General features: G+C 41.7%; 2 protein-coding genes across 2 annotated transcripts in view; both read left to right on the top strand.

The window, feature by feature from the left end:
* Positions 1 to 36,787: 36,787 nt before the first annotated feature.
* On the top strand, positions 36,788 to 48,218 carry LOC308530220 (cytochrome P450 2G1; the record flags this gene model as incomplete). Its single annotated transcript, XM_081106743.1, has 9 exons — positions 36,788 to 36,967; positions 37,554 to 37,716; positions 39,633 to 39,782; positions 40,987 to 41,147; positions 41,391 to 41,567; positions 43,162 to 43,303; positions 46,932 to 47,119; positions 47,236 to 47,377; positions 48,037 to 48,218. 9 exons carry the CDS (start codon positions 36,788 to 36,790, stop codon positions 48,216 to 48,218), a joined length of 1,485 nt encoding a protein of 494 aa, XP_080962869.1.
* A 20,204-nt stretch (positions 48,219 to 68,422) lies between these two features.
* Positions 68,423 to 72,089, top strand: part of LOC308530221 (cytochrome P450 2G1-like) — a gene marked incomplete at both ends in the record, with an annotated part of 20,313 nt that continues 16,646 nt past the window's right edge. Inside the window, 4 exons of the mRNA XM_081106744.1 lie at positions 68,423 to 68,602; positions 69,202 to 69,364; positions 70,545 to 70,694; positions 71,664 to 71,824. Of these exons, the coding sequence (XP_080962870.1) occupies positions 68,423 to 68,602; positions 69,202 to 69,364; positions 70,545 to 70,694; positions 71,664 to 71,824 (654 nt within the window). The remainder of the gene's footprint in view (positions 68,603 to 69,201; positions 69,365 to 70,544; positions 70,695 to 71,663; positions 71,825 to 72,089) is intronic.

Here is a 72,089-nt window from a genome sequence, read left to right as displayed (position 1 = left end):
AGGCGTACCTTAGTGTTGAATGAATTTCTATCTACCTATCATTACCCAAGTTATGAAATATCAGGCAGGACTTCTCCACAAAGAAGCCATTGATTTCTTTCTTGATGCGTTCATTAGGAAGGGACAATTACCCCACAGCTTAGTAAGTAGTTCAAAAGGCCTTCCCAAGAGCCTGCAGGTCATTTTATAGGTAACTTTTTTGAGCACATTGTTATGGACCTTTGGGCGGAGGAAATATTTCCCTCTAGTCCTTTAGGTTCCTTTGGCTCATCTAATAATTAAATTTACACGAGACATAGTCACAAGAGAACGTGAACAAATTTAATTACATACGTATGCATGGGGCCCCCACATATATGAGAGTTTCAGAGACGGAAAGTAAAATGACATGTATATGTCATCCTGAGCTAAAGAATATGGTAAGTGACCTGGGTCTTCAGAGGAGAGGAAGATAATTCATAGGTTGATAAAAAAGAGCAGATTTTTAGTAATTAGGTATTTTCTCTACTATACAGATAGGTCATAAAAAGTGATCTCTGGTAATAACACATTATGGGCAAGCCCCTAATTAAAATTCTTCTAGGAAGTTAAGGGAGAAGGAGGGTAGAAGTCTCTCCTGAGCCTGCAGGGTCTTATTGCCGTTAGGTCAAAATAATCTACATACCGAAGTAGCATATTCTGGGGAGGCTGGTCTGAACTCCTTCAATCCCGCCTTTGAAACTTTCTGAAAAGTTTCACATTCCAGAAGTTGGGCCAATAGATTGCTCCAGCTCATCAAACCAATCTCTTAGTTCTGAGAACAGATGAGTTCAGTTAAATAGCTGTATCTCAGTTCAGAAAGTGGTGAGGTGGCCCACCAAAGTTAGGTTTTATGGTACAAGAAATAAGGTATTTTATAAGAGGCATCTCTGTGGAGAAAAACAAAAATAATAATTAATGATTGGAGAAGACTGTAATCTCAGGTTCTGTGTTCTGAAGGCCATCAGTCAAGCAGAGATCCAGATCTCGGCTCAAGTCCTCTTCAGCTGGGATAAAGGCAGGCAGGGACTCTGATAGATTTCCCTGGTCTGCAGTTTGAATGTCTGTTATCTTTCTGAGTGGCACAAAGATTGCCCATTCAAGGGCTACTGTGGTGATTTCCTTCAGTTAATATGAAGTCATTTAGCTTTAGTTTGCAGGACTTCAGGAAAAAGAGAATTTTAGTTCATAATGATTCCAAGTCAGAAAAGTGAGAGAAAAATTGGAAATATTAATTCAGAAAATCATAGTAGGTATTGGAGGACACTAGAATTCAGGGTCTAGTACATTTTACAGGTAGAAAAGAAAACCTCAAAAGATAACAGATAGCAGTAGAATTTGATATCCCCAAAGGCATGTTACTGAAACATCATTTTTCTCTCTAAAATCACCCCTATTTTTACCAAAAATAGCCAAATTCAGGCTAATTTGTTTGTAAAATAAATCTAGTTTTAATGAGCTTGGCCTGTTCTTGACACAGGTGTAGCAAGAATAATCAACATCTATAGTTTGAATGTGTCTTGCTAGAAACTTTCACAAGGAATCTTCAGATTGACTTGTAAAGGTCTCTTCAGACCAGGAAAGTCAAGCAAGGACTTGCCATCAGGCTCTGCCTGCAGTGCCTATAGATTTGGGTAAATGCCTCTCTTTTCAAGGTCCCCAAAATATCCCGAGGTTCCTGTGCCTGCGCAGGGCAGGACCTTTCTTACTCATCTGGTAAGGCTGCCGGGAACTCTGTAAGAAAGGTACTAGGCTGGCCCTGGCCGGTTTGGCTCAGTGCATGGGGCGTCGGCCTGCGGACTGAAGGGTGTCGGGTTCGATTCCGGTCAAGGGCATGTGCCTTGGTTGCGGGCACATCCCCAGTGGGAGATGTGCAGGAGGCGGCTGATCAATGTTTCTCTCCCATAGATGTTTCTGGCTCTCTGTCCCTCTCCCTTCCTCTCTGTAAAAAAATCAATAAAATATATTAAAAAAAAAAAAAAAAGAAAGGTACTAGGCTGAATTTTCCAAGTAGGCTTTATTGGCTTCCATAAATCAATCTTAGTTCCTTAGAGCTGTATGTTATATCTGAGTCTATGCCTGTCTCTTTCAAATACGACATTTCAGTCAAAGGCTTGAATAATATAGCCAGTAGAGAGAAAAAGATAAATGTTTCAACTCTGCGTACAAAGGTATAATTTACCAAATTGCACTACGTCATAGGTAGCTTAGGAGAAAAACAGTTCTTATAGCTGGAAATTGAATAAATTAAGCAGAACTATTTCAAAGAAAAGTCATAACAGTTTTAATTATCATTTTTCCTTTTAAAAATTTTAATAGAATTTATTGGAGGTGACACTGGTTTCAAGTGTAAAATTCTATAATACATCATCTTATATTGTGTGTATACCAGCCAAAGTCAAGCCTCCTTCTGTCACCATTTATATCCCCTTTTTCCCTTATACTTCCTCCACCCCCTTTCCTCTGGCAATCACCATACTGTTGTCCATGAGGTTTTGTTTTGTTTTTGTTTCTGCTTGATCCCTTCACTTTTTTACCCAGTCACCAGCTCCTCTCCCCTCTGATAGCAGTCATTCTGTTCTCTCTATCTATGATATTGTTTTTCTTTTGTTTGTTTATTTTGTTCATTAGATTCCATTATCTTCATTAGTTAATTTAGTTCCATGTAATTAATTATTATTGATCTTTTATTAGCAGTTTTATGAAGCCATCAGTTTCTTCATTAGAGTTCTGCAAATTCTTATCCTGTTCAATGGTATGATATAAAAGTTTATTAGAATCCTGTATTCTAGAGTAATATCAGAATCCTTTCCAAGAATTGCTCTGAAAATGAAACATATTTGTGAAAGCATCAAAGTAAGACAATAACTGTAAGTGACAAAAATACTTATTTGCTCTTAACAATTATATTCTATATGGTTAAAGATCTCATGAGAGTACAGTGAAATTGACAAGGAAATTTGCTTATTTCTGTAACACACAACTTTCTAAGATAATAACTAGTATTATTAGTAACAGCCTTGTACCAAGATATATCAGAATTTCAAAATTTTTATACAATTTCTAGAACACATTAATACCCACACAAATGTAATCTAAGGAGGTTTAACATCACTTATTTGACAATGCTATCCATGTAACATATATCCTTGTATATGGAGAGAGAACAAATCTTTGAGATATCTCAGGGACTCTACGACAAAGTTCAAAGTTAACTAGAGATCTAAAGGACATCATTTAGAATTTAATTTGGGTAAGTTTGTCAGCTATATCAAAGAGGTTGTAAAACACTTGACTTAATAGGATCATAGGTCATTATGAAACAACTAGAGGCCTGATGCACAAAATTCATGCAAGGGTAGGCCCTCACAGCCCCAGCTGCTACCTTGGCCCTCGCAACCCCGGCTTCGTCCCGAAGGTCATCTGGACGGTTGTTCTGCTGTTTGGTCTAATTAGCATATTAGCTCTTTATTATATAGGATACTTAATTACTCATTTAACCATCCTATATAAAAAAGGGGTAATATGCAAATTGACCCTAACAGCAGAATGACTGGGAATGACTGGTCACTATGACACACATTGATCACCAGGGGGCAGACGCTCAATGCAGGAGCTGCCCCCTGGTGGTCAGTGCGCTCCCACAGGGGGAGCTCTGCTTAGCCACAAGCCAGGCTGACAGCTGCCAGTACAGCGGTGGTGGTGGTAGCCTCTCCCACCTCCTCAGCAGCGCTAAGAATATCCAACTGCAGCTTAGGCCTGCTCCCCGCTGGCAAAGTGGACATCCCCCGAGGGCTCCAGGGCTGCCAGAGGGATGTTTAACTGCCAGCTTAGGCTCAATCCCCCGGGGAGCAGGCCTAAGCCAGCAGGTGGTCTTCCCCCGAGGGGTCCCAGACTGCGAGAGGGCACAAGCCGGGCTGAGGGCCTCCCCCACCCCCCCGCCGAGTGCACAAATTTTTGTGTACCAGGCCTCTAGTACCAACTATAAAAGATTTCAAAGACAAATACAGAAAGTCATTTAGTCGGGAGCAAAATTTAGCTCTTTTAATATTAACAAGACTAGGTTTACTTAAAAACCTGCTGATAAAGAGCACAGGAAATCATATTAATTAAAAAAATATTGCCTTCCTTTTATAATCTCATATCAGGGGCATACTAGTACAGGAAAACTTTTCCTTTTGGCAGGTAAAAGAAATATTAACTTTCAGTTTCATATAAGTACATTATTGATACTACAGCTCATTTTGAAAAACCCCTATAGATTAAGAATTGGTAGTTATAAAATAGTCATGGGGGTGTAAAGTACAGCATAGGGAATATAGTCAATAATATTATAATAACTACTAGAGGCTCGGTGCACAAAAATTTGTGCACTCTGGGGGGAGGGGGGTCCCTCAGCCCGGCCTGTGCCCTCTTGCAGTCTTGGACCCCTCAGGGGATGACCACCTGCTGGCTTAGGCCTGCTCCCTGGGGAATTGGGCCTAAGATGGCAATCAGACATCCCTCTGGCAGCCCGGCAGCCCTCGGGGGATGTCCACTTGCCAGCGGGGAACAGGCCTAAACTGCAGTTGGACATCCTTAGCGCTGCTGAGGAGGCAGGAGAGGCTCCCACCACCACCGCTCTACTGGCAGCCATCAGCCTGGCTTGTGGCTGAGCAGAGCTCCTCCCATGTGAGAGAGCTCTGACCACCAGAGTGCAGCTCCTGCATTGAGCATCTGAACCCTGGTGGTCAGTGTGTTTCATAGTGACCAGTCATTCCCAGTCCTTCTGCTGTTAGGGTCAGTTTGCATATTACCCTGTTACTATATAGGATAGAGGCCTGGTGCATGGGGGGGGGGGCAAGCTGGTTTGCCCTGAAGGGTGTCCCAGATCAGGGTGGGGGTCCCGCTTGGGTGCCTGGCCAGCCTGGATGAGGGGCTGATGGCTGTTTGCAGCTGATCACACCCCCTTCAGGGTGGGGGTCCCCACTGGGGTGCCTGGCCAGTCTGAGTGAGGGGCTGAGGGCTGTTTTCAGGCTGGTGGGCAACTGAAGCTCCCAACCTCTCCTTTTTTCTTTTTTTTAATTCTGGGATTTATTTACCTTCTATAGCTGTCACTGGAGTTGAGAGCCGGTTCCAGCTCTGAGGCTGTTGCCAGCTGAAAGCAGGTACCTGGGTTTGTTTAGATTCTATAATTGAAACTCTGTTGCCATCACTGGCCCCTCTAAGCTCTGAGCCTGTTGCCAGCTGAAAGCAGGTACCTGGGGTTTGTTTAGGTTCTATAATTGCAACATTGTTGCATCCAGAGCACAGAGCTGGGCTGCGGAAGGCGGGGAACCTTGGCTTCCTCCATCACTGGAGCAAGCAAGCCTCCTGTTCGCTTCAGCTGTCTGGCTGCCGGCTGCCATCTTGGCTTGCAGTTAATTTGCATATTCTGCTGATTAGCCAATGGGAAGGGTGTCAGGGTTATGGTCAATTTTCATGTTTCTTTTTTATTAGATAGGATTCCATAATTTCTAGAAATATATACTTTTTCATAGTATAATTTTTCAATGTGGCATGAGACATGTTTTCTTTTAGTTTATCTGTAATAAGAAGCCAAAAGTAGACAGACTTCTGTTTGGTAATTAATGTTCCATTATTTTACCTTATTTGGAAATGATCTGGGTATTCAATGAATTTAACCTGACTCATCATTTAACTTAATTAGCAAAATTCTAAGGGTGTAAGTTACCAAAGAGATTTGGAAAACTGTTAAAAGTAGACATATCATAACATTGCTAAAATAAACCTCATCTTACATACATCTACTTAATTTATTTGCTCTTAACAATTATATTTAGACTACTAATTTTATAAGACATTAATGCAATTAGCCATCACCTTAAGTTATTTTCTTTGATAACATGGATTTATTCAACAAAAAAACAGGTAGAACAAAAGTGTTATATTTAATTCTGATAACACCAAACACATATCTATCTTAAACTTAAAAAATTACATTAGCTTTAGTACCAAATATTTACCCCATAGCACATGAACCTGAAAAGCACTTTAGTTTGTTTATATTTTTCAGAAGTTTAATATATACTTATTTAAGTCAAATAAGTAGAGCTCTTTTACAAATTAGCAATACCATGTGGAGTAGAAAATACCAAACATATATGTAACATATGTACATTTATAAACATTCATAGACACATATATGCAAATAGAGACCTTACATAGTTTTCATTTAAAAATTTTAGCCATGAGATGGGTATGATAATGTAAAATTTACCAGTTATAAAAGGAAAGTTCAGTTTATCTGCTCAGATAGTTAGAGATTTTTCTTGTTAATATTTGTGAAAACAATTAAGATTCATATTTGTCCTTGACAACTAATCATATGGAAGCTGTGGAGCAGCTTGTATTTTTTTTGAGCATCTTTTCTTTTTTTTTTTCCTTTAGGTTTAGGAATTGGGAATGGGAAAGATAGATAGGTTTTGAATTGTTCCTAGAATTGCATTTCTGACTGGAAAGATTTGTAAAATAAGGAAAATTGATCTCAAGCTCTGAAAAAATTGGGTTGTAACTTAAGTGACATCATAGGATTATGTACCCATCAACTACATCATCCTAATTTGCTTCTTTTCCTCTGGGTGCATGCTTTCATTTTAGCTTAGGGGAGAAGACCTAAAAACATTCCTCTCAGGCTCTAAAATTAGGCCAATTTTTAAATCATAGAATTACTAAATTTTCAAATATCTTATCGGGTTTCGGCCAGGACAAACAGAAAATGTTTCTGGCAGTATTAAACAATGTCATGGATTCAAGATTATGTCAATCTTCTGAACTTCCAGAGTCCTTCTCTCCAATAGCCCAAAGAAAGAGCTGACAGCCTGCATGTCCCAGGCAGCCAGAAAGCCAAGCTTTGGGACAAAGGCAATAGCTATCTTCAGGAGAACTTTAACTATGACCCTAGATTGGCCTTTGTCCACACAATAATCTCTTTAGAGTAGGAAAGCAATTTAGACAGAGGATTACTGGAATGAATAGTCAAAGGAGTATAGAAGGGAGCATTAGAAATTACATCCATCTTACATTTTAGGTATCCTCTGTATGTAAATTAAAAAAAAATTTAATCCTCATCTGAGGATATGTTTTTATGATTTCTGGAAAGAAAGAAAGGGAGAGAGAGGGAAATATTAATGTGAGAGAAATATCAATGGGTTGCCTCCTATATGCTCCGCAACAGGGGATCAAGCCTGCAACCTTTTGGTGTACAGGACGACGCTCTAAACCCTGTGGTTGGCAAACTGCGGCTCATGAGCCACATGCGACTCTTTGGCCCCTTGAATGTGGCTCTTCCTAAGCCTCAGGAGTACCCTAATTAAGTTAATAACAATGTACCTACCTATATAGTTTAAGTTTAAAAATTTTGGCTCTCAAAAGAAATTTCAATCATTGTACTGTTGATATTTGGCTCTGTTGACTAATGAGTTTGCCTACCACTGCTCTAAACCAACGGAGCCACCTGGCCAAGGTTGTGTCTAAATTTTTTTTTTTTTTTTTGGTCATAGTTGTTATTACTGTTCTTTTTTTTTTATTATTAGTTAAGGTATTACAAATGTGTCCTCATCCCCCCCATTAACCCCCAACCTCCCCCCCCCCACACAAACTCATGCTCCCATCCCCCCATTGTCCATGTCCATTGGTTTGGCTTATATACATGTATACAAGTCCTTCGGTTGATCTCTTCCCCTTACCCCTGCCCTCCCCTACTTTCCTTCTGGGGATTGTTAGCCTGATCGCTGTTTCTCAGTCTTTGGGTCTGTCCCTTTTCATTAGTCTATGTTGTTCTCTATAATCCACAAATGAGTGAGATCATGTGGTATTTATCTTTCTCTGACTGGCTTATTTCACTTAGCATAATGCTCTCCAGTCCCATCCAAGCTGTTGCAAAAGGCAAGAGTTCCTTTTTTTTTTTACCGCAGCATAGTATTCCATTGTGTATATGTACCACAGTTTTCTAATCCACTCATCTGCTGATGGGCACTTAGGCTGTTTCCAAATCTTAGCTATGGTGAATTGTGCTGCTATGAACATAGGGGTGCATATATCCTTTCTAATTGGCGTTTCTGGTTTCTTGGGATATATTCCTAGTAGTGGGATCACTGGGTCAAATGGGAGTTCCATTTTTAGTCTTCTGAGGTAGCTCCATACTGTTCTCCACAGTGGCTGCACCAGTCTGCATTCCCACCAGCAGTGCAGAAGGGTTCCTTTTTCTCCACATCCTCTCCAACACTTGTTGTTTGTTGATTTGTTGATGATAGCCATTCTGACAGGTGTGAGATGATAATGCATTGTCGTTTTGATTTGCATCTCTCGTATAATTAGTGACTTTGAGCAGGTTTTCATATGTCTTTCTGCCTTCTGTATGTCCTCTTTCGAAAAGTGTCTATCTAGGTCCGTTGCCCATTTTTTTATTGGATTGTTTATCTTCCTTTTGTTAAGTTTCATGAGATCCCTGTAAATGTTGGAAATTAAACCCTTATCGGTGGTATCATTGGCAAATATGTTCTCCCATGTAGTGGGTCTTCTTGTTGTTTTGTTGATGGTTTCCTTTGCTGTGCAAAAGCTTTTTATTTTGATGTAGTCCCATTTGTTTATTTTCTCTTTAGTTTCCATTGCCCTAGGAGCATTATCAGAGAAGAAATTTCTTCGGCATATGTTTGCGATTTCGCTGCCTGTGGATTCCTCTAGTATTTTTATGGTTTCCCGTCTTACGTTTAAGTCTTTTATCCATTTTGAGTTTATTTTTGTGTATGGTGTGAGTTGGTGATCTAGTTTCATCCTTTTGCATGTATCTGTCCAATTTTCCCAACACCATTTATTGAAAAGACTGTCTTGACTCCATTGTATGCTCTTGCCTCCTTTGTCGAATATTAATTGGCCATAGTGGTTTGGGTCGATTTCTGGGGTCTCTATTCTGTTCCATTGATCTATATGTCTGTTCTTGTGCCAGTACCAAGCTGTTTTAAGAACAGTGGCTTTGTAATACAGTTTGATATCTGGTATTGAGATACCACCTACTTTTTTCTTTCTCAGGATTGCTGCAGCTATTCGGGGTCTTTTTTTATTCCAGATGAATTTTTGGAACGTTCGTTCTAGATTTGTGAAATATGCCATTGGTAATTTAATGGGGATTGCATTGAATCTATAAATTGCTTTGGGTAGTATGGACATTTTGATGATGTTGATTCTACCAATCCATGAACACGGTATATTCTTCCATCTGTTTATGTCTTCCTCTATCTCTTTTTTCAGTGTCCTGTAGTTTTCAGCATATAAGTCTTTTACCTCCTTAGTTAAGTTTATACCTAAGTATTTTAATTTTTTTGATGCAATAGTAAATGGGATTGCTTCTGTAGTTTCACTTTCTATAAGTTCACTATTGGTATAAAGAAATGCCATGGATTTCTTAGCATTAATTTTGTATCCTGCTACATTGCCGAATTCATTTATTAAGTCTAATAATTTTTTGATGGAGTCTTTAGGGTTCTGTATGTACAGTATCATGTCATCTGCAAATAAGGACAGTTTTACTTCTTCTTTTCCAATCTGGATGCCTTTTATTTCTTCTTCGTGTCTGATTGCAATGGCTAGTACTTCCAGTACTATGTTGAACAGGAGTGGTGAGAGGGGGCATCCCTGTCTTGTTCCTGTTTTTAGGGGGAATGGTTTTAGTTTTTGCCCATTGATTATGATGTTGGCTGTGGGTTTGTCATATATGGCTTTTATTATGTTGAGGTATGATCCCTCAATTCCTATCTTGCTGAGAGTTTTTATCAAGAAAGGGTGTTGGATTTTGTCAAATGCTTTTTCCGCATCAATTGATATGACTATGTGGTTTTTTTCTCTCAATTTGTTTATGTGATGTATCACGTTTATTGATTTGCGGATATTGTACCATCCTTGCATCCCTGGGATAAATCCTACTTGGTCATGGTGTATGATCTTTTTGATGTACTGCTGGATCCGATTTGCTAGGATTTTGTTGAGGATTTTGGCATCTATGTTCATCAGGGATATTGGTCTATAATTCTCTTTCATTGTATTGTCTTTATCTGGTTTTGGGATTAGGGTGATGTTGGCTTCATAGAATGAGCTGGGAAGTGTTCCTTCCTCTTGGATCTTTCGACATAGTCTGAGGAGGATAGGTTTTAGGTCTTCCTTGAATGTTTGGTAAAACTCCCCTGTGAAGCCATCTGGCCCCGGGCTTTTGTTTGCTGGAAGCTTTTTGATTACTGCTTCGATTTCCTCCATAGTTATTGGCCTATTGAGATTTTTAGATTCTTCCTGGTTAAGTTTTGGAAGGTTGCATTTATCTAGGAATATGTCCATTTCCTCCAGGTTGTCTAGTGTGTTGGAGTAGAGTTGTTCATAGTATTTTCTAACAATCCTTTGTATTTCTATGGGGTCTGTTGTTATTTCTCCTCTTTCATTTCTGATTTTGTTTATTTGGGTCCTCTCTCTTTGTTTCTTGGTGAGCCTGGCTAGAGGTGTATCAATCTTGTTTATCCTTTCAAAGAACCAGCTCTTGGTTTTGTTGATCTTTTGTATTGTTTTTTTGGTCTCTATGTCATTTATCTCCGCTCTGATCTTTGTTATTTCCTTCCTTCTGCTTACAGTGGGCTTTTTTTGTTGCTCTCTTTCTAATTCTTCGAGTTGTAGAGTTAGGTCATTTATTCTCATTGTTTCTTGTTTCTTGCAGTAGGCTTGTAGAGCTATGAACTTCCCTCTCAAGACTGCTTTTGCTGTGTCCCATAGGTTTTGGATTGTTGTGTTTTCATTGTCATTTGTTGCCATGATGTTTTTTATTTCTTCTTGGATCTCACTGGTGACCCAGTCATTGTTTAATAGCATGCTATTTAGTCTCCATGTGTTTGATTTTTTTGGATTGTTTTTGTTGTAGTTGATTTCCAGTTTTATGCCTTTGTGGTTGAGAAGATACTTGATATGATTTCAATTTTCTTGAATTTGAAGAGACTTTGTCTGTGACCCAATATATGGTCTATCTTTGAAGATGACAAATGTGCACCTGAGGAGAATGTATATTCTGTGGCTTTGGGGTGAAATGTTCTGAAGATGTCAATTAATTCCATCTGATCTAGTGAGTCATTTAGGATTGATGTTTCTTTGCTGAGTTTCTGTTTAGTGGATTTGTCCAGTGGCGATAAAGGGGTGTTTAGGTCCCCTACTATGATTGTATTCCTATCAATCTCTCCCTTGATCTTCTCCAGAAGATTTCTTACATATTTGGGTGCTCCTATATTGGGTGCATATATATTTACCCGAGTTATTTCTTCTTGTTGGACTGCTCCCTTTAGTATTATGAAGTGGCCTTCTTGATCTCTTTTTATGTCCTTCACTTTGAGATCTAATTTGTCAGATATAAGTATTGCTACCCCGGCTTTTTTTTCACTTCCATTGGCCTGAAAAACCTTTTTCCATCCCTTCACCATCAGTCTGTGTGCGTCTTTTTTTCTGAGGTGGGTTTCCTGTAGACAGCAGATATATGGGTCATGTTTTCTTATCCACTCATTTACCCTATGCCTTTTGACTGGGGAATTTAATCCATTTACATTTAAAGTTATTATTGATAGAAACTTGTTAGTCGCCATTTTTGTTCTTTACCGCTGCGTTCCTTCTTTGTTTCCTGTTTTTTCTATTTACAGCAGACCCTTTAGCATTTCTTGCATTGCTGGTTTGGTTGTAATAAACTCTCGTAGACCATTTTTGTCTGTGAAGCTCCTGATTTGACCCTCAATTTTGATTGATAGCCTCGCTGGGTATAGTATTCTTGGATTCAGACCCTTCCTTTGCATGACTTTGTATATTTCATTCCATTCCCTTCTTGCCTGATGTGTTTCTGTTGAGAAATCAGTCGCTAGTCTGATGGGGGATCCTTTGTAGGTAACTTTCTGTCTCTCTCTGGCTGCTTTTAAGATTCTTGCTTTGTCGTTGGTGTTTGCCAATTTAATTATTATGTGCCTTGGTGTCGGTCTTTTCGGGTTCATTTTGTTTGGGACTCTGTGAGCTTCTTGGATTTGTGTGAGTTTTTTCCTCCCTATATCAGGGAAATTTTCTGTTACTATTTTTTCAAACAGGTTTTCTATTCCTTGCTCAGTTTCCTCTCCTTCTGGCACCCCTATTATTCGGATGTTGTTTCGTTTAGCATTGTCCCAGAGTTCTCTTAGGCTCTCCTCCTGCTTTTTAATTTTTTTTTCTAGAAGCTGTTCTGTTTGGGTATTTTTTTCTACCTTGTCTTCTAGCTCGCTGATGCGGTCCTCTGCTTCTTCTAGTCTACTGTTGATGCTTTCTATTGAGTTCTTTATGGCAGTGATGTCGTTTTTCAATTCTTCATGGTTTCTCTTCATTTCCTCTTGGTTCCTCTTCATTTCCTCTTGGTTCTTCTTCATTTCCTCTTGGTTCCTACACATATTGTTGAATTGGTCTTCCATTCTTTTCATCCACCTTATGGCCATTACTCTGAATTCTTTCTCTGACAGGTTGCTTGCCTCCATTGCCTCCATTTCGTTTACTTCCTTTTCTGATGATGCCTGTTTTTCTTTCATATTTGGGTTGGTTCTTTGTTTCACCATGATTTCTCTTCTCAAGGTGTTTGGTTATGTAGTTCTCTCTCTGCTGCGCTGATTCAAAGGCACAAAATACAACACAACAAGGCACAACGTACAAGGCAACAAACTAAATGCATTCACGATATTAATAACCCCAAATAAAGGTGACCCCCTGAGCGAAGAGAATTAGGGGATAAAGAAGAAAAAAGAGAAAAAGATTAAAGAGAAAAATAAAAAACAAAAAGGAGTGCTGAAATGAGATTGGGAAAAGGGAGAGAAGAAAAAAACAAAAAGGCAAAAAAAAAAAAAAAGAAAAAAGTAAGAGAATGAAATAGAGGTGGGGAAGAGGCTATTTGTATGGGGAGAGCGAGGGATTGGAAATTAGATATATAAGTAGGGTGAAATTTAGACAGTGGGTAGAAAGAAGGAATAGGTAAAATCCAAAGCAAGAATAGGGTAAGAGAAACAGGACAACAAAAGGGGAAAAGTGAGGAAGAGAGTTTTGGCTTAAGGGTAAATGTGAGATAGAGAGAAATGATGCTAAAGGAACGATGAAAATAGAGTGTAGAACACTAATCCCAAAATAAAATAAAGAAAAATAAAAAAAAATATTAAAAAATAAAATGACACTTGAAAAAATGGTAAAAGGATAGCAATAATACTGGTTTAAAAAATGTAGTAATTAAAAAGGTAAAATCAGGTGATGAAAAAAATAAAAAATAAAATATAAAAAAATAAAATATGTTCTTAATGAAATGGTGAAAAAAGAATTAAAAAATATATATATATATAAAAACATTCGGAAGTGAAGGTGCTTCAAATCTTCCACTCTTCTTTTTGGCACGCCTCAGTCCTGCCAGGCATTCAGGGGAGTGTTGACCTTCCCTGCGATACACTGTCCCTCCGTGCAGTAAACCACAGACCTGACTTTAAGGCAGGTTGTATTTTTTTTACCAGACTGCCTTTATTTGTGATCGCAAAAAAGACAGTTCGTGGCTCTGCCTCTGGGTGGCAGTGTGTCTGGATTTACCTCCAAGGCTCTAAGTCCTCTCTATCAGTAGGGTTTTGTTTGTTGTTTTTTTTTTTCCTCTATGGTATTTGGAACTGATTCGGGAAAGACCACTGCCCAGAGCTGGTTCCTTGCCACTGTCCGCTGTTCCCAGGCTCCCCAAAAAGAGCTTTCCCCTACAGGCCCTGCGAATGACCCCAACTGGGGAATCCCATGCACTGGGTTTAATAATCAAATGCACGGATCTAAGGGGGACTGTAACAAGAGCCTGATAGTTGTGCGAATTCGCAAGCCTCCACCTTCCAGGTCTGCGCACAGTCTCCGCGCGCAGTCTCCGCGCGCCCACTCGCCCCTGGCACCAAGCAGCCAGCAGATTGGCAAAGTCCAAGGCTGCTCCTTTACATCCAGTCCAGCTATGGGCTCATTTTTCGCGTTCCCTTCTGCCAGCAGCCCTGTGGGGCCCCTTCCCCACTCACGGGTCACGCTGGTCCCAAAGGCTGCGGACTCTGTGGGGTGCAGATTCCGCCCCGCGCTCGCGCGAGCTGGGTCCTCCCTCCAACCCGAACTGCAAACCGCACCTTTAGGGGATGTCCAACCTTTCCGTGAGAAGAAGCAGTGCTCGTCTGAGTTCACGCAGTCACGCTGCTTGAGATCCCTTGTTTCCAGGTTAGTAGCTGGTCTCTGGATGCCGGCAACGACCACCCAAGATGGCGCAGTCTCCGCTGCTTAGCTGGCGCACCAGGAGAGGCTTCAGCCGCAGTCTCCAACCGTCCTTTTTTTTTCCTGGGGGGGTTCTCGGTCTTTCCTAGCTGCAGACAGTCTCTCAGCTGAAAATCCTCTGCCTATTCGGGCTGAATGTTACCCGTTTCAGCTGCTCACCCTTATCTGCTCCAGGACAAGGCACAGGACACGTCCGCTTATACCTCCGCCATTTTCCCCTATTCCCTATTACTCCTAAATTTTTTTATTAGCCTATTGCAACAAAACTTTCAAAAAAGCTATTGAAATTTTTTTTCTCAAATATAGCCAACTTAAAAGATCTATAATCTGGCCACAATGAGTAAGATTAAAAGCGACTCAAGCAAATAAGCCTTGTTATGGCTTAACCAAGGATGCAAGAAGCATCCTACATAACAGTACAAATAAAAAATACAGCCCTCACAAAATCCAAAAAAGTTTATTCCCAGAACAATCTAAGACAGCAAAAGCCCTTTGTTGCTACAGGCAGTCACTAACAAAGCGAAGAAGATTGAGATGACAAACCTTGCCTATGACAACTTCCCCTGAGAGCGGGCATAGCCAAACTAAGAGACAAAGGGACAGCTGAATCCCCAATCTATTTAGCTGGCTGCCAAATGCACTCCAGTATGGCAGAGTCCTGTTTCTTCTGATCACAAAGTCAAGTTCTTAGGACATAGCACAAGATGGAAGGAATAACTTCATTTGGCTTTTATGTAGGGGACCCAAGTCAAGTTTGTGTAAACAGATGACAGTATGGAGAGAACTGTATACCTCCTCCCCAGCCTGTGAGCCTGGCTCAGACAACAGGCTTTGAGGGAGTCTATTTCTGTGTTCTATCCCGGTGGTGTTTCCTTTTTATGAGAAAAGACATAAGAGACATACACAAAGGAAAGGATGACTATCTCTGAGAGGAAAGTATCAAAGAAACCAACCCCAAGTGTTTCCAAGTATAGATGCACATAGGGGTGGTAGTCATAGTACCTAATGAGCCAATGGGCACCACCCATCAGACTAGATTCTGACCTTTATGCTGGTATCTGGACTTGGAGGCCTTTGCTAAGCTATATGTGAAACTTTTAGTTGATAGATCACGGAAATGTCCAAAAAATCTCGAGGAAGGTGTGTCAGGGTGGTTGGTATCAAGAGGGCTTGGAACAGTTATTCACCAAATGGGGCAGAATCATTTCAATATTTCAGTTCCCAACTGTAGAGCTACACAGTAGGTGAAGCTCCTTATCAATTGTGGTACCCTAATGATTCAGCCACTCCTTGGTGGTGGTCATTTGGGGCCCTTGGCTTTGACATCCTCTAGGGCACTACTGTGTACCCCACATCAACTCTGTCCTCCATGACTCACAGTACTTTGAGAAGCCAGACGTCATCTACCCTGGCCACTTCCTGGATGTGGAGGGCAACTTTAGGAAGTGGGAGGCCTTCATCGCTTTCTCCATGGGTAAGCCACGTCCTTCCCACCCTATAAGAACACTGTTCACCCTTTCTTCTGTGTGTGACTTGCTCCCTTTGTCCAACCCCAAACGTGGTGAACATTTTTGGAAAAGTTTAGAATTCTGAAGGAAAGAGAAAGTAAGACTCCCAAGAGACAAAGATGGTCTGAAGGGGAAGGACACGGAGGAGGTTGATGGTGGAGAAAATTGGAGACTAAGTCAGTGATGGAGATCAAGTGGAAGACACAGACATACACAGGCACCCACACGAACACACAAAGAACAGACAAATAAATGATCCATTATTGAGTACCTGTTATGTGCCAAGAACTGGGAAAGGCATGTTCAGTTTTTCTTTCAAAATAAAATATCTTTATTGTTTTTTTTCTAATTTTTATATAAATTAGAAAGTAATAAAGTTGAAAGTAAAAATCACCTGTAACTCAGCACCAAACCAGACTTGTTAATATTACAGAGATGTTTTTCCAAATTTTTTTATTAAATATGTGCATGCAGTCCTAGCTGGTTTGGCTCAGTGGATAGAGTGTCAGCTTGCATACTGAAGGGTCCTGGATTCGATTCCAGCCAAAGGCACGTACCTCGGTTGCAGGCTCGATCCCCTGCCCTAATCAAGGCATGTACAGGAGGCAACCAATCGATGTGTCTCTCTCACATTGATGTTTCTATCTCTCTCCCTGCCTTCTGCTTTCTCTGAAAAGTCAATGGAAAAATATCCTCAGGTGAGGATTAATAAATACGTGCATGCACACAAAGGTATGTGATGGTAGATAGATAGTTAGATAGATAATAGAAAAGTAGATGAGAGAAAGGTAAGAGGGGAGAAAGGGAACAGAAGGGAAAGGAAAAGGAGAAAAACTTATTGACTTATTTTTTGTTAGCCAGTCATTAAAATTCAAGCCCTGAAGTATAGTGAGGACCAGGAGTCACTTGGGACACTAACATCTAAAGAATACTCACTCTCAGGTTTGTATAAGTACCCTGATCCAATCACTTATCAAATAATTCAACTTTCAGCCATTAATTTAAAATTTGTCATATGCTAAAAGGTTAAGTATCCTTATGTCTATTTCTGGTTCATTTGCATTAAGTCACTGATCTGTCTTCCTCTTTTAACTATTAGTATACCATAATGTCAGAATTGTTATATCTTTACAGTATGTTTTAATATTTTACAGGGGATAGTCTCCTCCATTACTCTTCTTTTTCAGATAGTCTTGTGGTTTCTGTGACACATTTTTTTTCTTTCAAGTGTACTTTAGAATAATTTTTCAAGGTCTCAAAACAGTTCAATAAGATCTTTAGGAATTATATTTCTAGTTTCATTTGTATAGGTTTGACAACTTTACAAATTTAAGATACCTCAGACAAAAAGATAGTGTGTTCATTGAATCTACTCTTGTATGATTTGGTGGCATCTTGGATTTTTTTAAAACTAGGTTTTGCATATTTCATGCTAAATTTATTCCTAAGAAACATGGAAGAAGAGTGTTGCTATTGTTCATAGAACCTCTTTGTACTAGTCAGCTGTGGCTGCCAAAACAAAATGCCACAGACTGAATGGCTTAAACAACAGAAGTCTATGTCTCATGGTTCTGGAGGCTGGCAGTCCAAGATCAGGGTGTTAGCATGGCTAGAGTCTGTGAGAGCTCTCTTCCTGGCTCGCCGTTGTCCACTTTCTTCTGTGTCCTCTCATGGCAGAAAGCTCTGCTGTCTTTTCCTCTTCTTATAAGGACACTAATCCCACCATGGGGGCCCACCCTCATGACCTCATCTAACTTCAATTACCTCCCAAAGGCCCCACCTGCAGGTTAGGGCTTCTACATGTAAATTTTGGGAGGACACAATTCAGTCCATATCACTCTACTAACATAGTATTTTTAATTGTTTTCATTAGTATTATGCTTTTGGGGGAGATATTTTTTCCATAACTGGACTATTTTATAGTACTTTTATTACTAACAGTTTTTCACTGTGTCTGCTTAGGGTTCCAGATAATTGGTATTTAGCTTCTGCAAATGATGACACTTTCAGTCAATTCTTTCTTACATTAAATCCATATTTTTTCCTAATATCATGACCTAGCACTTCCAAAATCATGGTAAAGAATAGTAGCAATGGTGAGCAATCTTATCTAATTCCTAATTATAAGAAGTATATTTTCATTTTTTCCATTAAGCTTAATGCTGACTATGACCTTTTCCAGATATTTGTGGTTATTCTGCCACTTATTTTTTCTCAATTTAAAATTAAATTTTAAAAAACATTTTTTCTCTGCATTTTATAACAGGTTCTTTAAATATATATATATATATATATATATATATATATATATATATATATCTTTATTGATTTCAGAGAGGAAGGGAGAGGGAAAGAGAGACAGAAACATCAATGATGGGAGAGAATCATTGACTGGCTGCCTCCGGCACATCCCCCACTGGGGATAAAGCCCACAACCCAGGCATGTGCCCTTGGCCAGAATCGAACCAGGGACCCTTCAGTCCGCAGGCTGATGCTCCATCCACTGAGCCAAACCAGCTAGGTCAACAGGTTCTTTTTTAAAAATTTAAATTAAGATTTGGTGTTGAGTATTCTCAAATATTTTTTCAGCTCCTATCAAGATGGTCAAATTGCTTTTCTCCTAGACTTGTTAAAAAAAAAATAGTAGATGTCTTAATGTCAGATCATACAGTGTCTTGTAGAGTGGAGACAAGAGAAGCCCCGGAGGTAGGGGGCGGGCCCGAGGCCCCTCAGAAAGTCATGGCCTGTATTATTCAGGGCAGGCTAGCCTAAGATAAACAGCTTGAATATCTTAGCTGCTTAAAGCAAAAAATTAATTTTATGCTCATGGAAATGTCCATCCCACTTCTGTAGAAATGGGGGCTACTGAGACTCTATCCTGACACATGCAGAAACTAGAAAAGCAACATAACACATCAGTGTAGCTCTCACTTTAATGGCCAAAACAAGGCCCATCCAAGATGAACAGGGCAGAGATGTTCATGCACCCAGAGGCGTGCCGTGAACATTTAGGAACAGTAATGCACTTTACCACACTGCACCGGGCAGCTCTCGGCCCCTCCTTTGGACTGCAGGGCAACAGGATGCAGTCCAAAGTGTGGCCCAGCCCAGGGACATGTTTGTGCCCTCCCTTGTTTACGCAAACATAACCTGTGCTAAAGTCAATAATGGATAATAAAGTCAATAAAAGACTCTATCTGTATGGGACACTTTGTGAAGTTTGACCCGATCTTTGTAAGGAGATATGAGTGGGGGATATGAGAAGCAGAAATTTCGGGTGATGGTGGCAGGAAGTGCTATTCAAAATGCTTATCAAGCATGATGTGGCCACTGACCAATCAGAATTGCCACTGGTTGGTGCAAGATCTGGGTCTGGGAGGCTTCCCTGTTAGTTGCTGATTGTGGGCAGGTGGAGTACATGCAGAAGGGACCAAGGTGGCCAGACCACTGCACCACTCAGAAGCTTAGAGCAGTGACTGTTCACCAATTGTCTAGAAATAGTTCAATATCTTAACAGCCAAGAAGGGTACTGGTGCCCACCTACTGCATATCCGTCTAGGACATTTTCACATAAATTGGCTTAGTTGGAAACATACTTAATCAGAGACACAGAAAAAGATAGAGACAGCAAACAGAGTCCAAGAGAGACAGAGGAGGGCATGGTAAGGGATAGGCTGAGAGGAGGTGGGGACTGAGAGAAACTCATGCATGCACACACACACACACACACACACACACGCACACGCACACAGTTGTTACTGTTGTTGGTATTGAGGACAAGAATAGGAGCATATGTAAATCTATGTAAATGAGCACACAAATGTCTGGGGAGATGGAGGGTTCCCAGGACTCTCCCAATGACACACCCCCTCTTTACATCCTCGGGAAACCGCCTGTTTGTGCTCAGAGCTCTTCCTCTTCTTGACCTCCATACTGAAGAACTTTTCCGTGGGCTCTCCCAAGGCCCCAGAAGATAACGACCTCACTCCACGGAAGAATGGGCTGGGGAAACTGCACCCTGTGTACCAGCTCTCCTTCCTGCCCCACTGGGGAGAGAAGGAGAAGGGATATAGTTCCCTTCAGCGTCCTTGCCTCCAGCCTCCATCTGTATCCACAATGAACTTTTAGAGGCCGCCTACTCCTCCCTGCTCACTGTCCCCTCTGGAAAGTACCTTCCTGAGTCTCTCCTTCATCCAGTCTGCTAGGCACCATTCATCCTCCAATGGTCTGCACTGCTGACCCAGGATAAAACCTTAGGGTTTCTGGGCCAAGAAATACCTTCAGAACCTTAGTGTTACCACCACCTCTAGCTCAGCTTGGGAAACTGAGGCCCAATGAGGGAATGATTTAGATCCAAGGTTACCCAGGGCAGCTGAGCAGAATCTGGTGCCCTGCCTCTCTACCTTGTCTCCATCTATAGCCCCCACTTCCACCCTCCTGTTTCTTCCTTGAATTGGAAGAGCCAGGGCAGCCCTCAAGTTCTGTGCCATGTGACTCCAAAATGCCTCTCTTACCTCTCTGATTTTATTCTCCAAAACCAGTGAGATCAAAATAAAGCTCTGCTACCTCTGGGCCAAATGGTTATCTGTGCTGCCTTGTTCTTTTTTTAAATTTATTTTAAGTAAAATTTGCATAACACAAAATTAACTATTAATTTTGAAGTGTACAGTTCAATGACATTGAGTAAAATGATAATGTCTTGCAACCATCACCTCTATCTAGCTCTAAAACGTTTTCATCACCCCAAAGCTCAGTCCCCATTCTCCCCTCCCTCTAGCCCAGTGGTTCTCAATCTTCCTAATGCCTCGACCCTTTAATACAGTTCCTCATGTTGTGGTGACCCCCAACCATAAAATTATTTTTGTTGCTACTTCATAATTGTATTTTGCTACTGTTATAAATCATAATGTAAATATCTGATATGTTATATGTGTTTTCCGATGGTCGCGACCCACAGGTTGAGAACCGCTGCTCTAGCCCCTGGCAACCACTGATTCACTGAACTTAATTATTCTGGATATTTTTTATAAATGGAATTAGTATACAGTAAGTGACTTTGTGTCTGGCTTCTTTCACTTAGCATAATGTTTTCAAAGTTCATCCACAATCCGGCATGTGTCATTATTTCATTCCTTTTATGGTTGAATAATATTCCATTGTATGTAAATACCGTATTTTTTTAATCCCTTCATGAGTTGATTGACAGGTGGGTTGCTTCCACCTAGTGGCTATTGTGAATAGAACTGCTATGAACATTTGTGTCCAGGTGGCCCTGGTTTTGTTTTTCTCCTCTTCTTTATCAGGGTGATGGAAGGTGCTCTTCAGTCTCTTTCAGACCTGAGGTTCTGGAAGGATGGGGCCAGACCACCCCTCTCATATCCTCTTCACAGGCAGTTTAAAGAGTAAATGACAAAATTGATAAGGTGGCTAAACCAGGAGGACCAAGTATTATTTACCTGGCTGATAAGTAAATACATCCACTCTTCACATTGAGGCTCAGAAGGGTGGAGTCACTGTTTTTAGGTCAGTGACTCAAATCTGAGCATGATGACTTGCCAGGCTAAGCTCTTAGGCACAGGGCAGGAAGTGGGGAGAGGGGCGGCTTTCCCATCAGCCCATGCCTTGGTTTTTCTCCTGCCCCGTGCTGAGGGGCCCAACCAAGGCATGTCTGGAGTGAGGTCGTTTCATGGTGAAGGATGGGAGAGATTCCTGGGAGGACGATGTGGGTATGGGGCTGCCAAACAGTCAAAGGAACCTCCTCCACTGTCCGGTTGCATCCTCTCTGCCAGGCAGGAGCAGTGTGTGCTGTCTGGAAGGAGAAGGGAGGCTGGGGCTGGGAAGGCAGGAGGGACTTACTGCGCTGTGTAAGAGACTTTGCCTCTTGTAAATAATTTATTATTATAAAGCATAAAGCAATTTATTGTTCCACATTATAAAGCATTTCGTAGTTTAAGGCAGGTAATTTCTCAATTTATAAAATTTGTTGTCCTGAGCAAAAACCTTTTTCTTTTTACATAGTATTCTGTGGTATAAAAGCTCTTTGTTGTTTATAGAACATTTTGTATAAAGATTTTATTTTATTTTATTTTATTTTATGCTCCAGATAATTTATGTTTTTCTTTTTTTCTTTTTTTTTAAATTTTTTATCGCTTAAAGTATTACAAAGAGTATCACATATGTCTCCTTTTTTTCCCCCCGCACTTGACAATCCCCTGGCCTCCCCTACCCCCCAGTGTCTTATGTCCATTGGTTATGCTTATATGCATGCATACAAGTCCTTTGGTTGATCTCTTACCCACCCCCCTCCTGCCCTCCCACACTCCCCGGCCTTCCTGCTGTAGTTTGACAGTCTGTTCGAGGCAGCTCTGCCTCTGTATCTATTTTTGTTCATAAGTTTATAATGGTCTTTATTATCCAGAAATGAGTGAGATCATGTGGTATTTTTCCTTCATTGACTGGCTTATTTCACTTAGCATAATGCTCTCCAGTTCCATCCATGCTGTTGCAAATGGTAAGAATTCCTTCTTTTTTACAGCAGCATAGTATTCCATCGTGTAGATGTGTACCGTGTACCACGGTTTTCTAATCCGTTCATCTACTGATGGGCACTTAGGCTGTTTCCAGATCTTAGCTATGGTGAATTTTGCTGCTATGAACATATGGGTGCATATATCCTTTCTGATTGGTGTTTCTGGTTTTCTGGGATATATTCCTAGAAGTGGGATCACAGGGTCAAATGGGAGTTCCATTTGTAGTTTTTTGAGGAAACTCCATACTGTCTTCCATAGTGGCTGCACCAGTCTGCATTCCCACCAGCAGTGCACGAGTGTTCCTTTTTCTCCACATCCTCTCCAGCACTTGTCGTTTGTTGATTTGTTGATGATAGCCAGTCTGACAGGTGTGAGATGGTACCTCATTGTTGTTTTGATTTGCATCTCTCGGATGATTAGAGACTTTGAGCATGTTTTCATATGTCTCTTGGCTTTCTGAATGTCCTCTTTTGAAAGGTGTCTATTTAGATCCTTTGCCCATTTTTTGATTGGATTGTTTATCTTCCTTTTGTTAAGTTGTATGAGTTCCCTATAAATTTTGGAGATTAGGCCCTTATCAGATATGACATTGGCAAATATGTTTTCCCACGCAGTGGGTTTTCTCGTTGTTTTGTTGATGGTTTCTTTTGCTGTGCAGAATCTTTTTATTTTGATGTAGTCCCATTTGTTTATTTTCTCTTTAGTTTCCAATACCCTAGGAGCTGTATCGGTGAAGAAATTGCTTTGGCATATGTCTGAGATTTTGTTGCCTTTGGATTCTTCTAGTATTTGTATGGTTTCCCGTCGTATATTTAAGTCCTTTACCCATTTTGAGTTTATTTTTGTGTATGGTGTAAGTTGGTGGTCTGGTTTCATTTTCTTGCATGTATCTGTCCAATTTTCCCAACACCATTTATTGAAGAGACTATCTTGACTCCATTGTACGTTCTTGCCTCCTTTGTCAAATATTAATTGAGCATATTGGTTCGGGCTGATTTCTGGGCTCTCTATTCTATTCCATTGATCTATATGTCTGTTCTTGTGCCAGTACCAGACTGTTTTGAGAACAGTGGCTTTGTAATACAACTTGATATCTGGTATTCAGATCCCACCTACTTTGTTCTTTCTCAGGATCACTGCAGCTATTTGGGGTCGTTTTTTATTCCAGATGAATTTTTGGAGAGTACGTTCTAGGTCTGTGAAATATGTCATTGGTATTTTAATGGGAAGTGCGTTGAATTTATAGATTGCTTTGGGCAGTATGGACATTTTAATGATGTTGATTCTACCAGTCCAAGAACATGGTATGTTCTTCCATCTCTTTATGTCTTCCTCTATCTCTTTTTTCAACGTCCTGTAGTTTTCTGAGAAGAGGTCTTTTACCTCTTTAGTTAAGATTATTCCTAGGTAGCTTAATTTTTTTGGTGCGATGGTAAATGGGATTGCTTTTTTAGTCTCTCTTTCTGCACATTCACTATTCGTGTATAAAAATGCCATAGATTTCTTGGTGTTAATTTTGTATCCTGCTACATTGCCAAATTCTTTTATTAAGTCTAATAGTTTATTGATGGAGTCTTTAGGGTTTTTTAAGTATAATATCATGTCATCTGCAAATAAGGACAGTTTTACTTCTTCTTTTTCAATTTGGATGCCTTTTATTTCTTCTTCTTGTCTAATTGCAATGGCTAATACTTCCAGTACTATGTCGAACAGGAGTGGTGAGAGTGGGCATCCCTGCCTTGTTCCTGTTCTTAGGGGAAATGGTGTTAGTTTTTGTCCATTGAGTGTGATGTTGGCTGTGGGTTTGTCATATATGGCTTTTATTATGTTGAAGTATGATCCTTCAATTCCCACCTTGCTGAGAGTTTTTATCAAAAATGGGTGTTGAATTTTGTCAAACACTTTTTCTGCATCAATTGATATGACTATGTGTTTTTTTTCTTTCAATTTGTTTATGTGATGTATCACGTTTATTGATATGCGGATATTGTACCATCCTTGTATCCCTGGGATAAATCCTACTTGGTCGTGGTGTATGATCTTTTTGATGTACTGCTGGATCCGATTTGCTAAGATTTTGTTGAGGATTTTGGCATCTATGTTCATGAGGGATATTGGCCTGTAATTCTCTTTCATTGTGTTGTCTTTACCTGGTTTTGGTATTAGGGTGATGCTGGCTTCATAGAATGAGCTTGGAAGTGTCCCTTCCTCTTGGTGTATAAAGATTTTAGATGGTATACAGAATAAGCATGCATAATCACTTTGTGTTTTAACAAAGCATTTCACAACTTACAACACTTTTACTGTTTCCAAACGCCTTAGCAGCATGCACTGTTATAAAGTAATTTCCCATGTTACAAAACACACACACACATATTTTATTAATTCCTTTGCAGTGTTCACAAATAAATTGCCATTCACAAGGCCTTTCCTTCTCCCTAAGAAAGCATCAAAATAGAACAGTGCTTAATGATGGTGCAAGTGCTTCCGAGCCACCTGACGGGAGTTGACAAAATGCCCAGGACTCATTTGATAACTGTTCACTGAGAATCCACGGTGGTCCAGGCAGCTTGCTGAGACTCGTAGTTATTTCCTTCCCCACTTGATGTCAGTCCCAATAGGGAGATGTCCTGCCCTATTGAAACTGACATCAAGTGAGGGAGAAAATAACTAAACAAGATAATGGCAGACAGTGATAAGTGCCATTGGTAGAGGACAGAGTGGCAATGATAGTGAATAAGAAGGTTTGGTGAGCTTATTGAGAGCAAATGCTTTCATTCACAGAGCAATGCAAGAGTACTTTCCCAAGCAATTGGTTATCTATAATGCGCTTTCCTGTTTAGAAAGCACTTTGGAAGTCATCACCCCACTTGACTCTAAATTAACTTTGGGTGGTGAGTAAACATCACAAACTAGTGTTGCTTCTAAAAGATGTTATCTAGTCCAACCCCACCTATCAGACATTAGGAGACTAAGGCCTAAGAAGTGAGATGGATATTCAATGTCTCAAAGGAGACCAATGGACGGGCCAAACTTGGAACGGAGGATTCTAGGCTCCTCCTGCTTGTCACACACCATCACAATCCATGTTCACAGAAAGGAGTTGGAATTGGGGCTAGTATTGTGGGATGGAGCCCTTATACCTGCTGAATCTGATGCTAACTCCAGGTAGTTAGTCTCAGAATAGAATTGAATTGTAGGATGCCTCATTGGTGTCAGAGAATTGATGGCAAGGCAGACACAGGGGCAATAAGAGTATTGAGGAAAAGATTACTGGGGAGAAAAAGGAGAGGAAGAGGGCTAAAGGAAAGAAAGGACAAGAATAAAATGAGACAAAGAAGCACAAAAGATGATGAATGAATGATGAATGAATGAACTTTAATGTGCCAGTTAATGTTCTTATAGTAGGCGTGTTCGTATATCTCACCTAGAGGGGGTCAAATATATGGTGACAAAAGATGATTTGACTTTGGGTGGTGGGCACAGAATGCCACATACAGATCATGATATCATAGAAATGTACACTTGAAACCTATATGATCTTATTAACCAATGTTATCCCAATAAATTTAATTTAAAAATAAAAGTATACCTTATACTTGGTTACAGAAAAATTTGTTAGTAAAGACCTGAACCCAAATGAAAACCTCAAGTCTTTCAACCTGGGACCCAAGCTGATGGGGAAGCAGCACCCTGAGGCAAGTTCTTCTCATACAGATGACAGCAGCACAAAAAGCTACCAAAGCTGGGCCACCAAATTCAGAGACTGTTTGCTTCCTGTTGGATAATGAGTCACATTGCCAAGCCCAACATCAATGGGGCTGGGATACAAAAAATGGGAGAAAATGTTTGCAAATCATATTGGAGAAAGGACTAATATACAAAATGCACACTTACACACCCTAACAGCAAAAAACAAATAATCCGGTTAAAAATGGGCAGAGGATCTTAACGGACAGCTTTCTAAAGAAGACATGCAGATGGCCAACAGGTACATGAAAAGGTGCTAAAAAAAATCACTAATTATAAGGAAAATACAAATCAAAACTACAATGAGATAACACCTTAGAGCTGTTAGTATAGCTATTATAAAAAAGACAAGAAATAATACATGTTGACACTGATGTGGACTAAAAGAAACCTTTGTGCACTGTTGGGAATGTAAATTGGTACAGCCACTATGGAAAACAGGACAAGGCTATCTAAAAAAGTTAAAATCAGAACTACCATATCCAGAAATCCCTCCTTAGAGTATTTATTTGAAGAGAAAAAAATACTAATTAAAAAAATATATATGCACCCCTATGTTTACTAATCAACCCAAGTGTCTGTTGATGGATGAATGAATAAGGAAATTGTGGCATAAATACAATGAAATATTATTCAGCCCTAGAAAAGAATGAAAGATTGCCATTTGTGACAGCAAGGATGTATCCTGAGGGTATTATTCTAAGTGAAATAAGTGAACAGAGAAAGACAAATATTACATGATCACACTTACATGTGGAATCTGAAAAACAAAAACAAAACCCAACCTCATAGAAAGAGAGAAGACAGTGGTTGCCAGAGATGGGGGATGAGGATAGCCAAAATGAGTGAAGGGGACTAAAAGGTACAAACTTCCAGTTATAAAGCAAATAATTCATAAGGATATAATGTACAGCATGGTGACTGTAGTCAATAATTCTGCATTGCATATTTGAAAGTTGCTAAGAGTAGTAAATCTTAAAAGTCCTCACCACAAGAAAAACACTAATCTGTACTATGTTTCATGAGGAATGTTTTTTTTTTTTTTAAAAATCTTTATTGTTCAGATTATTACATTTGTTCCTCTTTTTTCCCCCCATAACTCCCCTCCACCTAGTTCCCACCCCACCGTCCTCCCTCACTTCCCACCCATTGTCCTCATCACTTGATTTTCAGATTCGCTTGTTTATAGATGTGCATTTGTTGTTCAAAATTTGTATCTTTACCTTTAATAAACTGGTAAAGTGTTTCCCTGAGTTCTGTGAGCCACTCTAGCAATTTAATCAAACCTGAGGAGGTATTCGTGAAAGCCTCTAATTAGCAGCCAAATAAGACAGAAGTTGTGGGTAACCTGGGGACTTACTACTTGCTATTGGCAACTGAAGTGACGGCAGAGGGCAGACTTGTGGAAATCTGACACTATTTCTAGGTAGATAGTGTCAGAATTGAGTTAAATTGTAGCAGTCTGAAGTCTGTGTGGTACTTCTAGAACATTTCAGAGGAACAAAGATTCTGACCGCTCTTCTGGGCACACCCTGCCTGCTGGCTGTGGTGTATGGAGGCCCCTGACCTTCCAGCACCCCCTTCACCTCCCAACCAGTCTGTGCAGCTGCAGCCCTCCTCCTGTTACTGGACACAAGACCTGGCAGGACTGTCTATAGTGTTTGAGTTCTTGACTTCGTGCAGAAAAGATTTCACAACATGAGTCCAGGTGATTTTGAGAGAATGCTTATTTATTATTATTTTTTAATATATTTTTATTGATTTCAGAGAGGAAGGGAATAGGGAGAGAGAGAAACATCAATGATGAGAGAGAATCATTGATCAGTTGCCTCCTGTATGCCCCCCAGTGGGGACCGAGTCTGCAACCCAGGCAGGTGCCCTGACCAGGAATCAAACCAGGACCTCCTGGTTCATATAGGTCAACACTCAACCACTGAGCCACATCGACTGGGGGAGAGGGGGCATTTATTAAAGCTGGGGGACAGTGAAACAAGGAAGGACCTAGGAGAGAGGAAGCAACAGGAGAGGGACTAGATGGGGAAATAAACCTGTGGTAGGCAGGTAGTCAAACATGAGCAAGCAAGACAACGGGCCAGGTACAGAAGGCCCTGGGTGCCTAGCAAAGGACAGTTGTAGGGTGGGACCTCACTCCTGGGATGACCTTTCCTCCCCTACCATATCACTAGTCATGTGGTTTAGATCCCTGACCTTATCCTCCTTAGAGATGACATTTAGGCCTCAGTTGTATTTCAGCTCCAGGCCCAAAAAAGCAGCAAAAACAGATAAGCAATGCCACAGCTGACCTCAGGACCAACTGCATTGGATAATGACCTCCCCTGGTGCCAACCAATCCATCAGTGGAGACCCAGACCCTGAAAGGACACACCTGGAGAGCTGCTGAATATTGAGATCTTCCCCTGGGACCTCCCCTAAAATCTCCACCCTTAAAACCCTTAGGACAGAGGACCCAGAGTGCTGTCCCTCCCGGGGGCACACCAGAGCCTTTCCCTTCCCCTGCCTTTCTCCCTCTTCCCCCCAGGCAAGTCACCTTTACCTTCCTCATTCCCAACTCCTAGGATCCTCCCTTTACCTCTATAACTTGTTTCCTAAGCCATTTATTCTATGAATTATTTCTCCTTCCTCTGAGATTTTTGCAAATAAATGTTCTCTTATAGTTTGAGTCTTGGCTCTTAATTCTTTCCTACCCAGAACTGCTGAACCTAGGTCCCATGTGATCACACCTGGTGCCATTCCCGCTGCCTACAAGTCTAGACTGGGCTGCTTTGGCTCACTAAGAAGTCAGAGAAAGGGGGGCCTTGGGACAAGGACAGGGAGTTAGCCCAGGACAAGCTGCCACTGCCTATTGCTACCTGGACCCTTAGAGTTTAGGAGGTACACGTCTGTCGGGGAAGGAGAGGGTGAAGGGAAAGGCACAGGGGTGCTCCTGGGAGGGAGAGCCTGTGCTGGGACCTTGGTTTTTTGGTTTTTTAAAAATATATTTTATTGATTTTTTGCAGAGAGGAAGGGAGAGGGATAGAGAGCTAGAAACATCAATGAGAGAGAAACATTGATCAGCTGCCTCCTGCACACCCCCTACTGGGGATGTGCCTGCGGCCAAGGTACATGCCTTTGACCGGAATCGAACCTGGGACCCTCTAGTCCGCAGGCCGACTCTCTATCCACTGAGCCAAACCGGTTAGGGCTGGGACCTTCGTTTTGAGGATTTTTATTTTATTTTACTTTTTGAGGGTTTTTAAAGGCTGGGAGTTTATGGGAGGTCTTACAGAGGACAATAGAATATTCATCAGATTTATGCTGGTGCACCAAAATGAGATTTATTCCCTTAACTTCACCTGTCCTTTCGTGTGGTTGGCACAAATGGCACTACATGGATTTCTGCTGTCTCCCTGAGTAGGTGATTTAAGCTATTTACCCTCTGGTTGTGGAGAAGTATAAACCATTTACTCTGAAGTGTCCTTGATTTAGGAAAGGTCAGACTTTGCGATTTACTAGAGGGCTGTAAACTGCTTGGCCTTTTAACTACCTGCATCAGTTTTCCTATTCCACTTGCCCTGGCTTACTACCCTGTCTCAGCCACTGGCCTGTGAACCAGCCCTTCTGCCAGGACAGGTCTTTGTGGGGGTGGGGAATGGACCTCCCCTAGGCAAGGCAGGAACAAGAACTGAGGTTATATAATCAAAGGTTTGGCCAGGTTGGTAATGGGGAAAGCAGGGATGGGGACAGGGGCAGGAAGGAGGAAGAGGAGGAGGAGAAAAGGAGGAGGAGGAATGAGGAAGGGGAAAGAGTCCCAGTCACCACCTCTCCAGTCCCAGCTCAGGCTCCTCACCTGGAATGTTGCAGGAGCTTGGTGTCTTTTTAATTAAATTGCCACTTATTGAATATTTATTAAGTGGCCTCTTAAGAGGTGGTGACACAGCAAAGACTGAGACAGCCTGTGCCCCTGCCCTCACCGAGCAGGCACAGCCCAATGGGAGAGTGCTGGTCCAGAGGGGTCGGGCTGGATGATGGCATCTCAGGGGGTTTGCACAACCAGCCTCGCCTCCCCAACACACCTACCTCAGCCCAGAAATGTGAGCAGAGTGTGAGGCTGAAAGAGCTGAGGGTTGGAATGTGCCCATGTGCTTGTGTCAGCAGGAGTGAGGCGGGGAGAGGGTGCCTGCCTGGAGCCTGGGGAACACAGTGAGGGGCTGGGCTGTAAGTCACTGCTGTGAACCCAGCACCAAGAACCATAGATTTCTGATGAAATCAAAGGAAGAAAGTTTCCCTTTCTAAAGGATTCCAAGCTGGCATTTTTTCACTCTGATAACTCACCATAGTTTAAAGTCTGGTTCTAAACCCTTGTTCTAACTGTATTTTCTTAGATTCAGTGTTTGTCTACTTGACATCCCATTATTACAGGGCCAATTGTATTAATACTAGAGGCCTGGTGCACAAAATATGTGCACTGGGGGGGGGGGGGGCGGGTCGCTCAGCCCAGCCTGCACCCTCTCCAATCTGGGACCCCTCGGGGGATGTCTGACTGCCTGTGGGATCAGGCCTAAACTGGCAGTTGGACATCCCTCTCACAATCTGGGACTGCTGGCTCCCAACCGCTCACCTGCCTGCCTGTTTAATTGCCCCTAACCGCTTCTGTTTGCCAGCCTGATCACCACCTAACCACTCCCCTGCCAGCCTGATTGATACCTAACTGCTCTCCTGCCAGCCTGATCGCCTCCAACTGCCCTCCCCTGCAGGCCTGGTCCCCCCAAACTGCCCTCCCCTGTAGGTCTGGTAGCCCCTAACTGCCCTTCCCTGCTGGCCTGATTACCTACAACTGCCCTCCCGTGCTGGCCATCTTGTGGCTGTGGGCACCACCATCTTTGAGGGCATGGCAGTCAATTAGTATATTCCCTTCTTATTGGCTGTGAGCACCGCCATCTTTGCAATGGCGTGAGGGTCAATTAACATATTCCCTCTTTATTAGATAGGATATTTTCTGTATTCTTGATGCTCTGGCACTGTGGCCTTGCTGACTGGAGAAAGACTTCCCCTTCCAAGACCAGCTGACTCCTAGAGACAGTGAACCACCTGTTGTTGAGCCTGCCTTTCATATATAAGCCAACCAAGGTTCCCAGCCACCCTCTTTAGCTAACTCTCAGACACTAAGCCAATATTTTCCCTAAAAATTAACTTCCTTAAATCAACCTGGGAAGAAGTACCAGACAGCTAGGGATAGCCCCTGTGCCCCAAAGCTACCGCAGTTCTTCAAATTAGCCAATCCTGGGCTATTCACCCTGCCTGCCAGGCCCCCAGGAACCCCAATTGCCGTCCTCTCCCTAATTTCTGCTCCTGACTGACTTAGTCTGGCCTGAGCTGGTGGGGGAGGGGTGGCATGCTGCAGGCCTGCTGTGCCTGCTATCAGGGTGTGATGGACCCCTGCAGGGCCTTGGATCTGGGAAGGCCATGAGGAGGGAGTCACCCTGTGAGGAAGTCACTGCTAGGAGCCTGATCTCCTGAGTCAGCCTGGGAGGTCTCCACAGTTTTAGGATAAAGGCGGAGCCAGGCAGGTGGTAGCCACGTGGAGGGGGATGACCTCCTCAAAGAAGCCCTCCCTGACCAAACAATCTAAAGCACTCCCCCCCCCCCCCCTCAGTCAGCAGTCTTCTCTCTCTGACTCTTTGTCTGTGTCTTTCTCTTTCTGTGTCTCCCTGGCTTTTACTCTCTCTGCTCAGTGCTGCTCTTTCTCTTCTGTCACCCTGAAACCTGTTCCCTTGCTCCCTTCTTACTTATACATGATCTTTGCCCCCACTATGCCTCCTGGCTCACTGCCCTTGGAGAGGGTAAGGCGGAGCTGATTATATAACTATTTGTTGTATAATCAAACTTAGTCTGTCCTGGACAGACTAAGGGGCAAAGGGGTATGTATATAATGGGGTGAGGGGTGAATAGAAGGCCAGAAAAGAAAATTTTCTTCTTAGCCCTCTCTTTTTGCCTCAGTTCATCAATCTAGTCTCATAGATACCTCTTCAGCTACATTCCTCCTGGATTGGGTAGAGAAATCACCTGACTACATCCCTCACCTGGAGACTGTGTAAATATTTCAGCACTGGAGATAAATAGTTCTGGCATGGACTTGGTGGGGTGATCTTGGAATTTATCCTGAAATTTTATACAAAATTGTATGCATCCATGAAATATATATAATTATTATTATCATTATTGATTTCAGAGAGGAAGGAAGAGGGAGAGAGAGATAGAAACATCAGTGATGAGAGAGAATCATGGATTGGCTACCTCCTGCACGCTCCACACTGGGGATCGAGCCCGCAACCCGGGCATGTGCCCTTGACCGGAATTGAACCTGGGACCTATCAGTTCGCAGGTCAATGCTTTATTCACTGAGCCAAACAGGCTAGGGCTCATGAATTTTTTAAAGTATATTATTATTGATTTCAGAAAGGAAGGGAAAGAAGAGAGAGAGAGAGAAGCATCAATGATGAGAGAGAATCATTGATCAGCTGCCTTCTGCATGCCCTCCACTGATCAAGCCTGCAACCCGAGCATGTGCTCTTGACTGGAATCGAACCTGGGACCCTTCAGTCAGCAGGCTGACGCTCTAGCCACTGAGCCAACCCAGCTTGGGCCTGATTGTGGTTTTAACTTTCCTTTCTCTAATGACATATGGTCTTGAGCATTTTTTCATACACTTTTTTGTCATCCATATATCTTTTTCATAAAGTATGTGTTTCAATCTTTTGCCCATTTTAAATATTGGGATTTTTTAAATTGTTGGATAATAGTATTTCATCAGATATGTGATTTAAAAATATTTTCTCTCAGTTTGTAATTTATACTATCATTTCACTTTTTTTGTTGTTGTTATTAATCCTCACTTGAGGGTATTTTCCCACTGATTTTTAGAAAGTGGAAGGGAGGGGGAGAAACAAAGAGAGAGAAACACAATGTGAGACACATCAGCAACCAAGGTACATGCCCTTGATCAGAATCAAACCCACAATCCTTCAGTTCATGGGCCCATGCTCTATCAACTGAGCCAAACTGGCCAGGGCTATACTTTCATTTTATTGGTGTCCTTTTCAGAGCAAACATTTTTTATTTTTATTAAGTATAATTTACTAAATTTTCTTTCATGGAGTGTGCTTTGATGTTGTATCTAAAAGCTTATTACCAAACCAAGGTAATAGAGGTTTTCTCTCTCCTTTTCTGAACCATCATGGATAATTAAAAGACTAGTTCTGAATGAGTTGTAAGTGTGTTTGCTTGGGAGGAGAGGGGGGCGGAGGATCAGAATAGAAGAAAGAGGTGACCACTGGGAGAGTCAATAGAGGCAGCCTAGAGCTGACTTTTACTCCAGAAAAGACATCCTAGCAGGAGACCCAAGATCCAGAAGGTGGTGCTTTGTGAGTCATTCAGTTTTCCCAGAATTCCCACCATTTCTGGACACAGGCTGCCTCAGCCCAGCTAGCCAAGTCTTATTTAAAAACCTGTGAGTTCCCTAAGAGATTCAATTTCTGAGTCTAAGATCCCAGACACATGAGAAGGGCACTGGGTTTTGTTTAATAATATGTATAAGTAGGATATAATACTCAGGGATTTTGCTTCAGGACAAAAGATTTACAAATATTTGGTACAAAAAGTGTTGAACACCATTTATTTAGATTATTACAGAAAACAATTGCTAGGCCATACCTCAATACTGGTCTTCTCCTCTAGAGATGGTTTCTGCATCTCAGACTTTGAAATTGAATGTGCGCACACGCATGTGCACACACACACACACACACATGCAAAGTTCTGATAAACCAACACAAGTAATCTTTGATTATTACTATTTAATATCCCCTAAGTATAAACAAGAGAACTTATTGAATCAAACCCTTTCAAATGAGTTCTCAGGCTATTCTAAATCTTCATCTCACTGCCTTTATTCTTTTTTCTTTTCTTTTTTTTAAAATTAAATCTTTAATGTTCAGATTATTACATTTGTTCCTCTTTTTTCTCCTCATAGCTCCCCTCCACCCAGTTCCCACCCCACCCTCCTCCCTCACTCCTCGCCCACTGTCCTCATCCATAGGTGCACGATTTTTGTTCAGTCTCTTCCCGCATCCCCCACACCCCTTTCCCCCCCAAGAATAGTGTCCATTCTTTTTCTATTCCCCTGATTCTATTATAATCACCAGTTCATTCTGTTCATAAGATTATTTATTCACTTGATTTTTAGATTCACTTGTTGATAGATGTGGATTTGTTGTTCATAATTTGTATCTTTACCTTTTTCTTCTTCTTCCTCTTCTTAAAGGATACCTTTCAGCATTTCATATAATACTGGTTTGGTGGTGATGAACTCCTTTAGCTTTTTCTTATCTGTGAAGCTCTTTATCTGACATTCAATTCTGAATGATAGCTTTGCTGGATAAAGTAATCTTGGTTGTAGGTTCTTGGCATTCATCACTTTGAATATTTCTTGCCACTGCCTTCTGGCCTGCAAAGTTTCTGTTGAGAAATCAGCTGACAGTCATATGGGTACTCCCTTGTAGGTAACTGAATTTCTTTCTCTTGCTGCTTTTAAGATTCTCTCTTTGTCTTTTGCTCTTGGCATTTTAATTATGATGTGGCTTGGTGTGGTCTTCTTTGGATTCCTTTTGTTTGGGGTTCTCTGCACTTCCTGGACTTGTAAGTCTATTTCTTTCACCAGGTAGGGGAAGTTTTCTGTCATTATTTCTTCAAATAGGTTTTCAATATCTTGCTCTCTCTCTTCTTCTGGCACCCCTATAATTCGGATGTTGGTACGCTTGAAGCTGTCCCAGAGGCTCCTTACACTATCTTCGTATTTTTGGATTCTTTTTTCATTTTGCTTTTCCGGTTGGGTGTTTTTTGCTTCTTCATATTTCAAATTGTTGACTTGATTCTTGTGATCCTCTAGTCTGCTGTTGGGAGTCTGTATAATATTCTTTATTTCAGTCAGTGTATGCTTAATTTCTAGTTGGTCCTTTATCACAACCTCAAGGGTCTCATTAGATTTCTTGTACATCTCATTAAGTTTATCGGCAGTTTCTAGAAAATTCTTAAAAGACCTTAAAAGTGTGGTTTTGAACTCTATATCCAGTAGTTTGCTTTCCTCCATTTCTGTCATTTGTGTCTTGTTTCTTTGTCTCCGCATTTTTTTTATGCTTCCCTGTGTTGATAAAGTGGTTTTTCTGTGCTAAGTGTCCTCTAGGGCCCAGTGGTTCAGCCTCCTCAAATACCTGAGGAGGACACTCTTGGTGCACCCCTTTGTGGTCTTTGTGCAGTCTTGCTGTAGTTAAGCCTTGATTGTTGTAGTTAACACTGGGAGGAGTTGACCTCCAGGCCAATTGGCTGTGAGAATCAGCTGTGTCTGCAGTGGGAGAACTTCTGTGCTGGAGACACCCCTCCGGGGAAAGACTTGCTTCAATGGGGCTTTGGTGCTCACTGGGTCTGCCTCCTGAGTGTGTCTTTTAAGGGTCCGAGAAGCTGCAAACTGGATGGTCCCACTCTGACCTCTGGGTTTCCTGGCTCCTGGATCTGTAGGGAGGTGCTAATCTAGCCTTTGCCTGAGGCTACCCAGCAAAAGCCTCCCTGAAAGGCTTGGGTGGGGCTGGTCCCACAGGATCAACAGGGCAGGGTGAGCAGTAATGGCTGCTCTCAGTCCTGCCCTCAGAGGGTCTGCTTCTCAGTGTCTCGGTAATCGCTGTAAGCACCTCCGAGAGAAAGCTACCCTCCAGTTCTGACTGATGCCAGACAGTCCTGCTTCTCCCGTATGAGTCTGGGTCCCTAGAGACTCGCCCAGAACTGGAGTTCAGAGCCTGAGACTCCCTCCCGATTGAAAATGACAACTGTGCCCTCAGCCACCAGCCCACTCCGTGTGCGCCTCTTTACCTTAGTATTTTACATCCGCACCGCACCTCCTCTGAGTCCCGGTATGCTTTTCTCTTTCCTTCCAGTTGTAGAATTTCCACTCTGCCAGCCTTCCTGTGGTTCTGGATAATGTCCGTTCCATCTTTTAGTTGTTATTTTGGAGTGGTTGTTTGAGGCAGCAAACTCCGGTGTTTACCTATGCCGCCATCTTGGTTTCTCCTCTTTTTTCTTTTTTTAACATGACTAATTAGGGTCTAGCAAAGAGAAAAGATTCATCCCTATTCTCTATCAAGACTTCCTAAAAACAGTTTGGTTACCTTATTTGGTGAATGGAGAAACTAAGGCCAAGAGGGTTAGGTCACTTGCCCAGTGAAGAAAAGATGGAGCTGAAATTTGAACCCAGATGTTTGATTCCTAAATGCAGTAGCCTAAAAATGGTGTTCAATACTTCCCACACCCAATCGAGACATGTTGAACAAAGGGTTGAGCTGAGGGAGAATTGAGGGACTGGAAATACGAAGAAAGGGGAATGTTCCCAGTGGACTTACCTGGGTGAATTCAATCTAGCTTTGTTCATGTTGGAGATTATCAGTTATATAACTGCCCACCCACAGATAAAGCAATCTCTTCCTTAATGATATCCATACCCGGAAAACTTGAATCCCAGAGTGTTCAGATTTCTGCACTGCTGATTTCCCAGACCGTATTTAGGCAGGACCTCCAGCCCTGGATACAACCTCTTGATCTAGCACCATGGAGCTTGGAGGGGCCTTCACTATCTTTCTGGCACTCTGCTTGTCTTGTCTGCTTATCCTCATTGCCTGGAAGCAGGTCAACAAGGGGGGAAAGCTACCCCCAGGTCCCACACCGATACCCTTCCTGGGGAACCTGTTACAAATTCGTACGGATGCCACCTTTCAGTCTTTCATGAAGGTAAGTCTGTCTACCTTCTCTATCAGAGCTGGAAGTAACTAATTTTATAGACAAATACATGTATAACCTTCCAACTTCTAAAACACAGACTATTGGAAACAGATTTTATGAACCTCAGAATTCTGACATTTCAGAAACTCAGACTCTTGGAAAGACAGACTCCTAGCACATTGGAACTTAAGACTCACATTCTCAGGACTTTGGACTCACAATACCTTGTATCCTTAAACACAGTAACTCTTGCAGTCTAGTTATCTTAGAATTTTGAAACTGAGTGTCATGAAATCCTAGGATCCTAGAAATTCAGCATTTCAGAGAGAGAAGCATGAATCTTGGGGTTTATCTCATCCAGGTCCATCATTTCACAGATGAGGAAATGAAGACTTGTGGAGGTGTTGGGGAGTCTTGCCCAGGATCACAAGAGCCAAGGCATCTGTGTCCTTTTCTCAATAGTCCTTCCAAGCTCAGGACTTACCTTTATTCCACATTTGTATTCTCTTGAAATCTCCACCTCCTAAAATCTTTGATTGGTCTATACTTAAGTGCTCCAATCAGCCCCATCTTCTTGTGTCTTCCTTCACTCCAGCTCAGGGAGAAATACGGCCCAGTCTTCACTGTGTACATGGGTCCCCGGCCGGTAGTTATTTTATGTGGACATGAAGCAGTGAAGGAGGCCCTGGTTGACAGAGCAGATGATTTCAGTGGCCGTGGAGAAATGGCTTCAATAGAGCGAAACTTCCAAGGTTATGGTAAGTAACAACAACACATTAACAATGAAAACAAAATGATTGTAATGTACATGCTATATCCCAGGTTCTTTGATAAGTACTCTATATGAATTATTGCATTGACTCCTTTGAGAGAACTACTAATGTCTTACTAATATTGCAAATGAGGAAGGTGAGGGTGAGAAAGGTTAGGTAATATCACACATTAAATAGTAGAACCATTTTATTTTGAACCTAAACCATCTGACTCTACAGTATCTGCTGAGTTAATTCTGTTCTTATTTTTAATTGATTGGTTTATACTGTATACCCACTGAAGCCCTCATAGCCAACCTTACTTCTTATTTTCCTATACATACATACAGATCCAACCCACAGATCTCTGCCCCTCAATTTAGGTAGATACCTTTCTAGTGTTACCTACACATCAACCTCTAACTGCCCACACCTTTCCATTCAAAGCAGCCTCACACTATTCTTCCTATATTTCATCCATCCATCTAGCCCCATACTTTTCCTTCTATTCATCCATTTGCTATTGATCCACTTATTCACTAAAAAAATCACTCATTAATTAGATTTTCTATACACATATCTTTCTATCAATTTACCTATATATCTATCAATTAACTTTCCATTTACCCACCTACCCACCATTTAATTCATCCATTTATTAATCCTTCCATCATTCATCCATGTATTAATCCTTCTGTCCACACACCCTTTTATCCACCCATCTCAAACCATCCATAAACCCTTCACTTATCCATTAAGTCTTTTATCCATCCATCAGTCATTCCTGTCATAAACTCTTTCTTCCTTTCATTAATCCACCAAAATCGTTACATTAAATTTCCAAACATTAACTCATCAACCCATTCACATCTGATAATTTCTAAATATTTTTCACTACATGATAACTCTTTTTGTGTAGGCATATTGATGTACATATGTGAGCTTCTGTGTACATGTATATATATTTCTAAAGAATCCAAGTGGGGCCTGGCCAGCTTGACTCAGTGGTTGAGCATAGACCTATGAACCAGGAGGTCACGGTTCAATCCCTGGTCAGGCCACATGCCTGGGATGTGGGCTCAATCCCCAGTGAGGGTAGTGTAGGAGGCAGCCAATCAATGATTCTCATCATTGATGTTATTTCTCTCTCTCTCTCTCTCTCTCTCTCTCTCTCTCTCTCTCTCTCTCTCTCTCTCTCTCCTCTCCTCTCCTCTCTGAAATCAATAAAAATGTGGGTTTTTAAAAAAAATAATTCAAAAGGGCCCTGGCCGGTTTGGCTCAGTAGATAGTGTCAGCCCTCAGATTGAAGGATCTTGGGTTTGATTCCAGTCAAAGGTATATACCTCATTTGCAGGCTTGATTTCTGTACAGGAGGCAACCAATCAATCTCTCTCTCTCTCTCTCTCTCTCTCTCTCTCTCTCTCTCTCCCCCTCTCTCTCTCCCTCCCCCCCCCCCCGCCCCTCTCTCCCTTCTTTCCACTCTTTCTAAAAATCAATAGAAATAATATCCTTGGATGAAGATCAACAACAATAATAACAAAAAAGAACCCAAATGGTATATAGAAAACAGAATAGTCTTCTCATTCCAGGCTACTCTATATGGCATTCTATCTATACTTCCCTCCTCATTCCTTTGTATCCATCCCATTCATCCAGTTCTAAGACTTTATCCTGTAGGAAACTCTCCTTGATCTCCTCAATCACTAGAGCCTGATTCCCTTTTCTCCACCTCAGTGCTAGACTGTTTTTGAGGGTCCTATATGTAAGAAACCTTAGTCTCCCCATCAAGCCTGGGGGGTTGGGAAAGGTTTCCCTAAAAGCAGATTCTAGAGCTTTCATAATCTGTCCACCTCCTAGTCTAGTAAAGAGTTAGACACAGGAAGGGGAGGGGAGGCAGAAGACTGACACTGAGATTCCGGCAGGTGTAGCTCTGGCTAATGGAGAACGATGGAGGATTCTCCGACGCTTCTCCCTGACCATTCTTCGGGACTTCGGGATGGGAAAGCGCAGCATTGAGGAGCGAATCCAGGAGGAGGCTGGCTTCCTACTGGAGGAATTACGGAAGACAAAGGGTATGGAGCCTCAAGGAGGGAGGGAGCTACAGAGTGGGTGGTTGTAGAGAGCTCATAGGCCTTGGTGACAGAAAGCTCTGGAATGGGAGAGGATGAAGAAGATTCAGAATTCACTGACGTTTCCAGCCAGGTCCCATATAGAAAGTTAAAATGAAGGAGACTTAGAGACATCTTGTCCAAAAACTTTAATCAGTGGATCTCAGGGAGTTTGTGAGCTCCTGATATCACATGCAGACTTTGACAATATGTCAGTTTGTGCCTTTTTCTGGTGATGGGACCAAATTCAATTACATATGTATGTAAACACACACAATTGTAAAACACACATCACATAAAATTTTACCATCCTAACCATTCCTAAGGGCACTTTTCAGTAATGTTAAGCATATTCACATTATTATTAAACAGATCATTAGAAATTTTTCATCTTGAAAATCTGAAACACTATACCCATTTCATTATAGTTTTAAAGGAATCTGGTCCCCACCCAAAAATAAGATCTGGAACCACCTAGGTCTAGAGAAAAAACGCACAGGGGCTGAGAAAAACAAAGATGAATAGTTAAAAGACAGAATTAGTGATAATTTCTCTAAGTCAGAGGTCCCTCACCTGGACTCCATGGATACTAAATAGTCTACATAAGATTTTGAATATCTATATATCTCCAGAAATAATTTGCAAAATTGTATATTTGTGATTATAGGCATTGCTCTAGGGAAATCATCCCCAAATCCACTGTCCTGAGAAGTATCCTGTGTTATAGACAGAGCAGCTGAGACCAAGGGAAGGATTTGCTTAATAGGTCAAATGGAACCATTGATAGATATAGACAAACTCCAGCCAGCCATTTTTTTAAAAAAATGTATCCCTTTCTAGGACTCCTTTTCCAAATTTGTGACTCTCCAGCACAATTAAATACCAATACTAAAAGTAATGATTAAGCTCCACCATCATGTTTTTACTGTTTACTACATGGCAAAGACTGTGTTGAGCATTTAACATGGGTAATTATACTGAATCCTCAGGAACCAGTGAAGTGGTTACTAAACCAATTTGCATATTGGGAATTGACTGAAAATACAAATATGAAATAACTAACACATGCTATTAGGCAGTGGACCTAGGACTCATATTCATGACTGAATGATTCCACAACCCATGCTCCTGATTATTGCTTCCAACATAGATAATTTTCATCACCCAGGTGCCCCCACTGAACCCACTTTCTTCCTGAGCCGCACTGTCTCCAACGTCATCAGTTCCGTTGTCTTTGGACGCCGCTTCGACTATGAGGACAAGATGTTCCTGAAGCTGCTGCAGATGATCAATGGGAGTTTCATTGAGATGAGCACACCCTGGGCACAGGTTCCCACCAGCCACCTCTATGCCCACCCCCAATCACAAATAATTAATAACTTGCTATCTTGCATAATAGTCCCCAAAACCCCCAAGAGGCAAGTATCAATATGCCCTGAATCTCCAAAAAGCAAATGGACGCACCTAGTTCTCAAACCCTGAATGCTGAGTCCAGCTACCTAACTCTAGATTCAGCCCAGAATGGCCTTGGGTGCCCATTGCTGACAAACCACCTTTGTCTATTCCCCACAGCTATATGACATGTATTCTGGAATCATGCAGTATTTGCCAGGAAGACACAATCGCGTCTACTATTTGATAGAGGATCTCAAGGACTTCATTGCTTCTAGAGTCAAGATCAATGAGGAATCCCTTGATCCACAGAACCCTCGGGATTTCATTGACTGTTTCCTCATCAAGATGCACCAGGTAACTCATCCTCTTCCCCCAATCCTTTCCTCTCATCTCCTCAATCCCTAGTACCTGCAACTTGAAACTCATCTGTAGACATGGTAGAGACCAAAACAATAAGCCAGCATTATTTCACATGGTGTAATTTTACTTATAGATGAGATCTAAAGACTGTAAAAACATAAACTCTTAAACTTTCAAAAGTAAACGTTGAATCTAAAAATTTTAAGAACATGGAAACTTAAAACATTAGAAGTTTCTAATCATGTATGATTATAAGGGCCAGAGACTTACAGCTGTAGAAAAGTAGTATGAGAAATCAGAAACACCAATCAGAAAGGATATATGCACCCATATGTTCATAGCAGCACAATTTACAATAGCTAAGATTTGGAAACAGCCTAAGTGCCATCCGCATATGAGTGGATTTAAAAACTGTGGTACCTCTACACAATGGAATACTATGTTGCTGTAAAAAAAGAAGGAACTCTTACCATTTGCAACAGCATGGATGGACCTGGAGAGCATTATGCTAAGTGAAATAAGCCAGTTAGAGAAAGATAAATATCACACGATCTCACTCATTTATGGAATATAATGAACAATATAAATCGATGAACAAAATTAGATCCAGAGACATAGAAGTATCGAACAGACCATCTAACCTCAGAGGGAAGACAGGGGAGGGGGGAAGGGGTAAGAGATCAATCAAAGGACCTGTATGCATGCATATAAGCATAATCCATGGACACAGAAAGTAGGGGGGAAGGGCATATGCTGGGGGGTGTAAACGGTGAGGGAGAGGTCAATGGAGGAAAAAAGGAGACATATGTAATACTTTGAACAATAAAGAATTTAAAACCAGCCTTAGCCGATTTAGCTCAGTAGATAGAGTGTCGGCTTGTGGACCAAAGGGTCAAGGGCACATACTTGATTGCAGGCTCCTCCCCAGCCTGGGACCTGGTCAGGGCTCCTGCAGGAGACAACCAATAGGTGTGTTTCTCTCACACCGATGTTTCTGTCTGTCTTTCTTTCTCTTTTTCACTCTCTCTAAAAAATTAATGGAAAAATATCCTTGGGTGAGGATTAACAACAACAGCAACAACAAAAAGAATTAAAAAAAAAAAAGAAAACTAGGATGAGTCTTTTGAGTCTTAAAATTTGAGAACTTTAGACATATAAAGTTTTTAAACTTAAGAGTTTAAATTTAAAACTTAAAAGTCATAGAGATATAGAAATTAGAAGCTTAATACTTCTGTCATAGATTTATAGAACTGGATATTTTAATATAAAACAGCAGCACTTGAAAGTTAAAAATTTTACACCCTAATGTCATAGAACATTCAAATCTAACATGGCAATCTCTAGTTTCTTCTCTTCCCGTTTTCCTCATTGTTCACTCCATTCCAAACATACTAACCTCCTTGCTATTCTCTAACATACCAGGAATACTCCTGCCTCACGACCTTTGCTCTGGCTATTTCCTCTCCTAGATACCCACTTGGTTTCCCCATCTATTGTGTTTTCACAAAGGCCTACCATACACAAAGGGAAAAATAAGAAGATAAAGACAGAAAAGGGTGATTCTATTTCTCATCCATTTCATTTTCAGGACAAAAACAATCCACACACAGAATTCAACCTCAAGAACTTGGTCCTCACCACTCTCAACCTCTTCTTTGCTGGCACAGAGACTGTGAGCTCTACACTACGCTATGGATTTCTGCTTCTAATGAAGCATCCTGAGGTGGAAGGTGAGTGTCCACATGAGCTGCTCACCTGGTGACTCCCACTCCTACCAGGAAAGAAGACATAACTTTGAAATCTTAGAAACCTATAGCCTTAGACTCTTCATTAATTAGCATTTTAATTTAATTTATTTTTTTCAGTCTTTACTGTTGAAAGTATTATATATGTCCCCTCTTTTCCCTATTGGCCCCTTCTAGCCAACACCTGGTCCCAGTCCCCCAGTCCCAAGCCTTGTCTGTGTCTGTGGGTTATGTCTGTGTCCCAGGGTTATGCATATATGCATACAAGTTCTTCGGTTAATCTCTTCCTCCCCACCCACCCTCACCTCCCTCTGAGATTCCACAGTCTGTTCCATGCTTCTATGTCTCTGCATCTATTTTGTTCATCAGTTTATTTTGTTTATTAAATTCAAAATATGAGTTAGATCATGTGATACTTCTGATTTTCCTAGCCCTGGGTCCAGAAAGAGATCAGGCAAAGAGTCATAGTCTCCAGAGATCCACCTCTGCCAGCAGTCTGATTGTTATTTTCAGTCTTAATTAGCCTCAGGCTACAGACCACAGCAAGGCTTAAACTCTAGAGGATGGGGCAAGAGGTTTTCCAACAGAGTGGGACAATTGCTTCCCCTCCCATCCCCGAGGCAAAAGCTGCCTGAATGGTAAAGGTCTCCCTGAGAAAGATGTCCTCTGCAGTATGAGGGAGTGACTTAGTACAGGACATTGGGGCAGCTACCTTCGAAGCTCTAACCCCAAAGCCTCCAACCCTGGATTCTCCTCACACAGCTCTAGTCCACTCTGCCCTCCCTCTGCCAGAGTCCAAGGTTAGTGGCTGCGCATGAAATTGTGCGCATTGGCTCTTTAAGAGGGTGCCTGCATTCCAGCCATCTCTCCCTGAGAGACAGCAACCCTGCTGCTTTTCACAACCAGATGTTTTGTGGGAACCTTTCTTGGTTCTGTTGCTCTAGGCTGACGAGCCCAGCTTGGTGATTAGACCCCAGAGTTCTCAGTGGGAATCCCCCACAGCTGAGAACATCAGCTGCTGTCTGTGGGAGTCCAGCCAGGCCTCTTGTGCCTTCACACGTCCTACCAGTCTCTATGTGGTCTCCACGTTCTACCCTTGGTTATCAGGGTTCTCTCCAACTAATCTTCAGTTGATAATTTAGAATGGCTTTTCTGTATTTTAGTTGTAATTCCAGTTTGGTCCTGGGAGACTGTCAGTGTAGCTTCCACTTAATCTACCGCCATTTTGGAACTCAGCCTTAGATCCTTCACACTTTAGAATCTCCGGATACAGAATCTTGGGATTTACGTCTTGGAAGACCATTTAAATTAGTCTTCTACATGGTGTCTGTGTTAGTTTCCCATAGCTGCTGCCATCAACGGCCAGACACTTAGTAGCTTAAAACAACATAAATCTATTATACAGGTCCTGAGTTCAGAAATTCAATAGGCTTTTGCTGGGCTGAACCAAGGTAGAACATGATTCTTGCCATTTCCAGATTCTAGAGTTATAGTCCTTGCATTCCTGAGCTCATGATCTTCCCTCCTTCTTCAAAGCCAGCAGCAAAAATCTTCAAATCCCTCTTGATTATGTTGTCACAGCTTCTTCTCTGACTCTGACTCTACTGCTTCCTTCTTATACAGACACTTCTGATTGTATTTAGAGCCGACCTTGATAATTCTGGATAATCTCCCCATCTCAACATCCTTACTTTATTTCTATAGAGTCCTATTTGTCAAACAAGTCATATTCACAGGAATTAGGAAGTGAATGTCTTTTTTTAAAAAAATTCTTTATTGATTAAGGTATTACAATATCCTTTTATCCCCCTTATCCCCTCATTGCCCCACCTCCTCCACTCATGCCCTCACCCCCCTGTTGTCTGTGTCCATTGGTTAGGCTTATATGCATGCATACAAGTCCTTTGGTTGATCTCTCTCTCTCTTACCCCCACCCTCCCTTACTTTCCCTCTGAGGTAAGTGAATGTCTTTGATGACTGTTATTTAGCTAACTATAGTGCCAGAATAAACTAGAATCCATCCCCAATCAATTGGAATCTGGTATGGTTAAGTAACTCCAACAATGAGGAGCACATTACTTGCTTAAGAAAAATGTGCAATATTGGCCCCTCTTTCTTCTAATGTAATTCAAAACAAGACAACAATTTTTTTCTACTACAGATGAAGGGAAAGACTAACTTGTTTCCACTCAGACTCTTTTAGTGTTTCATCCATTGTCCAAATTGTCTCTTACTAATCTAAGAATTCACATGTGTAATGGACACTTTCTATGTACTAGGAAATGTCATAGCTACTTACCTAATGGATTTTATGTAAATTTTAAATTCTAAGAGCTTGTCTCACCTATTTTGAAAATGAAGAAATATAGTTTCAGAAGGTGAAGTCATTTGTCCCAATGTTACTCATTGAGGACTTGCAGAGAGGGGTGACTGCACCAAAAGTATTCTTTTTTTATTGTTTTATTGCTTAAAGTATTACAAAGAGTATTACAAATGTGTCCTTCCCCCCCGCCCCCCGCCCTTGACAATCCCTTGGCCTCCCCTACCCCCCAGTGTCTTATGTCCATTGGTTATGCTTATATGCATGCATACAAGTCCTTCGGTTGATCTCTTACCCCTCTCTCTGCTGCCCCCCAACCCTCCCTGGCCTTCCCACTACAGTTTGACAATCAGTTTGAGGCAGCTCTGCCTCTGTATCTATTATTGTTCATAAGTTTATAATGGTCTTTATTATCCATGAATGAGTGAGATCATGTGGTATTTTTCCTTCATTGACTGGCTTATTTCACTTAGCATAATGCTCTCCAGTTCCATCCATGCTGTTGCAAATGGTAAGAGTTCCTTCTTTTTTACAGCAGCATAGTATTCCATCGTGTAGATGTACCACAGTTTTCTAATCCATTCATCTACTAATGGGCACTTAGATCGCATAAATCTTTCGCCTTTTACCAAGAGTATTCTTAACCACTGTCACATAATTGTCATTTGCTTCAATCCTGACCTAGTTATTTATCGTGCTCTTTCCCATCCTGTCAAAACTCTGGGTAGGAAAGCCCAGCTGGGACCAGGACTCTGCCCTGCTCATCAGCCTTCCATGGCTCCTTGATTTTTTTCAAGATGAAGACCAAATGTCACAATGGCATTCAAGGCTCCAGGCTATGTGCCTCCCAGTGATCTGATGAGTAACCCCACTAATGTGTCAGGTGTTGTGAATAAAAAGGCAATGCAAACACTCATGGCCAGCTCCCTCAGGGTCCACAGGTACTGAAGATACAAACCCATGACCATGGCCAGTGTTCTCAGTGGTTAGAGCCTCAGCCAGTACATCAAAGGGTGGTGGGTTTAATCTCGGTCAAGGGCATGTACTGAGGTTTGATGCCCAGCCCTGGTCTCTCTCACATCTCTCTCTATATATTTATCTATTTCTACTGTATCTCTTTCTCTCCCCCCCCCCCACCTCCCTCCCCTTCTACTCTCTCTGAAAATCAATGGAAAAAATATCCTTGGGTGAAGATTAACAAAAAACACAAAAAAAGGATACAAACCCATGGCCCAAACCTGGCTCCTAGAAATATATCCTGTGTCCTTTGTTATATTTTTTGGCCTCTTCCAGCAAAGATCCATGAAGAGATTGACCAGGTGATTGGACCACATCGGATACCAAGTGTAGATGACCGAGTCAAGATGCCCTACACAGATGCTGTGATCCATGAGATACAGAGACTGACAGATATCGTGCCCATGGGTGTTCCACATAATGTCATTCGGGACACTCATTTCCGAGGCTACATTCTGCCCAAGGTGGAGTACACACTCATTGGCACTTTTTCTCCTTCCACTATACCCCTCTCTCCTCCTGGTTCCTTGACCCATACTCCAACATTGATTTCTCTTCACTGTCCCTATTTTCACCCCAGGGCACTGACGTGTTTCCCCTGCTTGGCTCTGTCCTCAAAGACCCCAAATACTTCCGCTACCCAGATGCCTTCTATCCCCAACACTTCTTGGATGAAAAGGGCCGCTTCAAGAAGAATGAAGCCTTTGTGCCTTTTTCTTCTGGTAGGTTTCTATGGTCTGAGTTCCCTCAGGAACATGCTTGATATGTCTCTCAACCATTGGTCCATATTTGGTTCATATCTGAAAAGGAAATTGAGTGCTATGTCAAAGAATCCTAGAATCCCAGAATCTCAGAATATTAGAATCATTGACTCTTATATTTAGAAAAGTAATAGCACTATATAGGAGTCAGCAAACTTTTTCTGCTAAGGATCAAACAGAAACTATTTTAGGCTTTTCTAGTTATATGGTCTCTGTCTGAAATATGCAGTATGAATTAGCCACATACACCATTGTAGTACAAAAGTGTCCTTCACCAGTATCTAGCACCAGTGAGGCTTCTGATAAACATCTGAGAAATTAAAATGCACAGAATCTTCATATTCAAAGTTCCTTTACAACCATTCCATCTTGGATTATGATGCAATCCAAGCCATCAGAGAAGTAGCTGCCACATATTGAGTGACAGATCCTAGCTGAGCACTAAACTAGAAACTCGCTGAGTCTTTATAATAACCCTATGAAGTGAGTGTTGTTATGACCCCAGAGATGCTGAGGAAGTAGCTGAGTCTCAGGTGAGTGGTGGAGTCAGAAGGCTCCCCATGACCCCACTATGCCAGTGCAAGTGTGACTGACCTTCCCTTCCTCCAATGTGCTCACAGGAAAGCGCATCTGCCTGGGCGAGGCCATGGCCCGAATGGAACTCTTCCTCTACTTCACCTCTGTCCTTCAGAACTTCTCGCTACGCCCGCTGGTGCCACCTGCTGACATCGATATCACCCCCAAGATCTCAGGCTTTGGCAACATTCCCCCAACCTATGAGCTCTGCCTGGTAGCCCGCTGAGCGCCCCCTACTGGGTATGGAAGGAACCATTGGAAAACAGAACTCTGCCCAAGTGTATAGGGACACCCAACTCCATCTCCCAAAATTCTGTCAACAACCCTAAGAAAAGGCGCTAGTACTGCAGGTCACAGGTCAGCGAGGGTCACCTGATAATATGCAGTGTGAATTGGTAGCATATCTTCTACACCAGTAGAAAAGCCATGCCCTGTCTGACATTTCAGCAAAAGCCTACAGATTGTTCCTTCACCTCTGGCTAGATCTGTGTCTGTATCAAATTCTTGTTGTAGATTCCATGTCTTTATGGTGTTCTTGACCAAAATGTGGGACACATCCCTTTTTCTTGATTCTTATACACCCCACCCCATAAAAAAGGCACCAAGGAGTTCAATACTGTTGTGTGTGGCATGTTTATTGTGTATTGTGTGTGTAACATCAATAAGCCACTGCAAACACTTAAAATGTCTCTTTTCTTCTAGCCCACCACCAAAGACTTCCCACTGATTGAGCCACACTTTTAATAACCCAGCCTCAACCTTCTTGCTGGCTCATTACCTTTTCCTCCCCATCCTCTCTTCTTTCTATACCTGCTTCTCTGAGTATTATTATGACTTCCAATTCCAATACTCTCTAATCCACTTTAAAGAATAGTTAAATGGCCATGGCTCTGTTATTTCATTTCTAAACTCCACCAACTTGATCAGCAATGGAAACTTTCCCTTATCATTCATGTTTTTCAATCAATATTTATTGAATATTCAGGTGGGCCAGCATACTCTTCAGGTATTTGGGTCTTATCAGTGAACAAAATGGACATGATTCTTCCCTCATGAACCTTACATTCTAATTTGTAAGGTAGATAATTAAAAATAAACATAATAAATAAATGAATGATATGTTAGAAAAGCAAACTAGGGAAGTGAGATAGGGTATCCCAGGATTGGAATTTTAAATGGGTGGTCATGGTGGTGTCGTAAGGCAATGATGAGCAAGCCATACAGATATGTGTAAGTGAGTGTTCCTGGAAAAACAATGAAAAAGAACAGAGTCTGAGACAGAAGAATGTGTGTGCACGTGAATCCAGGAAGAGACATGTGTGACTGGATTGGAGGAGTAAGAGAGTTTGTAGGAGTAAAGGAGATGAGGATAGAGGGTTAGAGTGCCAGGTTGAATGTGGACTTGAGTGAGATGGTTGTTTTTTTTGGCGGGGGGAGCATAGGTGACATTTATTGAAATGTTTTAAATGTCCCACTTTTACAGAGAGAGAGAGAGAGAGAGAGAGAGAGAGAGAGAGAGAGAGAAGGAGGAAGAGCTCACTTAAGCTGTTATAATGAAAACACTGAAGGAAATGGTAGGACAAAAGAAAAGATCAATTAGGAGGATACTCCATTGTTTTTAATCAACACAAAATAGCTTTGATTATTTTAAGCAGTGAAGGCTGCTGATTATTGGAAAGAGAATGGCTAGCTCACAAAATCAATGGGAAGTCAGACTAAAAATATGAGTAGGGAGAAAAAAGAGACAGTGCCAAGACGATGTCAACCAAAATAAGATAATGGCCAGAACCATCAGACAAGGGCTGCTGCTGCTTCCATTGCCACCCTACACACACACACACACACACACACACACACACACACACACACCTGGGGCCCTGAACACCATTTTCATAAGACTCTTAAGACTCTTGAACCATTGCCATCATTGTGGATAACTTCCTGATTGTACCTTTGTTTTTGTTGTCACTTCCTTAAACAATATTCCTAATTCCAGGAAGGATTATCCAATTGGCCAAGCCATTGTCGAATATTAAATCTTTAGGTTTCAGGATATGCTGGTGAAAAAATTTTTAAAATATGTTTTTATTCATTTCAGAGAGAAGAAGGGAGAGGGAGAGAGAGATTGAAACATCAATGATGAGAGAGAATAATTGATTGGTTGCCTCCTGTACACCCTAACCCAAGCATGTGCCCTTAACTGGAATCAAACCCGGAACCCTTCAGTCTGCAGGCCGACGCACTATCCATTGAGCCAAGCCAGATAGGGCTGCTGGTGAAAACTGAATGATCCCAAAGATTCAATGGCCCTTTTAACTTCTGTGGTGGGAGGCAAAGACTTTCTACGAATGAAGTCACACAATAGGGGATCTTCCAAAATTGGGAGAGGTTTGAGACTGAGAATGTAATAAATAGCAAATGCCCTGCTGCTCATTATGTGAATTGGGTCCCTTGGAAGTAGAGGCTTAGATGGAGTTAGGAGTACATAATTTTGTTGGGGAGGGAGCAGGTAATGTGTGTTAAATACAAAAGAGTAAGGAAGTAGAATGGGTCAGGAAAAATCTTCAGACCAAGTTGCATATTTCACACCCAAAAAAGAAAAGAAGATGAAGAAGCAGAATTGGCCAGGGAGATACTCAGACCACCATGCAGAGTTGCAGTTTACCCAATGGTAGCTCTGAAGTGAAGATCACTGTTAGGGTGTCTCATGTTGGGCAAGAAATAGTCAGGCCCTGGACCTCAGCTGTTCTCAGTTGCTGGATGGGGCTTCTTTGGAAGAGCATGGCTTCTGCATCACGCTAAAGTGGGTCCTGAAGGCACTGCAACTGGAGACTCTCAGCTCACTGCACGCCTTGCAGCTGAATGGCAAGTGCTTTACTGAAGGGAGATCTGAGTGTCACATCTCTGTGCCTGCCACTGACAACATATAAGTATACATCCTTGAAGCCTTAATGCCCCTTCCAAAAGCATTGCATTTCAGAGCTACAAATACCCTTATAAGGCTCAGTGTGTCAATCAATGTGTGTTGGCACTAATTCAATGACTACAGAAATCCCCAATTTGGAGTGCAGTGAAGAAGAAAACTATTTGGTGCAAACAGCTCAATTGTGATAGAGCATGGCTGTGGAACAGCTCCATAGTGTTACAACTGAATTATGAGACAGCACGGCTCTGGAATATGTCTGGGAGTCTACTTTCAGGTGAGGAGCCTACAGTCCAGGGGACCCTTGGGAGAGGCCCTGCTCTGAATAGACTGCTTTGCTCCACTTCTGTCTGTTCCAGCTCCGCTCCACCTGCTCCCTTCTGCACTGCTCTTTTCTGGCAGGAAATCCTCAGTATCTCAGCTCCAACCAGGAAAATGCAGGCTACAGTCTTCTGTGGAAAGGGCAAGTATGCTTTCCAAGCCACAAGGAACTGACAAATACACAGAAGTCCCTGCTTCTGGTCCTTGATTGGTTTGTCCTTATGTAAATGAGGACTCCAAATTCTCAGTTTGACCCAAAAAGCACTGTCCTGATTGGTCAAAGTGGGGCTGCTCTGATTGGTCAGTGAAGATGCTAATGGGCATATAGGTGTATAGCACCAACTGGATGGGGAAAGTCTTAGTCCTATTGGTTGAAATGCAATTCCAGCAACTCCTTAACCCGTATTGAAAGTCAGGGCAGGAACACACTGAATTCAGTGCAGCATGTATGAAAGACCCCTGGTTAGCAATGGCTGCTAGGCTCTGTTTGTAAATTTGAGCCCAGTTAGCCACCAAAATCTTTCTTGGTAGGTATCTTCTTTCTCACAGTCAACAAGTCCAATGGCCATCAAATGTTTTTTGGCTGTGAAAACCTTCCTCAAAGTATCTTATGTACAAGTCAAAGAGAAAACAGGAGAGGTAATTGCTGACCTTTCTCTCTAGGTAAAGCACAGATGAGCTCTAGACCCTCAAAAGAGCCTTCACTTTCGTTGATAAAAGCCCATTAAAAAGGTCCTAGAAATTCTGAGGGCTAGAAGGTCTAAGTGAGGACCTAGGGAACAACCTGATGATGTAACAGTGACCAGAATAGATTCATTCACTGACCACATTGGGCTCACAGTCCAGTAAAGGAAACTGACCCATCTCTTGACAGTGAGAACCCAGAGTGGTCAGAGCTCTGATGGAAGCACAGAATATAGTGTTGAAGGCTATAATGGAAAAAGAGATGCCTGGTTGCTTTGGGGCAACACCAAGTAGTAGGAAACAGGTTTGAGAGAGTTGATATTTTATTTATTTTTTGAAAGTAATTTTCTTTACTGGAACAATTCTTCTCAAAAACTTGGTGAATGAACTGTCTTTATACTATCACTGCTAGGAAGAGCCAAAAAGGACATATGAGTTAGAGAGGACATTTTCTTTATTATGGGGTTGGGTTGTGGGGTTTTGTTTTGTTTTGTTTTTGTCTTTTACAAAACTTTTATTAAGATATAATTCAAATATATAAAATTCACTCATTTAGAAAGTACAATTAAATGGTCTTTGATATATTCATAGATAGGTACAACCATCACCATAGTCAACTTTAGGATATTTTTATCACGTCAAAAGTAAAAGTCATACCTTCTAGGTATTACTCCCCTATACTGTCACCTCATTCCCTACCCCAAGCAACAAGTAATCTACTTTCTGTCTGTGTAGATGATCTATTCTTGATTTTCATATGAATTGAATTATATAATACTAGAGGCCCGGTGCACAAAAATTTGTGCACTCGGGGGGGGGGGGAGGGGGGGTCCCTCAGCCCGGCCTGTGCCCTCTCGCAGTCTGGGACCCCTCGGGAGATAACGACCTGCTGGCTTAGGCCTGCTCCCGGGTGGCAGAGGGCAGGCCCAATCCCTAGGTGCAGCCCCTGGTCAGGCTCAGAGCAGGGGAGTTGGGGCGCCGCCCCGTCATGCACAGAGCAGGGCAGATCGGGAGGTTGTGATGCCACCCTCAGTCACGCTCAGGGTAGGGCCGATTGGGGGGGTTGGGGCACCGTCCCCTGTCACACTCAAGGCAGGGTTGATGAGGAGGTTGGGGCGCTGCCCCTGTCACGCACAGAGCAGGGTCCATCAGGGGTTTGGGGCACCACCCTCTATCACCCACAGAGCAGGGCCGATCAGGGGGTTGGGGCGCCACCACTCTCACACTCAGGGCAGGGCTGATGGGGAGGTTATGGCTCTACCCCATCACACACAGAGCAGGGCCCGTGGGGGGGGGGGTTGGGGAGCTCCCCCCTATCAGGCACAGAGCAGGGCTGCTCAGGGGGTTGGGGCCCCGCCCCATCACACACAGAGCCGCAGGGCGATCAGGGGGTTTGGGCGCTGCCCCCTGTCACGCTGATCCCAGTGCTGGGAGGCATATTACCCTTTTACTATATAGGGTAGAGGCCTGGTGCATGGGTGGGGCCAGCTGGTTTGCCCTGAAGGGTGTCCTGGATCAGGGTGGGGGTCCCCACTGGGGTGCCTGGCCAGTCTGGGTAAGAGGCTGAGGGCTGTTTTCAGGCTGGGAGTGACTGAAGTTCCCAACCACTCCTTTTTTCTTTTTTTTTTCTTTTTATTCTGGGCCAGCTTTACCTTGAGGCTTGGCTCCAGCTCTTAGGCCTCCGCACGCACGGCTGAAAGTAGGTTTCTGGCCTTTGCTCACAATGTTGCGAATCTGCTGGCTGAAGTCCGGTGGTATTTGTTACAATGTTTCTTAAACTGCCCACTCAGAGGCCTGCAGCCGCAGGCGGGGAACGTTGGTTTCCTCCAACGATTCTCCGTCAGAGGCAAGCAAGCCTCATGTTAGTTTCAAGCTGCCTGGCTGCCGGCCGCCATCTTGGCTGACAGTTAATTTGCATATCTCGCTGATTAGCCAATGAAAAGGGTAACGGTCGTACGCCAATTACCATGTTTCTCTTTTATTAGTGTAGATGTGGTCTTTGTGACTGGCTTCTTTAATCTAGCATAATATTTTCAAGGTTCATGCTAGTGGTACTATATAGAGAGTAGTCCCCCCTTAACCATAGAGGATACATTTCAAGACCGCCAGTGGATGGCTGAAAATGCATAAAGCACCAAACCCTATATATACTATGTTTTTTTTTCTATACATACATCCCTACATTAAAGTTTAATTTCTACATTAGGTACAGTAAAAGATTAACAACAATAACTAATAATAAAATTGAGCAATTATGACAATATATGTAATGTAATAAAAAATTATATAAATGGCGTTAGGGCCATTATTAAGTACAATATTGGTTACATGATCACCAGCCCTGTGATACTGTGACTGTTGATTTGATAACCTTGACAAATACTAAGTGACTATGGGCAAGCAGCATATATACAGTGTGGATACACTGGACAAAGGGATAATTCATGTCCTGGGAAGGACGGAACTAGACAGTGCAAGATTTCCTCATGCTACTCAAGAATAGCACACAATTTAAAATGTACAAGTTGCTTATTTCTGGAAATCATCATTTAATATTTTTGGATCAGTTAACCTCAGGTAACTGAAACACAGAAATTGAAACTGCGAATAAGGAGAGAGTACTATACCTTCATTCCTTTTTAGGACTGAATAAAACTTCAGTGCATGCATATACCAGGTTGTTTTAGTCCATTCATCTGTGGCTGAATGAATCAGCTTCCAAGGCTGGTATCTTCCTAGGTGCCACAGCAAGCTATCACAAACTGGGTGGCTTAGGAAAACAACACAAACTTTGCCAGGGGGCACGACTCAACTGAGTGAATGAAGTTCAAGGTGTTGGCAAATTTAAGGGCTGATATTTGAAAGGCAGAATTGGGGTGCTTGATAGAAGCTTCCAAAGTAGATAACGTATATTTGAACATGTGACAATTTATATGTACAGAATAGAGGATTTTGCTTTCCTTGTTCATTTCATGGTGGTAGCAGTGGTGAATGCTAAGAAGGTGACAAATATCTGTAGGAACATATATCTAAGTTTTTGTGCCTCTGCCGCTTAGAGAATTCCCATAGAATTCAGTAGTGTTACTAAAAATAATTTTTATATCAACTAGGAAGAAGGTCTGACTGGAATCTGAGGTTGAGGGAGCCCTGTGTTCTAGTGCAGAGGTCTGGAGTGGAGTTAGGTGTTAAGGAGAGATCAGCCTGGACAGGTGTGGCTGTGGTTAAAGCATCAGTCTGCACACCGGGGGCCAGGGTTCAATTCCTGATCAAGGGCACATACCTGGGTTGCAGGGTCAATCCCCAGCCATGGTGGGGGTGCACGTAGGAGGCAACCAATCAATGGATCTCTCTCACATCAACATCTTTCTCTCTCTCTCTCTCTCCCCGTCTCCCTCTCCCTCTCCCTCTGTCTCTCTCTCCTCTTCCCTTCTTACCTCCCTTTCACTCTCTCTTAAAACACACACACACACACACACACACACACACACACACACACACACACACACAACAGTGGAAAAAATATCCTTGGATGAGAATTAACAAAAGAAAAAGAGAGAGATCCATTATGGTTCATATTCTATCCACTCTAGCCTTTCTCACTGAATTTTTGTTAACTTAAATACATGTTATTTCCTTCATATTTTTGGCTTAAATGGTTATTTAAAATTTCCTTCATAAGCAATTGCAATCCCCTTGAAAAACAAGCAGACCAAATAATCCTTTATATACATATTCATATTTCTCTGCAAATATTATACACAGTATAGTCTCAACCATTTCTACTAACTACAGCCAATATAACCAACTTTTGTTTAATGGAAGAAGTAGGAAACAGAAATGTCAAGTGTTCCTGCCCATGAGTATACTTTACATATCACTTTTAAAATTATAAGGTGGAAAAAAGGACATGTGTACTACATCATCCAATGGCAGTTGCATATGCTTTATCTTATTAATTTATCATCATTCTACAATATGTAAGTTTAATCAACAAGCATAAATTAAAACTATGTTTACTGACTCAGTCTTTTGTATCTTTGTTCTTAATTTGAAATTGTCTAGATATTCAAAGATTGTTTATTAATTAGCTCCCCTCAAAGTACTATTAGTCTAGGCCAGTGGTCGGCAAACTGCAGCTCGCGAGCCACATGCGGCTCTTTGGCTCCTTGAGTGTGGCTCTTCCACAAAATACCGACTTCTGCAAATGGGCCACGAAGTTTCAATCACATTGTATATGCACACCCACACAACTCTAGGCTCTTAAAGTTAACTAAGAATCTGAAATTGCATTGAAAAATTTAGTTCTTATGGCTGTAGCATTTTAAGAATATGATCCTTTTATAAAGACAATAATTATGATAATTTGATTCCATTAAACACATGATGTGCAATCTTAATACAATGATGATAGTTAATCTGACCCGAAGGAAAAAACACACAGGAAAAATAGGAATATTCAAAATAACTAAGCTACTCACAAGATAATAAAACAATAACATAAACAGACTCGATTATTATGCCAACATTATTTTTCATGGTGGTAAAAGCAAAGAGAAGACATAGAGTTATTTTAAACAAAAACTATTAAATCAGTTAATCATATCAACTAGGAATATTACCAGAACTTTTAAATATGTATAATTGCTTAATAGTAATTTTTGGTGCATTATATCTTGAAACCTCGTAATCAAAGCCATTAATTAGACTGATAACTAACATCCTTTTGCTTTCCCCCCAATTTACAGATTTGTCAAGGAAAAAAATATGGAACCAACATTTGAAAAGTATATAAAGTTAAAAATGTATAAATATTTTATTTTCTATATTTTTAAGTTTATGTATGTGTTAGGGTCACTGAAGGAGGAATGCCTGAGGCCAAATGGGATAAAGAATTATAAATTTACTAGGTCATCTGGGTACTCAGATGGGCTGAGCACCCAAATGGTGTCAGCACCCAAAGACATTTTTAAAGGACTCTAAGCGGGGTTTTTTGGGCGGAGAATTCTCTGTGCAGGTCTGGAATCTGGGAAACTCCGGAGGGGAGAGAGAATGGTCTTAGCAAGTGGAATGTGGTCTAAGCAAGAGGAATGTCCATTGTGAAGTGGCCTAAAGATCAGTTCCCAGGGGAGGGATACTGATTCAATTATTTTTTTAAAAATATATATTTTATTGATTCTTTACAGAGAGGAAGGGAGAGGGATAGAGAGTTAGAAACATCGATGAGAGAGAAACATCCATCAGCTGCCTCCTGCACACTCCCTACTGGGTATGTGCCCACAACCAAGGCACATGCCCTTGGCTGGAATCGAACCTGGGACCCTTGAGTCCACAGGCTGATGCTCTATCCACTGAGCCAAACCGGTTAGGGCTGATTCAATTATTTGAACAGTATGTACTTAATATATTGACATTGTTTCTAAAAATCTATTGAAATATTATCCACTCCATTAAATTTCAAGACAAATTATAATCAGATTAATTCTCCTCTTGAGACAGACAATGTTATGTCAGTTTACTGACATAAAATTGTTTTTTTTTTCTTAAATTTATCTTTATTGCTGAAAGTATTGCAGTTCCCTCCCCCTATTAGTCCTTTCTACCTTGCTCCCACCTGACCCCAGCCCTTCACCACACTATTGTCTGTGTCCATGGGTTATGCATATCCTATATAATAAAAAACTAATATGCAAATCAACCGAACTGCAGAATGATCGGTCACTATGATACTCACTGACCACCAGGGGGCAGATGCTCAACTCAGGAGCTGCCCCCTGGTGGCCAGTATGCTCCCACAGGGGGAGCACCACTCAGCCAAAAGCTGGGCTCACAGCTGGCGAGCACAGCAGTGGTGGCAGGAGCCTCTCCTGCCTCTGAGGCAGCCCTAAGGAGCAGTGAGCTCAGCTTCTGGCTGAACAGCGCTCCCACAGAGGGCTCACGGCTGGCCCTAGGGGATGTCTGACTGCTGGCTTCAGGCCAGGCTGAGGAACACCCCACCAGTGCACAAATATCATGCACCGGGCCTCTAGTATGCATATTAGTTCTTTATTTGTAACTAGAGGCCCGGTGCATGAATTCGTGCATGGGGGGAGAACCACAGGAGGTTGGCCGCAGGGGGGAGGGACCGCAGGAGGTTGGCTGCCAGTCCTGAAGAGAGAGCTGGCCCTCGGCCACCCTGGGGAAGGGGCCACATCTGCTGCCACCCATTCCCTGTTCCCCATCCCAGCCCGGGGCCCACAAGCCCTGGTGGGGTCAGAAGAGGAGGCAATGGTCACTGGGCCAGGCACGGAAGGAACAGATGCTGACGCTGCCATCACCACCCCACCACCACGTAGTTCCCCGCCTGCCCGTCTCCTCCTTCCTTGGCTGCCACACTGCCACAATGGCAGGCAGGCAGCCCCCAGGGAAGTGAGAGGATGGTATCGTGACAAACTCTTGTGTTGAGGACTGACTTTCAATAGATCGCAGCAAGGGAACTGCTCTGCTGGTTCTGGGTCTGAATCCCAGACCCAGAAGCAGGTCTCTACGAATGGTTTATAGCACCTGGGGCTGATGGGGCCGGGCTGGCCAGCCAGAGGGAGGGGCCACAGGAGGTCGGCTGTGGGAGTGCACTGACCACCAGAAGGCAGCTCTTGCATTGAGCATCTGCCCCCTGGTGGTCAGTGTGCATCATAGCAACTGCTCAACTGGTCGTTCCAGTTATTCAGTCCTAATGGTCGCTTAGACTTTTAAATATATATTAGAGACCTGTTGCAGGAAGAGATTTGTGCAGTAGGCCTTCCCTTCTCCTGGCTGCTGGCACCGGTTTTCCTCCGGCACCCGGGACCCAGGCCTTCGCTCTGGCCGGAGCCGCCTTCCGTCTTCGTGGCTCTGGCTCACCTTCAGTCTTCGCTCCGCCGCTTGGAGCCTACATATGCAAATTAACTGACATCTTTGTTGGCGATTAATTTGCATATAGCACTGATTAGCCAATGGGAGGCATAGCGAAGGTACGGTCAATTACACTGTTTGTCTATTATTAGATAGGATAGATGTTGGCTGAAGACAGTCCCCTAATGCACTGATTCTTGCCTTTGAATACATTTTTTTAACCAAGGAAATTTACTTCTTACAAAATCAAATGCTTTCCTTTTATTTCCTTTTTTTTCTTTTTGGTGATTTATTTTATTATCTCTACCTTCTGAAATACCTCATCCTCCACACAATCTTTTAAACCAGCAATTACATTTTGAGGAAGTGTCAAAAAAAAGGAAATATAAGCACAATCATTCCAACATTGCTTCTAAAGACAAAAAAGAGGGGGAAATGATCTAACTGCTCATTAATAATCACACTCAATTACAAAATTTCCTTTCCCATTTGGGGGTGGATAGAGGTGATACTTCCCCTTTCTTTTATGCCTGCACAATCCAGCCCAGTGGCCACTAGCTAGAAGTGGCAATCAAGGCCATAAAATATAGCTAGTGAGACTGGTGATTAATTTTTAATATTATTTATTTTGAGTTAATTTAAGCACTTGATTTAAATTTAAGGTAAAAGGGTTTAAGTACGCTTAGAATAACTTTGATTTGTAAATCAACCTTTTCAGGTTTAAATTTTATGAAATCTAAATACAGGTCAAATTTTCTGACGAAAATTTAGTCTGAGATGAGCTATAGATAAACCTAAAATAGATGCCAAATGTCAAAAACACATGGACTTGGATGCCTTCCAGATAGCAGGAAGCAAGGAGTGCATTTCCATAGGTCAAAACGCCAAAATCTCAAGACTAAAGAAAAAATGTCATCTGATTTAACCCAAAGTGAATTTCCTTCTTAAGGCAAAGGACACAACAGACAAAGACAAAGAAATAAAGCAAAACCACACAACAAAACTGAGTATTCAACCACGAGGGAGGGGGGTGCGGGGTGGGGGGTGGGGTTAGGGGCTGGGAGGTTGGGGCGGGCAGGGAATCCCTGCCAGCTGCTCACCTGCCAGAGACTTCTTGCATGTGTAAGAGCCATGAAAGAAGACTCTCCTCAAGGAAAGAATTCCTCATGCCATGGCAAGGTTCTGGAGTTGCAGATGCACTCTGGCACCAGGACAAGCATTTCTGGAGCCCTCCTTCTCCGCCCCCATTCCAGGAAAAATCCCTCCCTGTCTCAGATGAATTTACTGACCTCAACTATAAAAAGACGGAAGTCCAGAGTCTGAGAGGAACTCATGGTTGAAGAGGTGGATGTCTGTGGAGGCAACATACCCTGTTCCAACGAACTTTGGTTTTCGAATGTGGGATTGCTTCAGATCCTGATTCTGACACCAGATATCTTCACCTAAAAATAAAAGGCCAAAGTGAAAACCAAGAAACATTTGAGGTGAGAAGGAATGACTGTTTGGGAAGAACTGATTTAGGCAGAAACCCAAATAGTATTCTGATTATGGGGAGAAGTCAAGGGGGGTTTTGTGACAAAAGGGAGGGGAGTAATTACATGAATAGAAAGAAGGAATTTCTATTGGTATTGTTAAACAAAGAAAAGAATTTTTGTATGTGCAAACGATGTTACTTTTTAGCAATATATGGTGATGCTAATTATAAAGAATGTCTTTATATTTCAGTCCTGTAGTCAGGATGTCTGCTTTCCTGTTAGCTTTGCAAACATTTGTCTGAGATACAAGGTTGTTTTGGCCTGTTCCAAACATTCTTTTGCCCAGTTCAAACATTCCAGATGTTCAAAGAGCAAGATGGGCAATGCCTTTCCTCTGGGGTGGCGGCTCTGACTCCATTTCGAAATGACTCTGTTTACATTATTTTTCACAGTATAAAATGCCAACAAGCTAGAAATGTAATAAGAAAAAAAGTTGTGGAAGAATAATTTTTACAATATTAGTTGAAATGATTATATTTTAGATATATTATAAAATATATTATTAATTTTATTTGTTTCTCTTCACCTTCAATGTGAATACTAGAATATTTCAAATTATAGATGAGTGATGAAAGACTGAATGTTTTTTCCTTAAGTTTGGGAACAAGGAAAGGATGTCTGATTTTGCTATGTATGTTCAACATCACACTAGATGTTCTAGCCAATACAATAAATAAATAAAAGACATACTGTTTGCAAAGGAAGAAATACAATTACCTCTATTCTCAGATGACTTGATTGTTCATGTAGCAACTCCCAAGGAATCTAAAGAAAAAAGCTTCTAGAACTAATAAGTGAGTTTACAAATGTCCAGGTTACAAGGCCAACATGCAATAATCAACCATCTTTCTATATATGAGCAAAACATAATTGGAAATCAAAATTAAATAAACAGTACAATTTATAATAGCACCAAAAATAAAATGCTTAGTAGGTATAACCCTAACAAAACATGTATAGAATCTGCATGTTGAAAACTACATATTACAGGTGAAAGATATTAAGAAAGGCCTGCACAAGTGGAAAGATTCATCATATTGAGGGATCAGAAGACACATTGTCAATTATTTCTTTTATAAATCTTACCCTTGGTGGGGTATCAAAAAGTCATCACCAAACCCAAGGTCATCTATATTTTCTCCTATTTATTTGTAGTTTTGTATTTTAAATTTAGGTCTTTGATCCATTTTGAGTTAATTTTTGTGAATGGTGTAAGGTCTGTGTCTACATTCATGCTATTGCATGCAGATGTCCAGTTGCTTCAGTACCCTTTGTTGAAAAGACTAACTTTTTCCTTTTACATTGCCTTTGCTCTTTTGTCAAACATTAGTTGACTGCATTCATGTGGATCTATTTCTGGGCTGTCTATTCTGTTCCATTAATTGCTTTGTCTATTCTTTTGCCAATGCCACACAGTCTTGATAACTATAGCCTTATAATCCTGATAACTGTAATCTTGTAGTTGAGTAGTGTCAGTCCTCTAACTCTGTACTTCTCTTTTCAATATTTGTTGGCTATTCTGAGTCTTTTGCCTATCCATATGGATTTTAGACTCAGTCTGTTGCTGGAATGTAGATTGGCATTTCATTGAATCTATAAATCAAGATGGGAGGAAGTGACATCTTGAAAATATAGAGTCTTCCTCTCCACAGACATGGAATATCTCTTCATGTATTTAGTTATTTGTTGATATCTTTCATTGGAGTTTTGTATTTTTTCATATATGTTTTTATATGTTTTATGAGATTTATACCTAAGTTTTTTCATTTTGGGGGTACTATTGTAAATATTATTGTGTTTTAATTTTATTTTGTGTGTGTGTCTGTGTTTTAATTTTAAATTCTACCTGTTCACTGCTAATATATTAGAAAGAAATTGACTTTTATAGTAACCTTGTATCCTGCAACCTTGCTACAATTACTTAATTGTTCCAAGAGTTTAATCTTTGTTTATTCTTTCCGATTTTTCACATAGATGATTGTGTCTTCTGCAAACAAAGGCAAATTATTTTTTTACTTTCATCCCAATCTGTATCCTTATTTCCTTTTCTTATCTTATTGCATTAGCTAGGATTTCCAGTATAATGTTGAAAAGCAGTGGTAAAGGGGGACATTCTTGCACTTGATCTTACAAGCAAAGCTTCTCAGCATTAAGTATGATGTTGGCTGTGGATTTGGGGTACATATTCTTTCTCTAAATATATTTTTATTGATTTCAGAGAGAGGAAGGGAGAGGTAGAGATGAAAACATCAATGATGAGAGAGAATCATCACTTGGCTGCCTCCTGCACAACCCCTACTGGGGATCAAGCCCACAACCTAGGCATTTGCACAAACTGGGAATCAACCCATGACCTCCTGGTTCATGGGCTGATGCTCAACCACTGAGCCATACTAGCTGGGATTGGGTAGATATTCTTTATCAAATTGAGGAAGTTCCCTTCTATTCCTAGTATACCGAGAGTTTATATCATGAATGGGTGTTGTATTTTGCCAATGCCTATTTCACATCTATTCATTTGATCTTGTACTTTTCCTTCTTTAGCCTGTTGATGTGATGGAATACATTAATTTCTTTTCAAATATTGAACCAGCCTTGCAAACCTGAGATAAATCCCATGTTGGCATGTCATATAATTCTTTTCATACATTGTTGGATTTGATTGGCCAATGTTTTGTTGCAGATTTTTGCATCTATGTTCATGAACTATTGGCATGTAGTTTCCTTTTACTTGTAATAGTTTTGTCCGGTTTTGGCATGAGGGTAATGCTGGCCTCATGGAATGAGTTTGGAAGTATTCCATAGGCTTCTATTTTCCAAAAGAAACTATAGAGAATTGACATAATTTGTTCCTTCAATGTTTACTAGAATTCACCAGTGAACCTATTTGAGCCTGGTGCTTGCTATTTTTTAAGATTATTAATTATTGATTCAATCTTTTTATTGAATTTATTGGGGGTAACAGTGGTTAATAAAATTATACAGGTTTCAGGTGTGCAATTCTAAAATATATCATCTGTCTCTCTGTCTATAGTAGTGTGTGTTCACCATCCCAAGTCAAGTCTTTCCTCCATGTGAATAGTAGTTCACTTTTTGAATAATAAGAATTGTGTGTCACAGGGGGGCATCAGGATTTTAGAGATGCTTAGGTGGGGCATGGCCAAAAAAAGGTTGGGAACCACTGGTCTAAAGCTAAAGCTTTTGACGATACACAATCGTGTGACAGTTAAGAGGCCAAGTTATCAAAAAAAGCCCATTATTTTCTGTAGTACACTTTTGTAACTAACATATTTTGAGCTCATTTTATTTTTTGGCCAAAATGATAACCCTCCTCATCCTCGGATTAAGCATTTTCTCCATTTTATTCCCTCCTGTTACAGCCAAATGAAAATAGTGGGCCAGCACCTGCTCCCTCCAGGTTTCCTTTCATCTGTCTCTTTCTCAACTTCAGTAGAAATGTTTTGGGGGGTGGGGTGGAGGAAGCAGGCCCAGGAGCATCTGCACCCTTGGAGTATGAAACAGACAGAGTGAAGGAAGGAGTGTGGGATGTGGGGAAGGACAGAGACATGCCAGGAGGGAAAGGAAAGGCCGAGGCCACAGAACACAGAAAACCCGCCAGGGGTGACTTTGACTAGCAGCACCTGCAAACAACCCATGGTGCAGATTTCAGTGTCGATCATGCTCACACAATCCATGGAGAAATTTGTATTACACATAGTGAAGGAAATGGTGGTGGCTGAAAATAGGCGAGACAGTCGCACATAAAAAAAAATGACCATTGCAAATTGTCTATCTTCAGAAACCGTTCAAAAAAGAAACAGTTAAGGAAAAGCCCAAATCGAGAAAACCTGATTGGTATTTTGGGCTTCATGGGGCTGGGCCCTCAGGGCCTGTGACAGTCTGGGTTCAGCATCCACCCACCAAGAACCCCCAATTTCCACTGGCGACACGATCACTCTGAAGGAACCTGATGCAGATTAGATGAAGATGAAGATTTTATAGAGCAGACCAGGCTTATTAAGGACAGTATCCTGTTCTCTGTGGTCAAAATCAAGAAGGTCAGAGGCTTCTTCTATCAGGTATGGTGGAGATGGAGAGCCCAGAGCATAACAATTTCTGAAGCAGTGGACAATGCTCATCCCTCATGCAGGACCTCCAGGAGGTGACCCAGCACCTTCACCATGAGAACTTCCATTCTGAGAGGCTCAAAATCTGGGAAACTCCTTATTTCACCTTCAATTTTAAATGATAGCTTTGCTGGATAGAGTAGTCTTGGATTCAAGTTCATTACTTTGAATACTTCATGCCATTCCCGCTGGCCTGTAGTGTTTCTGTTGACAAATCAGCTGACAGCTTATGGGATCTCCCTTGTAGGTGACTGACTGTCTCTTTCTTGCTGTCCTTAAGATTATCTCTTTGTCTTTGTTTGCCAATGTAATTACAATGTGTCTTGGTGTGGGTCTCTTTGTGTTCATCTTGATTGGGGCTCCATGCTTCCTGAACTTGTGTGCATTTTTCCTTCACTGTGTTAGGGAAGTTTAATGTCATTTTTTCTTCAAACAGGCTCTCTATCTTTTGCTCATTTTTTTCTCCCTCTGGTACTTCTATGATGCATATGTTGTTGCATTTCATGTTGTCCCAACATTCCCTTACACTCTCTTCATGCTCTTTAAGTGTTTTCTCTCTTTTTGCTACTCTAATTTAGTGGGGGTTTTTTCCCCCCAAATCGCTGATTTAATCCTCTGCTTCATCAACCCTGCTTTTAATCCTTTCCAGAGTATTCTTGATGTCAGATATAGTATTCTTCATTTCCGACTGGTTCTTATTCATGGTTTCTATGTCCTTTTTCATGCCAATGTAGTTCCCACTAAGTTCTCTGTAGTTCCTATTAATTTATTTTGTATTCTCACTAAGTTCCTTGAGCATTTTTAAAATATGTTATTACTTATTTTTTTTTTGAGAGATATAAAAATATCCATGAGAGAGAAACATAGATCAGCTGTCTCCTTCATGCCCCCTACTGGGGATTGAGCCTGCAACCTGGGCTTGTGCCCTGACAGGGAATCAAACTGGTGACTTCTTGGTGCATGGGATGACTCTCAACCAACTGAGCCACACCAGCCATTACTCTGAACTCTGTGTCTGATAAATTGCATACCTCCATCTCATTTAGCTCTTTTTCTGGAGGTTCTGTTTCTTTTCTTTCATTTGTGGGTTCTTTATTTGTCTCCAAATTTTAGTTGTCTCTTTGTGTTTATTTCTATGTACTGGATATACCTGCTAGTCTTCATGGGATGGCCTTTTGTAGTAAATGTCCCATGGGACCCAGTGGTGCAGCCTCCTTGAACTCCTGAGCTGAATGCTCAGGAGTATCCCTTTTGTAGGTTATTTGTGCTCTTGTTGTAATTGGGCCTTAGTAGTTGTTGTCCCATTCATTGGTGGGATCTCCTCTCAGGTGGCTAACTGTGAGGCTCAACCCCAACTGCATTGTGCAAGCTGTTGTACAGGTGTAAGCAAGTAAAGTTCATCTCAGCAGATTTTTGTGCCTACTCAGATTTCCCTTTGTATCCTGCTCTTACATTGTCTGAGGCTGTTTTGTTCGCTGATTTCCAGCCTCCCAGGAGGTACTTTTGTACTAGCCAATGTCAGAAGTTGCCTACTTTGGGCTCTCAGCACCCTGTTCAAAGCTTCAAGTGATCCACAGCTTGTGGCTGCCTCCACTGGGCTTGACTTCCCACATGGGGGGCCAAGCTGAGTTCCTAGGCCAGTTTTCTAGCATCATGGGGATCTAAGGCAGATCAGCAAATGTTTAGACTTCAGGGAAGATGTTAGATGTGTTCCAAGAATATTTCCCTGACCTTAACAGGGTGGAACCCCTCTTAGGCAGGCTGGTGGGGTCTGCTGGAAGCCAAGAGTTTCTATCAGCTCTCCTGTTAGAGGGAAGTGTGAGCCAGGATCTTCGGAATGTAAGGAATGAATGGCCAGGCCCCCAAACCAGCCACTGACACTCCCTGAAACTGCTGCCTCCTCAGCAAGGTTTGAGATGCAGAGTTGGCATAATGGACTCCAGAGGGTGGGGAAAACTGCCTCACAGAGTGCCGGGTATTTGCCTTACCCCAGGCTTCTGCTGCTGAGAGGGGCTTGTGCCTCTTAGGGAAAAAAGCTGTTGTGATATCAGGAAGCATGACTCAACACAGGTATCCCAGCACCTGTGCCCCCTACAACTTTCCCCAATTCCTTCCATCCCTGTCTCTCCTTAGGCAACTCCAGTCCACACTCCCATTCTTACACTGAAATTTGGGGTGAATGGCTGGGAACAAAAATCCTGTTTACCATCCCTTTAATAAAAGTGTCTTTGTCTCTGGGTAGCTCCACTCCCTGGCTGATAGAGGCCCTGTCACTGGTTGCTGTGTGGGCAGCTGTTCTCAGCTCTGACTGTCAAGGCTGGGGAGCCCTTCCTGGGATCCAGGCCTCTCTCCTCTCTAGTCACCCTTCCTAGCAGTCTCGAGGTGGTTTCTGCCCTTCCTTGTTGAAAAGTCTCCTCTTCAGTCAGTCTTCAGCTGGTAATTCAGGGTGGATATTCCCCATTTTAATTTTAATTCCAGTTAGATTCTGGGAGGAGGTGTGAGAAAGATCCACCTACTCTGCTGCCATCTTCTGGACCATCAGTTCAAAGTCTGTGTGCTGGATGCTTCAAAAGGTCAATATTCAAAATATCAGACTTTGGAGTCAGGAAAGGTTTATTGATGGAAAAGGCACCAATTTGAGAAGATGGGGGCACTTACAGGTCTTCAAATCCATCCTCAGAAGGTCCAGAATTCAGGCTTCCACAGGGGCGCCTCTAACAGGAGGGAGGGCCCTCTTGACACTGAGTTGGGCTTCTTGGGTCACCCAGAATGGTCCTTTGGGATGCCAGGTAAGCATCTCCCAATGCTGGGGCGGCTCCTTGGAGCACTGGGGTTGGAAGCTTCCAACAGTAAGATCTCATTGTGATTTTAAGTTGCATTTCTCTGATGATTAGTGAGCATCTGTTCATATGTCTGTTGACCATCTGTATGTTCTCTTTGAAGAAATGTCTACTCAAGTCTTCCACCCCTTCTTTAATTGGATTGGGTTTTTTGGTGCTGAGTTGTATGAGTTCCTAACAAATTTTGGGTATTAACCCCTCATTGAATGTATTACTGTCAAACATCTTGTCCCATTCAGTAGATTGTCTTTTTGCTTTGTTGATGGTTTCCTTTGCTGTATAAAACCTCTTTAATTTGATGTAGTCCTATTTGCTTATTATTTTTCTTTTGTTTCCCTTACTCAAGGAGATATATCAGAAAAAAATGTTAATAAAAGAACAATGTCAGAGAGTTTGCTGCCTATGTTTTCTTCTAGAAGTTTTATGGTTTCCAGTTGTACATTGAAGTCTTTAATCTATTTTTAGTTTATTCTTGAATATGGTGTAAGTAGGTGATCTAGTTTAATTTTTTGCATGTATCTTTCCAATTTTCCTGACACCATTTGTTGAATAGACTGTCCTAAAGAACTTCTTTTAACATTTTTTTTTGAGGCAGGTCTACTGGCAACAAATTCCCTCAATTTTTGTTTCTCTGAACAAGTCACTATTTCTCCTTTTTTTCTGAAGGATAATTTTCCAAGATAAATAATTTTTAAGTTAATAAGTTTTTTCCCCTAAATACTTTAACTATGTTACTCTAATATCTTTTTTGGCATTGTTTCTTAAGAGAAGTCAGGTGTAATTCTTACCTTTGCTCCTCTATAAGTAACGTGTCTCTTCCCTATGCTTTCTTTAAGGATTTTTCATTATGTTTGATTTTCTGTGGTTTGAAAATGATATAGCTAAATGTAGATATTTTAGCATTTATCTTTCTTGGTGTTCTCTCAGCTTCCTGATTCTGTGATTTGGTATCTGGCATTAAATTGGTTATATAAACACTTCTAGATAAAGCAATCAGTTCCTTGATGGCATCCATATTTCAAAATGGCACCCATACTTGAATCCAGGGTGTTTAGATTTCAGTATAAGCTGATCTCCCAAAACTTATTTAGGCAGGTACTGGTGCTCTGGACACAACCTCTTCACCTGTCATCATGGAGCTGGGAGATGCCTTCACCATCTTTCTGGAGCTCTGCTTGTTTTTTTTGCTCATCTTCACTGCCTGGGTACAGATCATCAAGAAGGGAAATCTGCCCCCTGGCCCCACACCTCTGCCCTTCCTGGGGAATGTGTTGCAACTCCATGCTGGTAACATCTCTCAGTCTTTCACAAAGGTGAGTCTGACTACACCTCTTGGGCAGAGCTAAGAGCAACTTATTCTATAGCCAGCTATACTTAGAACCTTATTACTTCTAAAACCCAGACACTTGGAAACACAGATTTGCTGAACTAAAATTTTTGAGTCTTAAAATACTGAAGTCTGAAACACAAATTTCTAGTATGTTGGAAATTCATTCTCTCACAGATCACAATCTTGGAATCAGAAGACATTAAATTCCCAAACACAATACCTCTTACACTCAGGTTGTCTGAGAACTTTAAGAGTTGGTAACATATGATTTTAAGATTCTAGACATTTAGCATTTCAGAGAATGAAGAATGGACCTTGGAGTTCATTTAATCCAAATCAGTCATTTCACAGATGAGGAAACTAAGTTTGGAATTGTGTGGTGGGAGAGGGGACTCATCCAGGATCACAAGAGTCAAGGCTCCTCTGCTTTTTTGTGTTTTTTTTCAATAGTACTTCCAATACCAGGACTTGCCCTTTTCCCCTCTTCCCGCATTTCTGTCCCCAGAGTCTTCACCCTAACTTCTTCATTAACCTATACATGGTGCACTAAAAGCCCCCTCGTGTTATGTCTTCTACCCCCAGCTCAGGGTGAAATATGGCCCAGTCTTTACAGTATACATGGGTTCCCGGCCAGTAGTTGTTTTATGTGGACATAAAGCAGTAAAGGAAGCCCTGGTGGGCCAAGCAGATGAGTTCATTGGCCGTGGGAAGATGCCTTCACTAGAGAGAAGCTTCCAAGGTCATGGTAAGTAACAACAATACATTAACAATGAAAACAATAATGACATGTTATGATGCACTTTCTTGTGTCATGGGTTCTTTGATAAGTACTCAACATGCATTATCACATTTACTCTTTTGAGGGAAATACTAATATCATTATAACTTTTCAAATAAGAAATTTTTGAGTAGGGAAGATTATATAATGTCACACAGTGAGTTAGTGGTAAAACCAGGATTGAACCCAAACCATTTGACTCCAGAGTGCCTGCTGTGCTACATCTTCTTTCATTTTTAATGAATTAACTACATGCTTTGTGTGTATACAGTCAAATCCTTATAGCCAACCTTACTTCTAACTTTCCTCCACAAACACACATACCCAATACATAGCTCACTGCCTCCTCCATTTAGGTAGATCTCTTATAATGTTACCCATACACCCAATTTTCTAACAGCCTACATCCTTCAATTCCAAGTAGTCTCACACCATCTCTCTGTTCTTCCATCTATTCATAACTCTTCTACCCATTCATTCATCAACAAATTTGTTAATCTTTCCATCTATTTACTATTCCAACCTTCCATTCATCCACTTCTCAAACATTATACCCATTTCTCCTCCTCCCATCTGTTTACTCCTTTATTTATCTGCCTGTCCATCAATCCAGTCATAAAATCTTATTTGCATTCATCATTCTACCACACTTTCATTAATTTTTAAATATCCATTGAACCATCCCCACACTTGGCAGTTTTTAAATGTTTCTTACTAAATGGCAAGCTATTTAGTGTAGATAGATTGATATCCAGGTGTGATCATGTGTATACATGCATGTGCCTGTCAGGAGAAGCTAAGTGATATGTAGAAAATAGAGGCAGTCTCTCCTTCAGGGTACTTCATCTAGCATTCTATCCCTCCCTCCACCTTCTTAAGCATCCATGCTGTTATTTATTCAGTTCTTAATCTGTCCTCTGTTAAGCTTTCCTTGATTTCACTCTCATTCCTTGCCTGACTCCTATCCCTTCACCTCAGTCCTAGTCTGTAGAGAGGGAAGCTTAGTCTCCTCATTGAGCTTAGGAGGTTGGGAGAGGCTTCCCTGAGAGCAGAGTCTAAAGCTTTCGTATTCCAGCATCCCCTCGTCCAGCACAGAGTTGGGAACAAAAAGAAAGGAGGCAAAAGCTTAATATTGTGATTCTGGCAGGTGTAGTTCTGGCTAATGGAAAACGATGGAGGATTCTCCGAAGCTTCTGCCTGACCACCCTTTGGGACTTCAGGTTGGGAAGGCGGAGGATTGAGAATCGGATCCAGGAGGAGATCAGCTTTCTACTGGAGGAATTTCATAAAGCCGATGGTATGGATGTGGAAAGGTGGAGGGCCATAAGGGGACTGTGTGGTTGCAGTGAGTTCAGCTTCCAAAGGAAAGTTCTTGGTAGGAGAGAGTTATGGAGTGAGAGGATGAGAAAAGATTAATTGTAGGATTCACACATTTTCCCAATCAGGATCCATGTTAAAAGTTAATATGAAAGACCCTTAAAGATTCTTCTGTCCAGAAACTTAATCAGTGCATGGCAGTGAATCTGTGAGCCCAGAAATTGTATGTAGACTTTGGCACCATGTGAGTTTGTACTTTTTTGTGAAGACTGGATGAAAGTTTTATTAGATTTAAAGAAGTCCACTTCCTAACCAGTGGTAAGTTTAGGAATCACTAGGATCTATAGAGAAAAGGCACAGAGATTGAGAAATATGTGTAACAGTGTTTACTTGAAAAGGTTTGACTGTCCATGTACCCACAGTAATCATTTGTAAAACTGTATATTTGTGAATGTTTGCTTTATTTGGGGGAATGGTTTTCAATGCACTGAGCTAACACCAGCGTTCTGTTTCATAGGTGGTGCCACGGATAGCTAGGGAAGGATTATCTTAATACCCCCCAAAGGAATCAGTGGTGGAGCTAGACTCAGAAATTAAGCACTTTTTTGGTCATTTACTGGAACTTCTTTTCCAAATATGTTTTTCTTTCCCCCAAACACACATAAATAATAATAATAATAATAATAATAATCCCTTACATGTCTTGAGAGCTTACTAAATACCAGGCACTGTGCTAAGAACTTTACACACATAATGATATTGAGTTCTTTTCAACCAAGGAAGTGGATACTAATTCAATTTGAAATGTGGGCATCTAGATGCAACAGCAAAGAATGAAATGACTTATGCATGCTGTTGAGTTGAGCCATTACTCATATCCATGTCCAAGTGATTCCACACTCCATGTTCCTATTCAATGCCTCCAACATTGCTAATTTCCATCACCCAGGTGCTCCCATCAAACCCACCTTCTTCCTGAGCCGCAGTGTCTGTAACGTCATCAGTTCCATTCTCTTTGGAAGCCGCTTTGACTATGAGGACAAGCAGTTTCTGAAGCTGCTGCAGATGATTAATGAGAGGTTCACTGAAATGAACTCGCCCTGGACGCAGGTACCCACCTGTCACCTCTTGTTACCAGGAAACCCCAGGTTGGTCTCAGGCTACCTGTCGCTGTATCCAACAATGAAGGCAGGGTTGAATCATATAAGGCATTTATTGAGAAGGCTAGTCAACCAATAAGACAGGGAACTTACAAGCATTCAAATCCTGTCTTACAGCAAGGTGCAGGGTACAGGATTATAAAGGGGAAGGAGCTAGATTGAGGCTGGGATGGAATGCAGTTACGTGCAGCCCTGGAGGTCCACAGACATCAGCT

This window comes from Myotis nattereri, assembly GCF_964212035.1.
Source record: "Myotis nattereri genome assembly, chromosome: 15".
NCBI classification, from domain to species: domain Eukaryota; kingdom Metazoa; phylum Chordata; class Mammalia; order Chiroptera; family Vespertilionidae; genus Myotis; species Myotis nattereri.
The sequence above is the reverse complement of the archived record's forward strand: the minus strand, read 5'-3'. Positions and strand labels throughout refer to the sequence as shown.